Source organism: Hemibagrus wyckioides, unplaced genomic scaffold (genome assembly GCF_019097595.1).
Source record: "Hemibagrus wyckioides isolate EC202008001 unplaced genomic scaffold, SWU_Hwy_1.0 Contig14, whole genome shotgun sequence".
NCBI lineage: Eukaryota > Metazoa > Chordata > Actinopteri > Siluriformes > Bagridae > Hemibagrus > Hemibagrus wyckioides.
Window position 1 is genome coordinate 108,995 of NW_026690774.1, and position 55,793 is coordinate 164,787.

General features: G+C 40.4%; 3 non-coding genes and 1 pseudogene across 3 annotated transcripts; all 4 read right to left on the reverse strand.

The window, feature by feature from the left end:
• Positions 1–3,609: 3,609 nt before the first annotated feature.
• Positions 3,610–3,691, reverse strand: trnas-gcu (transfer RNA serine (anticodon GCU)). Its single transcript has one exon. It is a non-coding gene; the product is annotated as a tRNA-Ser (tRNA).
• A 300-nt stretch (positions 3,692–3,991) lies between these two features.
• trnaf-gaa (transfer RNA phenylalanine (anticodon GAA)) lies at positions 3,992–4,064 on the reverse strand. Its single transcript has one exon. It is a non-coding gene; the product is annotated as a tRNA-Phe (tRNA).
• Positions 4,065–34,196: 30,132 nt separating this feature from the next.
• Positions 34,197–36,466, reverse strand: LOC131349843 (origin recognition complex subunit 4-like; annotated as a pseudogene).
• Positions 36,467–40,476: 4,010 nt separating this feature from the next.
• Positions 40,477–40,549, reverse strand: trnaf-gaa (transfer RNA phenylalanine (anticodon GAA)). Its single transcript has one exon. It is a non-coding gene; the product is annotated as a tRNA-Phe (tRNA).
• Between the last annotated feature and the right edge of the window lie 15,244 nt (positions 40,550–55,793).

Consider the following 55,793-nt stretch of genomic DNA (forward strand, 5'->3'; position numbering starts at 1 on the left):
CTGACGGAAAGTCAGAGAACTCAACAGGTGACTCTGTCTGTGGGAAAAACGAGACTTCACACACTTTTCCAAGAGCTCAAGAACGTCCTGGAATAAACAAACAGGAAAAAAATACAGAGATTTTATAAACATGCAGCGTTTTTTGGTGACAGGTATATTAAGTGTGTGTGTGTGTGTGTGTGTGTGTGTACATACTAGTCTGCAGGTGAGTCCCACCACAGCTACAGGAGCCTGAGCAGACTGAGAAACATCCAGCAGGTTGTACAGCAGCGTCTGGTTCTTATGATGAGCAAACAGATCAAACTCTTCCAGGATGAAGAACACTGGCTGACTGCTGCTTTTATCACCTGCAGACAGACAGACAGGGAGGAAGACAGACAGGTAGACAGGCAGATAGACGGGCAGTCAGATAGGCAGGCTTGTGGGCAGGCAGGTAGGCAGAGAGGTAGGCAGGCAGACAAACAGAGAAACAGACAGATAGGTAGGCAGACAGACAGCCAGGTAGTCAGACAGACAGACAGACAGGTAGGCCGACAGGCAGGCAGGAAGGAAGACAGACAGACAGGTAGGCATACAGGAAGACAGGCAGGCAAGAAGGCAGACAGGCGGGAAGATAGACAGACAGGTGGGCAGACAGACAGGCAAACAGGAAGACAGACAGACAAACAGGTAGGCAGGCAGGAAGACAGACAGAAAGGAAGACAGCCAGACAGACAAACAGGTAGGCAGGCAGGCAGGCAGACAGACAGGTGCACAGACAGGCAGGCAGGCAAGAAGACAGACAAACAGGTAGGTAGGCAGGCAGGCAGACAGACAGACAGGTGCACAGACAGGCAGGCAGGGAAGAAGACAGACAGGCAGGTAGGCAGGCAGGAAGACAGGCAGGCAAGAAGGCAGACAGGCAGGAAGAAAGAAAGGAAGGAAGACAGGCAAACAGGTAATGGCAGACAGACAGACAGGCAGGAAGATAGACAGACAGGTGGGCAGACAGACAGAAAGACAGACAGGTAGGCAGACAGACAGGAAGACAGGCAGGCAGGCAGACAGACAGGAAGGCAGGCAGGAAGACAGACAGGCAGGTGCACAGACAGGCAGACAGGAAGACAGACAGACAAACAGGTAGGCAGGCAGGAAGACAGACAGGAAGAAAGACAGGTAGGTAGGTAGGTAGACAGACAGACAGACAGACAGGTGCACAGACAGACAGACTGGGTTATCAGTTACAGTAATATCACTCCCAAGTTTCTCTCACATTCACTTCTTTTGAATCATGTGATGTTGCCGCTCCTGTAACGTCCCAGCTGTATACACGACTCGAGAATTCCAGGAATACTGGAACACACTCACCAACACTTTGTCTCCTACGACGTTCTCCAGTTGAAGCTGGCGTGTGATCTCTCTCAGAGCGATCCGGTCGTCCATCTGCAGCAGACCTGCACGAGACACGCGGCCATGAACGGAGCCGTGACTTAAACCAGCAGCCTCTTTTAAACACACGCTCTTTTACACAACACTCACTGCTCAGGTGAACCTGCAGGACATTCATCTTCACCTCCTGCAAGTCCAGCAGCTCTCTCAGAGCACAACGTAGCAGCTACACACACACACACACACACACACAACAGCTTAGTGTAAAGTATGTATCCTAACCTAATAGAAGTAGCACACAGACATCTTTGTACCATGGTTTTAACAGATCCACATGGACCGATGATATGCAAAGAGTTACTCTCACCGTGAACCGCTGTCCTCCTTAACAGCTCCAACAGGTGCCTAACACACACACACACACACACACAGAATACATCATGCACACACACACACACACACACACACACACACACAGAATACATCATGCACACACACACACACACAGAATACATCATGCACACACACACACACACACACACAGAATACATCATGCACACACACACACACACACACAGAATACATCATGCACACACACACACACACACACACAGAATACATCATGCACACACACACACACACACACACAGAATACATCATGCACACACACACACACACACACACACAGAATACATCATGCACACACACACACACAGAATACATCATACACACACACACACACACAGAATACATCATACACACACACACACACACACACACACACAGAATACATCATACACCTTTACAAAATATAGGTCTTAGCAGACACCTCATATAAAGAGTGCATTCTGTTCTAAAAACCCACTTGTACTTCGATTCCAAGCCCATGGGTTTACCCTCAGCACTCTCTGGACCTTCAGACATCAGAAGAACAATTTTAAAACAAAGATTAGCATGCAGAGTGCAGACGACAGCGGATAGTACTTTAAAATCGATGTTTTTACAGCATACTCCAGCACTTCCTCTACAAACATTTACACACATATCTGGGTGATTCTCACGAAATCTTGGTTTTAAAAATTTCAAACATGAAAATTTTAAAAATGCTTAAATTAACTTTTTTTTTTTTTAGACATTAGCAACAAAGTCTGGAGTGTTTGTGAACATTAATTTAAAAACTTTTACTTACCATTTAACACCTTTTTGAACATAATTTCCAAAAGTCCTAAAAAATCTCATTACTGCAACACTGTGAAAACATTAACACTGATAGAAAAGCAAATACATTTTCACAGTTTTAAAAATGGATTATTAATAGTCATGCACAGTTACTTCAAGTTCTGAAATAATATTTATTTTTAATTTAACAGTTTTTTAAATTTTGACTGATTTCTCTCATTACCGCAACACCGTCCACAATTTACAAACATTTTTTCTTTATATTTTGAAGAAACCTGACATTTTTTCAAAATGACGTGACAAACCTGAGAGAACATCATTTTAAGATTCTGCACATGCATTTAAAATCAAAGTACTATATCTCTATTAATTAAATTAACATCTAATAATCATGAGTTTCGGTAATGATATATAGGTTTCGGTAATGAGGTTAATTATTTGGGTAATGATAATAAGTATACTAGTCTGAGATTTATACTGAGCCTTGTATACTTTTTCTTATACCTTGTGTAAGAAAAACATTAAAAGATAAATAAACAGGACAACATTTCAACGTTTACCTAAAAAACATGAAGCATTTTACCATGGCACTAAAAAATAACTGACCACTGTCTTTTTTTCTTTTCATGTTGCTTCTTAGTCAGCTCTTCAGTTTTCTTTATTTTTCCAGTTTGTTTTCGTTTTTGATTCCTGGAAGCGGAAAGAAAGCATTACATTAAATTAGTCTCATAACATGGGGAAAAAACATTTTATGTATACGTGTGTGTGTGTGTTCTATACTGGGCCTGAAGTTGTGGGGTGGGGTAGAGCTTAATTTTGAAACGTGGATTGGCGGTCCATATCCTCCACCTCCTGTTGAGGCGGCTTGTTCATATGAACTTACAGCATGTGTGTCCAACCAGCATGGGAATGCAGCCCAAGGTTGTGAAACACTTATGCCGAGTTCACACTGCACGATTTTCAAAGTAGTCGGATCACTGTTGTTTTCATGCTGCACGACTGTCTGGGGGAGCATTCAGTTGCTGCTGTGTGGCGCATAGCGGTAAAGGGGAAGCACACGCACGACGAGGGTGGGACTCGAACCCACGCGTGCAGAGCACAATGGATTAGCAGTCCATCGCCTTAACCTCTCGGCCACCTCGTCAGGTGGCAGCGCTTCCAAGGAGCCTTGTCAAAAGCAGGGGTTTTCTAATGGCGTGCGGACTAGGAGGGTACCTTTCAATGATTTGTAGGCAGGTATTGAGGCATGCGGTCATGTAAACTGAAGGGTGCAGGCTAAGCGTTCAACAAGAACCTAAGAGTTCTGTAGTATCCGAGTTTTTCTGCTCTCGTCTCGGACCAGGGGGCTTTCAGACCTTTATCCTGCACTATTTCCACGTTTTGCTGTTTTCAAGTCTGAGGCATAAGTTGCGGAACTGTGCTGGTGGACTACACTGCCTCCAGCTGCCGAAACCCGGGATCGAAGCAGGGACCTTTAGATCTTCAGTCTAACGCTCTCCCAACTGAGCTATTTCGGCACCTCTGCCAGGCCTCTCCTGTACGTGTGAGTGATCAGGTTTTTGTCGGCACGACTGCGCACCACATCCAGACCGGCGAGGCAAACTTCTTTCGAAAGCGGTAGAGCTTTTTCCTTAAGGGCATAGACAGAAGGCATGGGAGCCTTACACCACTCAAATCCCACGCTACCTGAGGGCGCCGGTGGGGTTACGCGTGAGTGGTAAGAAGATGACCGAGTCATTCGGCCAGACAAGGAGGAAGCCTGGCACGGGCACTACAAATGGTCTGCCGTGCGACTAACACGCCTTCCACTTCACCAGCTCTACAGGAGACATCTAACCATTCCCAAGGAAGGAGGGAGCTCGGCCTTGGCTCGCGGCCGGTCACTGACCTTGAATGGTCTCGGCTTAAGGCCCCGTGGTCAACCGCCACCCCTGTAGCCATGGGCGGAAGGAACGCTTCTGCTTAAAGAAGAATAAGAAATGTGTTTGAATCCACATTTTCTAAAGGTGGCTATATTATTATTACTATTATTTTTTAAATTATTTTTTAACCAGTCTGCTCTGATAAAAATATTCAGCCTGATCTACCTAATAAAAATAATTATGTAGTTCAAGTAAGACTAGTCTTTGTATTTATTACTTAATTTTCTATATGTAAGAAATACTTCTTGCTCTAAATTTCTGCATTTCCTTAGTCATTGTTTTGGGTTTGCTCTACTTAACTTTGAGAGTTTTAAAAGTGTATTTTTTATTGAAACTTAAACCTAATTTTTTTTAAAGCTTCCATATTACTTAACTTTGAGTGGACCCTACTTTGTTTTTCTAAATGTACTAGTCACATTTGAAAGTTACATTTACTCCCATTTTCTGGTCAGGAACTAGGCATTTCCTATGCATTACAGGTAAAATATGAATTGTGTAATTATGCATTTTGAAATGCAACTTCACCCAGCACAAGAATAAAAGGAAGGAGATTTTTTATTATATGCACACACTCATGAACAGTCAGTTCTTCCAAAATGCACTTGGTCCTGAATTTACACAACATGAAATAAAGTAAATACCAGATTTAACAAAACAACAACAACCACAGAGTAGTGCGACATGCATTGGGAGAACCTGAGAAAATGCTGTTTAACATGAACAACTGTAAAACAGGGAGCTTACTGTGACTACCTTCACTGACATCTGTATGGCTTTTAGGTTTGCAAGCTGACCTTGAGACTATGTACCTTAGAGGAAATGTTTTGTTCACATCCTGATTTTAGCACAGGGTTCTCAATCGTGGAGATCAAGGACCCCTGCCCTGCCCACTACAGATGACATAAACCAGGAGTCTTCAGTGAATCAGAAGCATGAAGACACCATCTGAGTCTCACTTCCACCATGAGAGTGAAGTGGGGAAAGACAACGTGAACAGGTATACAGAGCACTGATTAAATACAGTATATATTTATGACCCAGGTTTAGGATCTAGATGATAATATGTGTGGATGGGAGTATTCTACCTAATCTGGGGCATGAAGAGCTAATTGTGAGTGTTAGAGGAGCTAAACACGCAGCGCTAGCATGAGCATGTGAACTGAGTGCGCCATAGATTGGAAGGAAAACGGAACATCCACCAAAATATCCCCTTCTCAAATTTCAGACTCATCACCTATGTCAACTTACTTCACATCCAGTACAGTAGGTGGCGATAATGATCCTAAGGAGTTATTCACCATTAAACAAGAAGAAGAAGAAGAAGCAGCTCGACTCTCTGCTTGTCCGTCCATCAGTACCCAAAAGTTAAAAAAAAGAAAAATATATATATTTAGCTGCACCCCGAAACTGGAATGCCCGCAAACCACACATCAAGATAATAATTGAACTAACAAGTCAACACCAACAGAAAGTTTCAGTCAGCAGGACCAAGCTAGCGATTGGCATTAGCGATTAGCATTAGCTGCTAGCGCTAATGCTATTGGCGCATAAAATATGTCATTTATTCATTAGCAATGTTACAAAAAGGCACCAAAGCGCGTGACATTAGACATCATTCTCACAAACTCCCGACTGGTTTTCATGACAAGTATCTAGACAACAATTTTATAATATATATAATAATTATAATAATATTAATCCTCAATATTCTTGAATGGAGGCTTGTGCTCTAGTCATCTCTTAATTTTGCAAATTTCTCAAAATTTGCATTAGTCCACCCTCACAGGTTTTTTTTAACATTTCACATGCTGAAAGTCTGAATTTGTCAAATGTCAGATTCATTCAATCACCGCAAAACAAAAGACTTGAAGAAACCAACTCGGGTAAAACAACAAATTCTGTGACCACATTAATAATCTGGGATTTTTCTTCAACTGCATTTTTTCCTATTTAAAATATAGAAAGTAAACAGTAGTTAATTTAAGATTCTGTACTCTTTCTAGGTGTCTATTTAAAGGTCAGATTTTCCTCATGTCTGATCTTTTTTACTGAAGCATGTGTTCAAGTGACACACTGATGCATTTGATCTAAAATGACTTGTAAGGTTTTGCATAAACTTGTGGTGTCCATGCAGCTCACATGCACACACTCATTTAAAGCAAAAAAGGCAACATGCTAAATGCTAGAAACTCAGAAAGCATAAATTTCAAAGATTTGACTTCAAGTTGTTGTCAAATAATATAATCTGTAAAATAAATTAATGTATTAAATTAGAAAAAAAATGGCATTTGGACCCCACTATATATATTATTATGGCCTTAGCAAGGCTATAAAGTGTCCACCTTTTATATATTTCTTTTCTGTTTTGTACATCCCTTATTTTGAAGGCTAGTGTATTAATTTAAGTGTGTTCATTTTTGACAGAAATGGCCTCAATGTGTCTTAAAATGTCCTTGTTTTGTCTGTGCAGGCAACATTTATAACTGATTCCAGGTGTTTTGAGGAAATGCATCTCAAGCTCTGACATACTGCTGTGGCTAAAATTGATTTTTAAGACACTAATGTACATGGAAGTTGCTGGACAAAGCTCAGTCTGATGGTGTGCTTTTAGATCATTTGTGGCATATCTTGCTTCTTGTCATAGATAAATGTGAACTGTCTGAAAATGGAAAAATCGTGTTGGCAGTAGGACTAAAAGGCAACTGTAAGCAAACATTTTGATCAGTGGAGTTGAAATAAAGCTTATCTAACAGTTAGAACAGCTGTCCTGTGTTGTAATTATTTTATTGTTCATATTCTTATTATTAACATGAGTTAATCATAGTGGACTTTATACTGGACAATGGCAGCACACAGAGCGCTTACTCTAAATAAATTATGTTTATTATTATTTTTGTATGATATGGTGATGGAGTTCTAATTGAAACACTACAAACTAAAATATTTATGCTGTATTATTGGAGTACATGCCCACAAAATAAACAGCACACAGGTGATATTTCAGGAGTTTGGTGTCTGTAAACAGCTGTCTGTAGTTTTAACTCAGATCAGATCAAATCACTTTATTGTCACATCACCATCCACACATGTAGAAGTGAGTGAAATTCTTGAGTACAGCTCCAGACATTGCAGTAGAATATGTAATGTACAAATTTAAATACTTCTATATATAGTCTGTAATCAGCCTGTACAGTCTAAATTGCAATCTAAACATATACTTGGATAAACAGTATGGTAATGACATATGATACATTATTATAGAGTATACACAGTAGACATGGCACAGTATATTACAGTGTGATCATGTATAACAGTGCAGTGTGTTACAGTGTGATCATGTATAACAGTGCAGTGTGTGTTACAGTGTGATCATGTATAACAGTGCAGTGTGTGTTACAGTGTGATCATGTATAACAGTGCAGTGTGTGTTACAGTGTGATCATGTATAACAGTGCAGTGTGTGTTACAGTGTGATCATGTATAACAGTGCAGTGTGTGTTACAGTGTGATCATGTATAACAGTGCAGTGTGTGTTACAGTGTGATCATGTATAACAGTGCAGTGTGTGTTACAGTGTGATCATGTATAACAGTGCAGTGTGTTACAGTGTGATCATGTATAACAGTGCAGTGTGTGTTACAGTGTGATCATGTATAACAGTGCAGTGTGTGTTAGTGTGATCATGTATAACAGTGCAGTGTGTGTTACAGTGTGATCATGTATAACAGTGCAGTGTGTGTTACAGTGTGATCATGTATAACAGTGCAGTGTGTGTTAGTGTGATCATGTATAACAGTGCAGTGTGTGTTACAGTGTGATCATGTATAACAGTGCAGTGTGTGTTAGTGTGATCATGTATAACAGTGCAGTGTGTGTTACAGTGTGATCATGTATAACAGTGCAGTGTGTTACAGTGTGATCATGTATAACAGTGCAGTGTGTGTTACAGTGTGATCATGTATAACAGTGCAGTGTGTGTTACAGTGTGATCATGTATAACAGTGCAGTGTGTGTTAGTGTGATCATGTATAACAGTGCAGTGTGTGTTACAGTGTGATCATGTATAACAGTGCAGTGTGTGTTACAGTGTGATCATGTATAACAGTGCAGTGTGTGTTAGTGTGATCATGTATAACAGTGCAGTGTGTGTTACAGTGTGATCATGTATAACAGTGCAGTGTGTGTTAGTGTGATCATGTATAACAGTGCAGTGTGTGTTACAGTGTGATCATGTATAACAGTGCAGTGTGTTACAGTGTGATCATGTATAACAGTGCAGTGTGTGTTACAGTGTGATCATGTATAACAGTGCAGTGTGTGTTACAGTGTGATCATGTATAACAGTGCAGTGTGTGTTACAGTGTGATCATGTATAACAGTGCAGTGTGTGTCAGTGTGATCATGTATAACAGTGCAGTGTGTGTTACAGTGTGATCATGTATAACAGTGCAGTGTGTGTTACAGTGTGATCATGTATAACAGTGCAGTGTGTGTTACAGTGTGATCATGTATAACAGTGCAGTGTGTGTTACAGTGTGATCATGTATAACAGTGCAGTGTGTGTTACGGTGTGATCATGTATAACAGTGCAGTGTGTGTTACGGTGTGATCATGTATAACAGTGCAGTGTGTGTTACAGTGTGATCATGTATAACAGTGCAGTGTGTGTTACAGTGTGATCATGTATAACAGTGCAGTGTGTGTTACGGTGTGATCATGTATAACAGTGCAGTGTGTGTTACGGTGTGATCATGTATAACAGTGCAGTGTGTGTTAGTGTGATCATGTATAACAGTGCAGTGTGTGTTAGTGTGATCATGTATAACAGTGCAGTGTGTGTTAGTGTGATCATGTATAACAGTGCAGTGTGTGTTAGTGTGATCATGTATAACAGTGCAGTGTGTGTTAGTGTGATCATGTATAACAGTGCAGTGTGTGTTACAGTGTGATCATGTATAACAGTGCAGTGTGTGTTACAGTGTGATCATGTATAACAGTGCAGTGTGTGTTACGGTGTGATCATGTATAACAGTGCAGTGTGTGTTAGTGTGATCATGTATAACAGTGCAGTGTGTGTTAGTGTGATCATGTATAACAGTGCAGTGTGTTACAGTGTGATCATGTATAACAGTGCAGTGTGTGTTAGTGTGATCATGTATAACAGTGCAGTGTGTGTTAGTGTGATCATGTATAACAGTGCAGTGTGTGTTACAGTGTGATCATGTATAACAGTGCAGTGTGTTACAGTGTGATCATGTATAACAGTGCAGTGTGTGTTACAGTGTGATCATGTATAACAGTGCAGTGTGTTACAGTGTGATCATGTATAACAGTGCAGTGTGTTACAGTGTGATCATGTATAACAGTGCAGTGTGTGTTACAGTGTGATCATGTATAACAGTGCAGTGTGTTACAGTGTGATCATGTATAACAGTGCAGTGTGTGTTACAGTGTGATCATGTATAACAGTGCAGTGTGTTACAGTGTGATCATGTATAACAGTGCAGTGTGTGTTAGTGTGATCATGTATAACAGTGCAGTGTGTGTTACAGTGTGATCATGTATAACAGTGCAGTGTGTGTTACAGTGTGATCATGTATAACAGTGCAGTGTGTGTTAGTGTGATCATGTATAACAGTGCAGTGTGTTACAGTGTGATCATGTATAACAGTGCAGTGTGTGTTAGTGTGATCATGTATAACAGTGCAGTGTGTGTTACAGTGTGATCATGTATAACAGTGCAGTGTGTGTTACAGTGTGATCATGTATAACAGTGCACAGGTATAAATGTGATTCACAGGATGAATGTCATGTCATATGCACAGACAGTGTACAATGCACAGTGTGTTCACAGCCTGTGCATATGATTGCAACAGAGCATAGAAATAGAAATCACATTCATTTAACTAAGTTTGTGTGTAATAATCGGGAGACTTCACTGGAAGCGGGGACCAAACCCAGATCTCTGTGGTAGTCGTGAACTCCTGCACACAGTGTAACAGACCCACATGCTGAACAATTAAAGCGTTGCTTTATTAACATGAATCAAACGAAACCAACACAAGACACGGGACAAATAGAACATGATTAACAAAATACAAGGAGAACATGGAAACCTAGTTTTAGAATTTTTGTGTTCACTCTGAGAAAATTCCTGAGTCGCGCTAAATTCAGGGAAGAGATGCTAAAGAACTACGCAGAGACAGTGATTAAATAGCAGAACTCTTCGAAATTTAATGAGATGAACAGGGAGTATTTATACAGAAGAAAGGTATAATCTTCATTATTATCTATAGGTAAACAAAAGACGTCAGCAGAATCAGACGTGGTGGTTGACGTGTTCACTGGCAATTTTGCGAGTTTACTACGACAAGGCCTATCTAAGATACAGAAGACTGTCACTGAGTGTCTGTGTTCAGCACATGTTGTCCAAACAGAACAGAAAGAACTTCTAGGACAAAACAAAGAATATCACGGTAATAAGATGAGGTCATGAACAAATGGTGACACACCCTCAGCCAAGGGCCGCAGTCAGCCCAAGACAGAGCGTGCCGAGATACAGAATATATCAATGCCCTCTTAGGTCCAAACAGGACCTTTGCACGTTCCTAGGGAGCATCAAAACAGTCTTACTGCCAACTGGGCCATCCCACAGCCCCAACCTCACACTAATTACCCTTTAAGGCCACGCATGACAGAGGTTAGAGTGTGGTCCTGTCCAGCAGAAAGCAAGATGTACTTCATTGTACTGATTGGAACTGCTACATACGTATCGTGTTAACTAGGGCATCTACAGATTTATTTGACTGCAAACAAACAGTAGCATTTACATTTACAAGATTTATCAGATACTTTTATCCAGAGCAACTCACATTTACACAGCTGAGCAGTTAAGGGGTAAAGGGCTTTCAAGTGAGCAAAAGGGTGAAGCAAGTGAGCACAAGGCTGAAGGCAGGAAGTAATGAAAGAGTCTTCTTATAGGTTGCATGGAGTCAGCTGACCAGGCAGGGCATGGCACCAAGTAGACTGGGGGAACCGATTAGGCTTCTTCCTAGACAGAAGACACAAACATCTCCACAAACAAAAGAAAACACAGACGTAATACCAAGAGTAGGGAGGAAACCAGAGTAAACCCACACAAGCACAGGGAGAACATGCAAACTCCACACAGAATGACCCCTGCCTGTTTAAACCCAGGATGTGAATCCAGGATCTTCTTGTTGTGAGGTAACAGTGCTAACCACTAGGCCACCGTACTGCCCCCAGCTTTCACCTTTGCTTTTTGCATTGGTAATTGAACCCTTAGCAATTGCCATTCATACTGAACAATTGGGAGAGCTGGTACAGTTCACAAAATCTCAGAATGATTTTGCTCGCTGGTCAGCTCTCCCCATTTCTCTGGCTGGTCGTTTAAACTCAGTAAAGATGAACATTTTGCCTAGATTTCTGTATTTATTTCAGTGTGTTCCAATTTTTATATCTAAAACTTTCTTTAAGACTTCAAACCAACACATCTCATCTTTTATTTGGAACAAATGACCAGCCAGAATCCCCAGGGAAATACTTTAAAAACCAAACTGCCCTTCAAAATTTCTTATTTTACAACTGGGCGACAAATATACAATCTACACTGTTCTGGTTTCAGAGTCATTTCGGACTCTGTGATTGGGTCCCAGATTGAGTCAGTGTTGAAGAGGGTTCTTGCTCCCCAGTCTCACCATCCTGACCAGCTGCACTACTGTGTGGTCCTCTTACTGCCATCTCACGTTTTCCTAACAGTAATTCCATTGTCCAGCAATTATTTCTACAGTCGTCAATGATATCTACATTGATAATATTTTTCCTAGCTTTTCTAACACAAAAATTCCCCCTTCCGTTCATGTTTTTAGATATTTTCAGTTCCAAAACTTTGTTAAAAACTCATTTCCCAACTTTTCGGATCTTCCACAAAAATCCCATCTAGATCAAATTCTTGAAGTACTTTCAGATAAAGGTTGTTTCCAACACATTAACATATATTTTGCACTTTTTTTTAATATTTGGTATTATAAATCTCATTTATATAAAATTATACCTCATTTTTGAGTACTTTTTACAGCGGGTCAAATTGACCCAAAGATAACAGGAGGGTTAAATGATTGGAGTTTGCCATATACTTTGATTTAACTGTTTTTAGAGAAACAATAATCAGAAAGAAGACATTCTTAAAAAAGAGAGATTTGATTTGAAACCTGAACTGCTATCAGGACCATGCTGAACACCTTCTGACCAATCCAAATCAAGTATAAATTTTAATGTCAATACTGCACATAATTATCAAATAAAAGTCTATCCAGCTGTTATGCAAAAATCTGTAATAATGTTTCTCTTAAGCGTTTTAATTAAAATCCATATTGTGGTGTAATTTATACACATTGATTTGTCCATCATGACTTTTGGACGCTTTATTATGTCCATTTTATGATGAAAAATGAATATAAACTGCTATCTACTGGTTTCCTGTCAGGGTTGTGGACTGTTTTCTGGCCACTAGAGGCCCCCACTGCCTTTTTGTTGGTTTCCAGTCTCTGTCATTATGTCTAATAGGTGTCCCCTGTGCTTTGTTTAGGTTTGTGTATTTAAGTCACAGGGACCTTCAAAGATGATGAAAATACTCATATCTGTGCCTCAGCAGAATCTTGCCTCTTAGGTCTACAAGCTATGACGTGTTTTTGCTATGACTGTTAATGATGTTTTAGAAAAATCTCAAGTGTGATCAGTGGAAATCACATGTACCTAAGCTATATTTTTAGCACCACATGTTTAGCTTGGTTTATCACCAGTCTTCTATCATGTCTTCTTTTACATTTAGTTCAATCTACAAGCAACAACAACAACACTTTATTCACCTTCAGAGTTTAAGATACTGGGAACAGGAAAGTCACTCACACAACACATCATTTCACACCTCATATCAACCATATAGCTTGTAGGCAACCAGTTTAAAAAAATAGTAAACATTTTGCATTTAGGTCTATAAAAATTAAAATGGATCAGTTGGTCATAACCCTATTTGTCTTTATATACAATTCTCCTGATGTGAAGGAAAACTCACACGAACCAGTGAGTTAAATGCTTAGCTAGCCAGGCTGCAAATATAAACATGCAAAATAATAAGACACAGACCGCACAACATTTCAGTCACAACCTTACAAGGAGCATATTCTCAGCAGCTACTAATGAACTAATAGAGGTGTAGATGACATTTATAGGTACTGATATTCATACCTCTGGAGGAAACAAGGCACTGCTCATCATCTGGCCGGTTGTAACCCCTAATAACACAGTGGGATGTTTGTACATAGCAGGGACTGGGAGGAGGAATGAAGAGAAATGTGAAACAGTTACAAAACATATACTTATAAGTTACACTCATACAGTATGTGAAAAACTATACTTTTTGTTATGGTGTTTTTTGGAGAATTTATTTAATTTCAGAATAAGGGAGTAACCTATTAAAAAACAAGGAAACGAACAGTTTTGAATACTTTCTACAATATATCAATGTCCCATTTTATATACATATTACAGATGCAGCTCCACAATACATGTTTTTTCCCATTCAAGATCGGATGCTTCCCAGATGGGGAGAGTAAACATGAGATTTGTGCAGAGTTCTTTTCACATTTCTCCTCTCTCTCTTCTGTCTTCACAGTAACCTTTGTACTCATTCACTCTAACACTAATTTAGGGACACAAATAGCAGAGACCATGGATATGACTAAGCAAGCCTATTATGTCAAACCATAATAAAACAACTCACCTTGAAGAAGCCTGTTTGAAGTTACATTACCCTCCATTAGAATTTAGCTTGCATTTAGAAGGATGTACTGTTATGGCTAGCTCAGCAGTGAGAGACCTGGGTGTAATATTAGACAGCAACTTGTCCTTTGAAATCATATTTCCACTATTACTAAAACAGCCTTCCACCTTAGAAATATTGTCAAGCTTAGGAACATTTTATCTGTATCTGATGCAGAAAAGCTAGTTCATGCATTCATGACCTCCAGACTGGACTATTGTAATGCATTACTAGGTGGTTGTCCTGCATCTTCAATAAACAAGTTTGAAGAATGCAGCTGCCAGAGTTCTTACCAGATCAAGAAAATATGATCATAAAACCCCAATATTATTATCCCTGCACTGGCTACCTGTTAAGTCTAGAATTGATTACAAACTAGCACTACTTACATACAAGGCTCTAAATGATTTAGCTCCCACGTATCTAACCAGTCTTCTGACATGCTACAATCCACCACGCTCTTCAAGATCACAAAACTCTGGACTTCTGGTAGTTCCCAGAATATTAAAATCTACAAAAGAAGGTAGAGCATTTTCGTATTCAGCTCCCAAATTTTGGAGTAGTCTTCCTGACAGTGTTTGGGGCTCAGACACATTCTCCCAATTTAAAAGTAGATTAAAGACATATCTCTTTAGCCTGGCATACACATAACACACCCAATAACCTTGTACTCCAGTACATCTGATCAAATGCACATTATCATCTAGTCCTGCTAATATTACGAATGCTAATTCCTTTCCACCTGTTCCTTTTTTTACCCATCCCGAGGCATCTGGAGATTGTGCCAGCTCCAGTAGACAGAGGCCAACCCTGCGAGGATCATGAGGCATCCAGAGATGGACCAACCTCAGCTGGATTCTGCTTCGTGAGGATTTGGGTATATCAAAGCAATGCTGCCAGCCCTATGTGGACTTTGAGGACGACGACAACCTCCTAATTAATACACACACTAACATTCTACATCACACTGTAGACTGTACATAACTGCAGAAAGGACATTGTTCATATCACACTCTTCGGTGATTAGAATAATTTATAATCACACTCTCCGGTGTCACCCAAATGAGGATGGGTTCCCTTTAGAGTCTGGTTCCTCCCAAGGTTTCTTCCTCATACCATCTAAGGGAGTTTTTCCTTGCCACATGTCTCCACAGTCTTACTCACTAGGGATGATTTTGTCTAACATCTAGGACTTTTTACACTATGTTTTTTGTTTCTTATGTTCTGTAAATCTGCTTTGAGACAATGTTCATTGTTAAAAGTGCTATACAAAAAAAATGAATTGAATTGAACTGAATAGAATATGAACGCAGCCAGTCCATGATTTGTACCACTCAAAGGACACATTCATGAAGATTATGAAGAAGGGAAGCATCTTCCCTTCTAGCTGGTCACCAGATTTCCATGTAAGCCAGTCCTTTGCATGCAATGTTTTGACTTTGGCTCCCAGACAGTGTGGTGTAAATATATAATGGCCTTTTTTCTTGTCAAATAAGGATGTGGAGACACACTGGTGGATCAGAGAAATATAATATCTGCATTGTATTATTTATTTATTTGATCTGTTTTGAAGTAGTATTATAACAAGCGATAAATTATAGAGCCATTAATTGAAATAATTATTCATCCCTTACTTGTGAATCAAGCACGTGACTTAAATACACAAACCTAAACAAAGCACAGGTGACACCTATTAGACATAATGACAGAGACTGGAAACCAACAAAAAGGCAGTGGGGGTCTCTAGTGGCCAGAAAACAGTCCACAACCCTGACAGGAAACCAGTAGATATCTTACCTGTATATTTCAGTCTAGTTGTGTTGATATTTATCATGATCAGAAAATGACAAATGATTTTCAAACTCTTTTGCTGTTTCATCATAAAATGGACATAATAAAGCGTCCAATAGTCATGATGTACAAACCCATGTGTATAAATCACACCAAAATATTAAAACGCTTAAGAGAAACATTATTACAGACTTCTGCATAACAGCTGGATAGACTTTTATTTGAGAATTACGTGCAGTATTGACATTAAAATTTATACTTTTTAAATGCAGTGATGTAAAGAAATACTGAATACATAGAACTACTGTAATGCTGAAACTTTCTGTAAGGAGAATGTTTAACATATACTGAAGGAGATTCCAATAACACTATGTAACTTTCATTCCTTTATTTCAGTCATTTTCTGTTTTTTTTTTCTTTTGCTGAACCTGTTTATTGAACTTTTATAATAATAAAAGAATAATGATACAATAGAATAGAAACTATATAGATAGATAGATAGATAGATAGATAGATAGATAGATAGATAGATAGATAGATAGATAGATAGATAGATTTTATTGATCCCATGAGTGATATACTGTATATATATATAAACAGTAACAATCATTTTTGGAAAGTTCTAGCAACCACAGCTACCAGTGTTTTTCACCACAGATGGACCAGTTTGTTTTTAATAATGCATAATCTAAAATAAAAATAACGCATAATGTAAAACAAAATCTGTGTGAAAGAAAAAAAGAAGTGTTGTGGATAATTATTAAGAGTTGTAAGGAAATGCAAACTTGTTATCCAAACCCTGGTGTCTATCTGACCACAGCATCTCTCTGACAGCTTTTCCTCCATATTTAGAGCTGATGCTGCTTTGAACTCTGAAGTTTCTTCCTCATGGTGCGTTAGTTCCTAAGTCTCATCTATGAACTAATCACTTGATCACCTTTGTGAATTAACTTGAACATGTACAATTAAAATCATATCTTGTGCTTCACTTGTTATCAGTTTATTTGACATTACAACAACACTAGATCATTAGTTATACAGATTTAACAGGTTTAGACTGTTGGCTAGAACGTATTTGCTTGTGAGAGAAAAACAGTGTAATTACTTCTGAACACCAAGGTTCCAGCTGAGGGAGAATTTCTACAGTGTAATTATATGAGAAATAAATGAGAAATGCTTATGACGTGTTATAAAAAAAAAAGAAGACACTTGAGACACGAGTATTGAACAAATAAATAATTTATTAACTATTTAGAACTATTTACAAGCAATGATGAACTATAAACTTATTACAGATAATATGTTTTATACCACAACGAAATGCCCGAATCTAATTGAAATAAGGTGTGCATAATTTTAAAATATTTTAGTATGATTCCTTACTTAGCATTATTTTAGCAGCATTTATTATATGTTAAGATTAATATTAATTATTTCCATAATAAAAGTGCATTCACAGGGACGTGTATGCCAGACATAATCAGAGACTATGAATGAATTTAAAAACTGATTATCGTTTAATAAAGTGTTGTGACAATTTTTTATGAAATGCTTATTTAACATTAATGTTTAATAAATAAAACAAAAAAAAATCGCTGTGGTATAAATATCTTAATAATCTCTAAACTTGCTGGTGGGGGTGTTTAGGGGGTTTAGAAGGGGAAGAGAGGGGGGTTTGGGGGGTGGGAGTACACTACATTTGTATAACTTAAAAAGATCTTAATCTTAAAAATGTAATATTTACATATTTACAGCAATGTATAATTTAACAACAAATTAACAACAGAACAATAAAAAACAACATTAATAATCTAAAAATTCTAAACATTTAACAAAATCAAAATACATATGAAAAATACAAAAACCAGCAGACATTTTATTTTAACTAGATGCCATGACTACTTCAATGATGCCACAGTTATATCACTAAAATGGTTTACATTTATAGATTATACTAGGGATAAGACTAATGCTGAAATCTAGGGGTGAAATACTTACCACACATACTTACCACAGATACATACCTTACATCATGAATACGAGGTGATGAATATGAGGTGAAGACTGAGCTTTTTAAAGTTACATCTCACTCACATAAAACCTTACAAACCTACTGGGGACTAGGACATCCCTCCCGATGAAATCCACATCCCCATCAGGTTCCACACGCTGCCGTCTACTCAGAGGGGCTTCTTGATAGCCATCCTCTTCGTCCCGCCTCCTCCTTATGCCCCGGCGTCGGAAAGGAGTCATCATTGTGGCAGGAACATAGCCCCTATCATCCACAATGTTGTTGAGGCTGATTTCATAATAAGGCAGCAAATGATATCTTGTCAAGGGTAAGGTCCTGACAAGGGATGGGGTCCTGAGAGGGGATGGTCTCCTCACAGGGGATGGGATCCTGACAGGGGGTGGGATCCTGACAGGGGGTGGGATCCTGACAGGGGGTGGGATCCTGACAGGGGATGGGCTCCTCACAGGGGGTGGGGTCCTCACAGGGGATGGGCTCCTCACAGGGGATGGGCTCCTCACAGGGGATGGGCTCCTCACAGGGGGTGGGGTCCTGACAGGGGATGGATTTCTCACAGGGGATGGGGTCGTGAGATGGGATGGGCTCCTCACAGGGGGTGGGCTCCTGACAGGGGGTGGGCTCCTCACAGGGGATGGGGTCCTGAGAGGGGATGGGTTCCTCACAGGGGGTGGGGTCCATATAGGAGAGAGGCCTCTCATCGGTGGGGATGGACTTCTATCAATGGACGGGTTCCTCGTCGAAACCTCATATTCACCACCATCTCCAGCTTCATTCTGCTGAGCAGGCCGGCTGTCATCGTCCTCGTAATCGCTGAGCTCTCTGTTGTAGTTGAGCTCATCTTGCGGAAACACAAACGTCTCCCTCCGACTCCCTGTGTCAAAGAAGATGAACAGACAATGCAACACATCTATTAACATCTCATAAAAGAAAGCAGAAACCTTCATTTTAATAGCACTGTGTATGTTTTATAAAGCAGGAAAGCCTCACTATCAAAACAAGAAGTATTTACACAAGTTATATTACTGTAATCTTCCTGTAAAAGTGCATTAAAAACTCAGTATTTACATTTAAGCTGCATTTATAGGTGTTATACAGGGCTCTTCCAGTATCACGGCTTCACTGTTAGTCACACTGGGCATTTATTTCAATGCTTAAAAATATCGTGTCTCCTCTCAAAAATTCGCCCTTTATCATAAATTACACTACTCCTAACTATTTTATTCACGACAGCTAGAAACAAAGCCTTGCTGAACAGAACTGAAACAAACAGCTTGATATTTTTGCCTAAGCTGCACTCTACATTGCCACACTAGCTCCATTTATTTGTACCGATTGGTTTTGTTCAGCTAGCTGCCTTTCCTCACAGCCCCTTTCTCTCTCCGCTTTAACAACTCGACAAACACGGACAATGAAAAATCCTTAAAATAATATGTTACTTCATGTTATTATAAGCATTTTAACTCATTCTATTCACTCCATCAAAAAACAAACTATGAACACTGAAAAACAATTACTTAGCTACATGCTAACTAGCCGTCTAGCTAATGTTTACTAACACTCCTCGACTTGACTTAGTAAACTTTAGCAAACGTTAAGTAAACATTGGGACTTTTATGAAAAGCTGATGTTAACATATCTGAAAACATGAACACTGTTTTCTTCTTCCCTGCTCGTTTCACTGGAGTCTGCCGCTTTGTCCGCTAGCTTTAGCATACTGATCGTGTCCGTAAAGCGATTAGCCAAATAAAGATTAGCCGAACAGAATTTCTCAAACCATCTAATCATATAAAACGATATTCCTGATTGCGGTTTTTTGTAATAACGCGGTGTTTAAAAGACTTAAGTATAAAGTGAAAAAGAGGAAACTCAGTAACTCACCGTTCCAGGGGTCGTACAGTCCGCTCCATCCGGGCTCGGGATCCACATCCTGGTGCTGAGGCTCGGCTCCTCCCCCGAAGTTCATCATCGCTGCGCTGTAGAGTCGGTGTAGGAGTCAAATCCAGTAGTGGAGTAAAGAGAAATCCGAAAGGTGTGTAGCAAAAATGCCAAAAGATAATCCAAATCTTGCGACCTTCAGAACCGCAACACTTTAGGATTTAAAAGTAAACACTCCACAGAAATTAGATCACGTGACGCTGCAGCGTGACAAGCGCATGCGCAGACCTCCGTGATTCCCCTCACTCATACTGACGAATAGATATATAAATAAAAAAAGGTGTTTCTAAATGTCTGAGCTTTTTTTCTTGTTTTTATTTTTATACATGCACACATATTGTATGAGTTTTGAATAGTAAAGTATATATATATATATATATATATACATATATATATATATATATATGACAGATGAAGTGAATAATTATCTGAACTGATTATCTTGTCATCATGGCACCTCTTTGTGGGTGGGATATATATTAGACAGTAAGTGAACATTTTGTCCTCAAAGTTGATGTGTTAGATGCAGAAAAATGGGCGAGTGTAGACATTTAGGCAACTTGACAAGGGTCAAATTGTGACAGCTAAACGACTGGATCAGAGAATCTCCAAAACCGCAGCTCTTGTGGGGTGTTCCAGGTCTGCAGTGGTCAGTATCTAAAGTGGTCCAAGGAAGGAACAGTGGGGAACAGACAGGGTCATGGGCAGCCAAGGCTCATTGATGCACATGAGGAGCGAAGGCTGGCCCATCTGATCCCATCCCAAAGACGAGCTACTGTTGCTCACCTTGCTGAAGTTAATGCTGGTTCTGATAGAAAGGTGTCAGTGGATGACGGGTCAGGGCTGTCTCAGCAGGTGGTCACAATGAACCAAAATTTGCTCCTTCCTGATTTTTTTTTCCACATTTGTCACACTTAAAATGATTCAGCTCATCAAGCAAATTATTTTTTATACAAGGATAACCCAAGTAAATACAAAATGCAGTTTTTAAATTATATCATTTCTTAAGGGAAAAAAGCTGTCCAAACCTGCCTGGTTTGCCTATGTAAAAAAGTAATTTCCCCCACACTAATAACTGGCTATGCCACCTTCAGCAGCAACAACTGCAATTGAGCATAAATGATAACTGGCAAGGAGTCTTTCACATCACTGTAGAGAAAATGTGGTCAACTCTTCTTTGGAGAATTGTTTTAAAGAAAACCAATCAGACCCTACTGTAGGGCTACATGCAGCCATAAGCCAAGGACACCACACTGCTCTCTGCATCACACACTCATGCAGAAACACTCTCATTACTCTGTACTTAAATACACAAACCTAAACAAAGCACAGGTGACACCTATTAGACATAATGACAGAGACTGAAAACCAACAAAAAGGCAGTGGGGGTCTCTAGTGGCCAGAAAAAGTCACAACCCTGACAGGAAACTAGTAGATATTTTTCCTGTATATTTCAGTCTAGTTGTGTTGATATTTATCATGATCAGAAAATGACAGATGATTTTCAAAGTCTTTTGCTGTTTCATTATAAAATGGACATAATAAAGCCTCCAAAAGTCATGATGGACAAATCAATGTGTATAAATTACACCAAAATATGGATTTTAATTAAAACGCTTAAGAGAAACATTATTACAGACTTTTGCATAACAGCTGGATAGACTTTTATTTGATAATTATGTGCAGTATTGACATTAAAATTTATACTTGATTTGGATTGGTCAGAAGGTGTTCAGCATGGTCCTGATAACAGTTCAGGTTTCAAATCAAATCTCTCTTTTTTAAGAATGTCCTCTTTCTGATTATTGTTTCTCTAAAAACTCCAATCATTTAACCCTCCTGTTATCTTCGGGTCAATTTGACCCGCTGTAAAAAGTACTCAAGTACTTTTTTTTTTAAGTGCAAAATATATGTTAATGTGTTGGAAACAAACTTTATCTAAAGGTACTTCAAGAATTTGATCTAGATGGGATTTTTTGTGGAAGATTCGAAAAGTTGGGAAATTAGTTTTGAGATGGCAATTTGGTTTTAAAAGTATTTCCCCACGGATTCTGGCTGGTCATTTGTTCCAAATAAAAGATGAGATGTGTTGTTTTAAAGTCTTAAAGAAAGTTTTAGATATAAAAATTGGAACACACTGAAATAAATACAGAAATCTAGGCAAAATGTTCATCTTTACTGAGTTTAAACGACCAGCCAGAGAAATGGGGAGAGCTGACCAGCGAGCAAAATCATTCTGAGATTTTGTGAACTGTACCAGCTCTCCCAATTGTTCAGTATGAATGGCAATTGCTAAGGGTTCAATTACCAATGCAAAAAGCAAAGGTGAAAGTGGGCAGCCCTGTCTTGTGCCACGTTTCAAGGGGAAATAAGAGGAAGATACTCCATTTGTCCAAACTGAGGAGACTGGGAAGGAATATAAAATTTTAATCCAGGAAATGAATGTGTTGCCAAAACCAAATTTCTGTAGCACATAAAAAAATGTAATCCCAATCCACATGATCTACATGATCATGTTTGTGTCAGTTTCTTCCTCCTCCCTGCTCCCCAAAACATGCAATCAGGTGAACTGGCTACATGCAATCATGTTCACTTCAAGAGAGAGAAAAGAGAGGTTTAAAATCATTTCTATAATCTACTATTTAAAACAGTCCAGGCTGGTGGAGGTGGTGCAACGGTGTGGGAAATGTTTTTATGGCACATTGGGCCTGCTGGGCTGCTTAAATGCCACAGCCTCAGAAAGTTAAAGTTGTCTCAAACTGGTTTCATGAGCATGGCAATGAGTTCAGGGTTCTTTATTGGTCTTTAGTCACCAGATCTGAATCCAGTAGAATGTGGACTTGGATGTAGTAGAACAGGAGATTCACAGCATGCACCTGAAGGACCTTCAGGAATTACATGATGCAGTCACATCAACATGGAACAGAATCTACCATGGAAGGGTGTTTTGAGAGCAAAGAGAAACCCTACCCATTTGTAGTATAGGGTACTACACACAACGAGTGTATTTTGACAGTTGATGTTCTTTGTGTATGTACAGTAGCACTGGGAGATCTACAGGCTGCACCTGCATAATGGCACCATGTCTCAACAGCAGACACATGTGCCAAACGTGACCCTGGGTGATGATGTCACTTTGGGCGAGTCTCAGCCTGGGAGCCTTGCAGTGTCCAATCAGCATCAGCAGATACAGTGGTAAAGTCTGAGGAATATGTAGGATGTGGTCAGAACGTATTTTTTAAAAAAAGTATAGTTAAAAAAAAAAGTTTAAAAAACTATAATTTAAAGTAGACTTTAAAAATTATAGTCAATGTGAAAATCTTTACTAAAAGAGGAATCCATCCAAAATGTACTCAAGTCTCAAATTAAAGTAAAAAAAACACTAAAAAAAGTTTTTAAAATTACACTGGGGGCAGTACGGTGGCCTAGTGGTTAGCACTGTTTTCTCACTACAAGAAGATCCAGGGGTCATTCTGTGTGGAGTTTGCATGTTCTCCCTGTGCTTGTGTGGGTTTACTCTGGTTTCCTCCCAATAATGTCCTGTTTGGTATTACTTCTGTGTTTTCTTTTGTTTGGGAAGTTGTTTGTGTCTTCTGTCTAGGAAGAAGCCTAATTGGTTCCCCCAGTGTCCATGCAACCTATAAGAAGACTCCTTCATCACTTCCTGTCTTCAGCCTTGTGCTCACTTGCTGTGTTTGCTCTGTCCTGTGCTGGCTTTCTGTATTTGCCCTGCCTTGTCTAATAGCTATCTAGGTATATGCTAAGACAGCGTGTGTTTGTTTGAATGTTTGAGGGTAAGGAACCGACTGTTTGCTAATGTGATTAGCTCAACTCTTTATAGTACAGCCTGCTGCCTGTTTTCAGGCCTTGACTCTGGATTTCCCTGTTGTAAAATTGTTCTTAATACTGTACATAGTTCTACAAGGGATTTTGGGGATGTAGGGAGACTTATGCCATTTTCTTTATTGGATCCTTCATTGATTGTTTTGGATAGGGAGTTAGGGAAGGAACTTGTCTTTTATATTTATTTTTGTTTTGTGAAGCAGGGTATTTAGATCCTGGACGGTTGTGGGTTTTTGTTTGTTATTTTGGCCTTGCCGGCTTCCGAAGCTACACTCCCCCGTAGTACTCTAAACCCCTAGGTTTTCATTAAAATGCCACTTTAATGCCTTTTTTCCACACTGTCCTGTGTCATCGACTCTTTCTTGTTTCGCCTTTTCCCTAGACGGGGTGTAACATGAAATTGGGGGCTCATCTGGGATCTGAGCCTGGGACCTCTCGCAATGAAGCGAGAATCATACTCCTAGACCAATGACAGTCTAATCACATGTACAATAGGCTGACTGGTAATTCTAAATAGGAGTAATTAGGTAATTCTTAAATCCTCATACAGTAGGTGTGAGTGTGTGTGGTTGTCTGTCTATATGTGGCCCTGCGATGGACTGGTGACCTGTCCAGGGTCTACCCCTGCCTTTCAATGTGTGCTAAGATAGGCTCCAGCAGATCCCCGTGACCCCAATTAATAATAAAGCAGGTTTAGAAAATGGATGGATGGATGTTTACGATAGGTCTTAGTGACATGAGTTTTGAATATTGTGACACGAGATTATTGTGAGGAGAGAAGAGGGAGGTTTCAGATATTTTCATTTACATTTCTGGCATTTGGCAGATGCCCTTATCCAGAGCAACATTTTATCTCATTTTAGACAACTGAGAAATTGAGGGTTAAGGGCCTTGCTCAGGGGTTCATGAGTAGCAGCTTCATGGACCTGGGATTTGAACTCACAACCTTCCGACCAGTAGTCCAACTTCTTTTCAGTGATTTTTATCTCACTAGATGGACACACGCATGGCACTGTGCTGGACGACACCCAGGATGAGTAGGTGGAGGCAGCGGAGATGGCCATCAAGCAGCTAAATGAAAAACTGTTAAACAACTGCAAAGTGTAAGCCATGTGTAAAATTGTATGTTTTTACCAGCCAGGGTTAAAGTGTCAGGTTTTTTTTGTGCTTTAACTAATTGCATTTGATGTTTATTGAACTCCATATACTGTTGAAACAGAGGGTTCTGTTTGATTTTATGAGAGCGTTTCAGTCAAATTCCTGGTGTAATTTTGCTGGCAAAGATGTCATTCTAACAGCAGGGTTTAGATAAAGACTCTAAGAGCAACATTTGTTGTGTTACAGCACCATAGAGCACTTCAAATCCTTTAAGCATCGTGAGGCAGAGGTGCACAAGAAGCTGGATGTGGGATAAGGGCAGACAAGTGTAGAGAGGCAGACTGGGCTCAGTCAGAAGACTGAGCAGGTAAACACATGTGTACACACACACACAAAAGGAATGCTAACTCTGCCTCTTCTGCTCCAGGGTCTGAATCTCTACGTTAAGAACGTGGATGAGAACCTGGGTTATGAGGGTCCGCGCTTGTTCTTTGTGCAGTTTGGAATAATCAAAAACAAAGGTGATGATAGAGAACGGCCGCTCTGGGGGGTTCGGCTCCGTGAATGAGGTCATGGTTTCCTTGCTTGTCAGAGAATGCAGAGGATGCAGTTTTATATTCCTCAGAAACTCTGCCAGCCCATGTTGCCTCCCTGCCTAATGAAGAACTTCGTTCCTGAGGTAGGCATTACACTTCTGCCCCAAATTTCCACAAGAGGCTATTGCTAGATAGACAGCAACACCACCTGTGATCAGGGAGAACAGATGAAATAACGTCTGTGATACAGACACCAAGCCAGAAGTTGGAGCCCCATCCGGATCTGATGTGGAAGTGCAACATCCAGCTGTGGACAGATGTCATTTTCTCCTGCACTTCTCTTTTAGGAAACCCTGAAGATGATATTTTGCAATCATGCAAAAACATCAGCAAGATTAAGAAAAAAAACAATAAAAACGATCAGGAAAAAGGAATGAATAAGCCCCACACCCTCCAATAATAATTTCATATTATGATTGGCATTTTAATTAAAATTTAAAAAGAACCTTTTGTGTACATTTATTTATTTATGACTTAAGAGTGTTTGAATCTTATAATCTAATAAATCTAACATTCTAAAAAGTTAGATTAGAAAAAAATCTAAATAAAAATATTTAAGGTATTAATTATACCTTAAATATAGAATAGTAATAATAGGAATTAATGGGGGTTTATATTCATGAAAGAAAGTCTGTGAGGAAAATTTTCAAAAAGACAACAACAAATTAACACCACAGAGTGAAAACTTCTTTCTATTAAGAGGATCAAGATGTAAATGTAAGTTACATAAAGAACAAAGCTCCTGCTGTTGCAGGGATTCTAGCATTAACTGCTCTGCTTCATCCAGACACAATCTCACTGGCAATGTTTTACTTACCTGCTGCTCAGGATTGCTAAGGCTTCAGGAAATATTCTTCAAATCATGTCTTTAAAAATCTGAGAATAATTTCTCTAATTGACCAGTAGCATGCTAGTTTTGTCAGAAATCTAAAACGATCTTAATAACAAAAACTCGATCATCTTCAGCTTTAAATCTTAGCATAAACTCATTTGCTGAATAAATGAAATAAACAGCTTGAAATGAAATACCTCATTATTGTTACTTTATTAAATAACACGTCTACTGAGGTCAAGCTTGTCCAAAATCTGACCCTATGGTCAAATGCATCCTGTTTACAGATGTCAACTTACATGTCACTTAAATATTCAGTTCTTTCAGGCCTTCACAAAGTTTTTGTGATTGTTGTGGCAAAAAATGTCAAATGTCAAAATTTGTGATGTTTTTCTTCTTTTTTGCAGAAAAAAGTTTAATTGTATTTAATTTTAAACTCCTACCAATGAAGACACAAAAATATGTAATTTCTTTCTATGGAATCTGCACCCATGTTTCGACATGAAAGCTTTGTCTGAACGTGTGGAAAACTGTGTCTATCTATCTAATTGTGATGAACTCCTACAGGCAGAAGGTGTAGAATCCATAAGTGGTAGTTTATTAAATCCACATCAGTAGGCAAAAATCTGAGTCAAAATAAACAGGCAGAGTAATCAAAAAATTTAGCAAAGACAGTCAGTGCAGAAACGGTACAAGGACACAAAACCACAGAGCAGAATCGAGAACAAACTCAGCAAGGGTCATACTTGTGAATTAATAGTAAATACAATGGAGAGACTCGGTATGTCATGACTGTAAATAATACTTTGTGTAGAGCTTCTGAAAATGCTGGCTTAAGAAGTGCTAATGGTAGGAAATATTAGTCAAATCTGTGGTGTGGGGACATTTCGGATTTGTTGTTGACTATGATGCCGATAAAACAAAAACTTAAAGTCTTTCAGTTAACAACAAATTCATTACTTAATTTTGGATTGAGAGTGCAGAGAGTGTCTTCCTGATGAGTGGTTCTGTGGATACTGTGATGTCCTGCATCACAAAAAACAGCCTCTCCACAATAGGAATAGTGAGATTGATGGGTTTTTCAAAGCCATTTCTCCATCCACTCACAGCATCAGAAGTGAGGATGGCTATAGTACCCATGAACAAGGTATGATCTTATGAAACCCTGAGTGTTGCAGTTCATTTATACCTGCAGTTACAATAAATTTAGGTGATTTGTTGTCTTTGTTCTTGACAGCTTGCCTTTTGCCAACCGTGAAAGTGTCAGACTGCTCCTGTGGAGGCACTAACTTCATTATGTCACCATCTATACTCACTAGTATCTGTCTGTCTGTCCGCCTTTGTAATGATCCATTTAAATATGAATCAATATCAGAAATTTTAATTAAAGATCCTCACCAACTTCACACCAGTTTCTCTTGCCCGCAGTAAGGTGTCCATTTTATCCACCTACAAACGTACACACACACACACACACACACACACATGAGGACTGAGGGAGTAGTGGGTGGGGCTTTGTTTTCCAAATGACCAAAGCTAACATGTTAAAGATATTTACGAATCTGATATGAAACACTTGCCATGTTGCTTTAATGTATATTTCTTGACTGTGTGTGTGTGTGTGTGTGTGTGTGTACACTTACCTTGGCTTGCAAGTGCTCGGGATCACTAATCATGTTCATGATCTTGAAATTGTTTTCTCCTTGCACAAGCATCAGAGTGATTTGTTTTGCATCATCTGCTACCAGTGGAAGCAAGTAATCATCTGCAAAGAGAGAGAGAAAGTGTGTGAGGTGTGTGAAAGAGTGAGCGAGAACAGAAACAGAGGCATCTGATCAGGTAGCATGGGTGGTGGGGCTCAGACTCTCTATGAACTGATATCAAGTACTAAAAACAAATGCAGTTGAAAGCAGAAGTTTGTAGATGTTTTCAGTGGACATGTGATGATAAAAGTGGAATAAAATGCTAAGCTGGAGAGCAGGAGTGTATACGAGCCGGATGTGTGTGTGTGTGTGTGTAACTCACAGGCCATCGTGATCTGGTCATCTAAATCTGCTGACTCCAACATATAGATCGTCAGCCTCTTCTGGGGTGGTGGAAATTTAGGTACATCCTGGGAACACAGGATATTATTATTATTATTATTATTATTATTATTATTAATAATAATAATAATATTACTACACAATATAATAATCACACAATTAGATTAGTACCATAATCATTCATACACTATCTTTAGCATGTAATATTAAGCATGCAGAATATTGTTATTGTTGTGTGTGTGTGCTTTTTGTTGTGTTTTGGACCTGAAGTGGAGCCGGAACTCTGATTTCTGAGACAGCTTCCAGAGTTTCCTCTGGGGCAGCTGTCTCAGTAGCTTCCACTGGTGCAGTTGCTTCTACTGCTTCCACCCTGTCATCTGAGGCCACTGTCTTCATAGCTTCCACAGGTCCCTCTGAGGCAGCTGTCTCAACAGATTCCTCAGAGTTCTCTGGGCCAGCAGTTTCAACAGCTTCCACATTGTTTACTGGGGCAGGGGATCCAGCGGCTTGGACCATCTGTGAGGCAGCAGTGTAGACAATCTGGCTGATGTCCTCTGAGGCAGATGCCTTGGTGCTTTGGACAGTGTCCTTTGTGCAAGGTGTCTTAAGGGTGCTCCTTTCGAACCAGGGAGGCAGCACTGGTTGGCGCAGTTTTGGTGGTACGTTGTACAGTAATGGTGGGGCTCTACGCAGGCACTTTCTGTGGATGGTGTGGTCAATCTTCTTGATAAATTTGCGTGCCTCGACCTTGGGCTCCTCAGCCTTGTGTGCCTCCACCTTGGGCTCCTCGGCCCTGCGCGCCTCCACCTTGGGCTCCTCGGCCCTGCACACCTCCACCTTGGGCTCCTCCCAAGACCTGAAGTACTCGATGGTGCTGTAACACAACAGAGAAGCTGCACTTAGAATCTAAACCCTGCTGTTAAAAGTTATGTCCTCGACAGCAAAATTACCACCAGATGTTGACTGAAATACCCTCATAAGACCAAACATATCTCTGTTTCGACAATATAAAGAGTTCAATGCAATTAGTTTAAAAAGGAATGTAAAAAATCCTGACATTTGAACCCTGGCTGGTAAAAAGAGACTAATTTACATGTGACTTACACTTGGCGGTCGTTCAGGAGTTTTCCGTTCAGCCGTTCCGCCGCCTCCGCTGACTCGTACTGAATGTACCTATAACCTTTTGATTCCACAACCTGCAGGAGAAACACAGTGTGTCAACACACAACAACACACTAATCATGAAACACAGATATTCAGCTATTCAGATATATATATTCATATATAACAGCTCAAAGCTCGAACCTTGCATGACACGATCCTCCCGAACACAGAGAAAGTGTCAAACAGGGAGGTGCAGTCAATGGACCAATCAAGGTTCCTGATGAATATGTTCCCTCCCTTGATGGGCTTGGCGGTGGGTTCCCAGTTTGACCACATGACACGCATGGGTCTCTCCAGGAGGAGTTCAAAATTGAACATATCGATGGCTCTCTCAGCTGAGGGAACAGAAATAAACCATTCATTTTTAATTAAAGTCTATTATAGTCTATATATAACTCATCCAAATATCTTTTCATATCTTTTTAGTACCATTTAAAACATGACCATATCCATATAGTAAAACTATAAAATACTACAGAAGTTACACATGTAGCCTTAAATCTGCTGCAAAAACAGGTAAGAAACAGTGTAGAAAAAAGAAAAGGTTTGTTTTACCGTCATCTCGATAGCGAAAGTTGACGTACGCGTATCCGAGAGGAGAGCCGGTCTTCCTGTCCCTGCAAATGTGGACAGATTGGACGTGTCCTGCAGGTCTAAATCTATTAGAAAGTATCACCTCTGATACTTCAGGGTGAAGATCTTTCACAAACAGTGCAGCCATTGTATAAAACAGTTAAAAGTGGTGAAATGCTGCTAAACGCTGTAAAATGCTGCTAAATGGTGTAAAATCGCTGCTACACAAGGGGCACTGTTTCTCTGTCGATAGCTAAAGGTGGTCTGAGGATGGTTGCTATGTATGTCGTCAGGTGATGTTCTGAACAGAATTCAGAATTCTACATGATGCCAATTGGTCACATGACCTCATGACATCATGTAAGCAGTTAACATTAAACAGTTAAGTTCCAAACCCCAATAATGAATCCAATTCAAAATGGCTTTTAATATTAATATAGAAACACTGTATAGGCCTGGACAGGAAAGAGGCTGAGCTGCAATTAATCCCCAAAAAACATTCACTGACTATATTTTCAATGCATAGATATTAACCTAACGTAAACACTACTCTTTCAAGCTGCATTTAAACTGCATTTTGGAAGGTCAAACTCCAGGACACTATTGAAGGTCACTATATGGAGAAAAATCTGAAATGTTTTCTTAAAAAAACATCATTTCTTTAATGAAGAAAGAAAGACATGAACATCTTGGATGACCAGGGGGTGAGGAAATTATCAGTAGATTTTTGTTCTGGAAGTGAACTTCTCCTTTAAAGGATCTGCTGCTAACATCTTGGTGCCAGATACCACAGCACACCTTCAGGGATCTAGTAGAGTCCATGCCTTGACGGGTCAGGGCTGTTTTGGCAGCAAAAGGATGACCAAAACAATATTAGGCAGGTGGTCATGATGTTATGGGTAATTGGTGTAGAATTTTTTACTAATTAATGAACATCTTTTGTTGTTGAGTTGCATCCAATATCGTGGAACATCACCAAAGCAAATTATCCACATTATTCCAGTTATAAAGGATCATGATCTCACCAAACTCTTGATTTTTTGCTCTTAAAGTTTTAGACCAAAATCTAAACCATATCCTGTTACTGAAAATAACACAAACAAACCTTATTAGAAAAACACTAAAACTGGAGACTCCTTCCAAATATATTACACATTTCCTCATGAAAAGCTTCAACATATCACCAGCCACACCCTTTTTATTAACGAATGAATCTGACCAATCAGAATCAAGCATTTACAACATTACTATAGGATACTGTAGCTCTGGAACAAAGCTGCACTTTTTATCCGTCACACACAGTTTACACAGATAGACTGTATTATTTGTAATGATGCTATAATTATCACATCAGCCAAATCAGGGTTCTCATACCCACCACATAAAGATCTTTTTCTCTGTCTCTCTCTCAGTATGTTTTAAGTACGTCAGGAGGAACAGTTTCAAATGCCAGTTGATCAGTTTTATATTTGGTCAGGCAAAAATGGCGATATACCTGTGTTTGCACAAAACACAGACTGATGCAAAGAGAATTTTCCTCAGACTTGTTAAATCAAGAATTTTAATTGATTTTAATTTCTACAGAAAGATGAATGATGTGAAGATGTTTGAGACAGTGTGGTGTCATGCTAATGCTCTGTGCTCTGTAGCAGAAGAGAAACTCTGCTTTGCACCAGAGCTAAACTAAATCCACCATTCACTGATGTGTCTTAACTTAATTTATTGAAATATTTTAAAATGTATTTATTGAATTACTGAGTCACCCTGATTTTACCACATATTATGTGACTTATGTGTAAATAAAAGGATTGTAAAAGTCAAAGTCTCTCTCTTTCTCTCTCTCTGTCTCTCATGGATAAGGACACCAGAAGAAAAAGAAACAGCAGCAACAAATAAATGACATTGTCCCCTATTCAGGGCTGACCACAGTTTAAAAACCCGTACTATGACGTCCTTCAGTTTTCGTGACACGGGTAAAGAAAATAATTGCTCAGTTCGATTCTGTGTATAATGACCCACAGGCATCGGGCAGTGATTATATATTTATACAAAAGCTGTACTTTTGTAATAAAAAGCATTTTTATTATTATATGTATGTTATATTTCTATAATGTATATTTTTAGCCTTTATATATTTTTATTTTACTCCTGCTTGGTCAAATCGTGGTCGTCATGGTTATGTTCAGAGTTGTCCACTAGAGGGCAGCAGAGATTTCGTCCCCCCCCCCCCCCCCACCATATATACACAGGTGTATTTGAATAAATTAGAATATCATCGAAAAGTTGCTTTATTTCAGTAATTCAATTCAACAAGTGAAACTCTATAGTATATAGATTCATTACACACAGACTGATATATTTTTTATATATTTTAAGTGTTTAATTTTTTTTAATTTTGATGATTATGGCTTGCATCTAATGAAAACCCAAAATTCAGAATACTAGAATATTACACCAATAAAAAGCTAATTAAAAAAATGATTTTCAACACAGAAATGTTGGACTACTGAAAAGTATGAACATGTACAGCACTCAATACTTGGTCGGAGTTCCCTTTGCATGAATTACTGCAGCAATGCGGCGTGGCATGGAGACGGTCAGTCTGTGGCACTGCTGAGGTGTTATGGAAGCCCAGGTTACTCTGATAGCGTCCTTCAGCTCTTCTGCGTTGTTGGGTCTGGTGTCTCGCATCTTCCTCTTCACAGTACCCCACTGATTCTCTATGGGATTTCTATGGGATTTCACAGGGTTTGCTGGCCAATCAAGCACATGGACACCATGCTCCTTAAACCAGATATTAGTACTTTTGGCAGTGTGGGCAGGTGCCAAGTCCTGCTGGAAAATGAAATCAGCATCTCCATAAAGCTGGTCAGCAGAATGAAGCATGAAGTGCTCTAAAACCTCCTGGTAGATGACTGTGGACCTGATAAAACACAGTGGACCAACACCAGCAGATGATACGGCTCCCCAAACCACTCCCCAAACTTTACACTGGACCTCAAGCAACTTTGGATTTTTTGCCTCTCCTCTCTTCCTTCAAACTCTGGGATCTTGATTTCCAAATGAAATGGAAAATTTATTTTCATCTGAAAAGAGGACTTTGGCCCACAGAGCAACAGTCCAGTCCTTTTTGTCCTTAGCCCAGGTAAGACACCTCTGATATCGTCTCTGGTTCAGGACTGGCTTGACACAAGGAATGCGACTGACTCCAGCTGCAGTCCACTCCTTGTGAATCTCCCCCAGATTCTTGAAGGGGCTTCGTTTCACAATCCTCTCAAGGCTGCGGTTATCCCTGTTGTTTCTGCACCTTTTCTATCACACTTTCTTTCCATTCAAATTTCATTAACGTGCTTGGACACAGCACTCTGTGAACATCCAGCTTCTTCAGCAATGACCTTTTGTGTGTTACCCTCCATGTGCAGGGTCTCAATGACCGTCTTCTGGATGTCTGTCAAGTCAGCAGTCTTCCCCATGACTGTGTAGCCTACTGGACCAGACTGAGAGACATTTAAAGGCTCAGGAAACCTTTGCAGGTATTTTAAGTTAATTAGCTGATTAGAGTGCGACACCATGAGTCTCCAATATTGAACTTTTTCACAATATTTAAATTTTCTGAGATACTGAAGTTTGGGTTTTCATTAGCTGTAAGCCATAATCGTCCAAATTAAAAGAAATAAACACTTGAGATATATCAGTCTGTGTGTAATGGCTCTATATAATACAGCAGTTTCACTTGTTAAATTGAATTACTGAAATAAATCAACTTTGCACCTGTATATATATATATATATATATATATATATATATATATATATATATATATATATATATATATATATATATATATATATAAAGCCTTTAGATATTTTTATTTTACTCTAATTGGTCATGCTTGGTCAAATCATGGTGGTCATGGTTAGAATTGGATCATTATAATTACTCCCTCATCATCATCATCATCATCAGTGGTGAGGAAGACGAGGAGAGAGAACACGTGCTATGTACAATCGAGGAAAACACGTGAGCTTCCTCCAGCAGTGTGTATGTTCACATGTGAGCAGTGTAACACTTCAGTTCAGGTTCGTGATGCGGTGTGTCGTACCGAGACGCAGAGGTTCCACTCCTGAGAGAACTTGCTGTCGGGGAAGTCATCCTGCAGCGTGAGCTCGGACCGAAAGGCGTCTCGATACTGACGGAAAGTCAGAGAACTCAACAGGTGAATCTGTCTGTGGGAAAAACGAGACTTCACACACTTTTCCAAGAGCTCAAGAACGTCCTGCAATAAACAAACAGGAAAAAAATACAGAGATTTTATAAACATGCGGCGTTTTTTGGTGACAGGTATATTAAGTGTGTGTGTGTGTGTGTGTGTGTGTGTGTACATACTAGTCTGCAGGTGAGTCCCACCACAGCTACAGGAGCCTGAGCAGACTGAGAAACATCCAGCAGGTTGTACAGCAGCGTCTGGTTCTTATGATGAGCAAACAGATCAAACTCTTCCAGGATGAAGAACACTGGCTGACTGCTGCTTTTATCACCTGCAGACAGACAGACAGGGAGGAAGACAGCCAGGTAGACAGGCAGATAGACGGGCAGTCAGATAGGCAAGCATGTGGGCAGGCAGGTAGGCAGAGAGGTAGGCAGGCAGACAAACAGAGAAACAGACAGATAGGCAGGCAGACAGACAGGTGCACAGACAGGCAGGCAGGCAAGAAGACAGACAAACAGGTAGGTAGGTAGGCAGGCAGACAGACAGGTGCACAGACAGGCAGGCAGGGAGGCAGGCAGGAAGACAGGCAGGCAAGAAGGCAGACAGGCAGGAAGAAAGAAAGGAAGGAAGACAGGCAGGAAGACAGGCAAACAGGTAATGGCAGACAGACAGACAGACAGGCAGGAAGATAGACAGACAGGTGGGCAGACAGACAGAAAGACAGACAGGTAGGCAGACAGACAGGAAGACAGGCAGGCAGACAGACAGGAAGGCAGGCAGGAAGACAGACAGAAAGACAGACAGGCAGGTGCACAGACAGGCAGACAGGAAGACAGACAGACAAACAGGTAGGCAGGCAGGAAGACAGACAGGAAGAAAGACAGGTAGGTAGGTAGGTAGGCAGACAGACAGACAGACAGGTGCACAGACAGACAGGCAGGCAAGAAGACAGACAGACAGGTAGGTAGGCAGGCAGGCTGACAGACAGACAGACTGGGTTATCAGTTACAGTAATATCACTCCCAAGTTTCTCTCACATTCACTTCTTTTGAATCATGTGATGTTGTCGCTCCTGTAACGTCCCAGCTGTATACACGACTCGAGAATTCCAGGAATACTGGAACACACTCACCAACACTTTGTCTCCTACGACGTTCTCCAGTTGAAGCTGGCGTGTGATCTCTCTCAGAGCGATCCGGTCGTCCATCTGCAGCAGACCTGCACGAGACACGCGGCCATGAACGGAGCCGTGACTTAAACCAGCAGCCTCTTTTAAACACACGCTCTTTTACACAACACTCACTGCTCAGGTGAACCTGCAGGACATTCATCTTCACCTCCTGCAAGTCCAGCAGCTCTCTCAGAGCACAACGTAGCAGCTACACACACACACACACACACACACACACACAACAGCTTAGTGTAAAGTACATGTGTGTATCCTAACCTAATAGAAGTAGCACACAGACAGCTTCGTACCATGGTTTTAACAGATCCACATGGACCGATGATATGCAAAGAGTTACTCTCACTCGTGAACCGCTGTCCTCCTTAACAGCTCCAACAGGTGCCTAAAACACACACACACACAGAATACATCATACACACACACACACACGCACACACAGAATACATCATACACACACACACACACACACACACACACAGAATACATCATACACACACACACACACACACAGAATACATCAAGCACACACACACACACACACACACACACACACAGAGAATACATCATACACACACACACACACACACACACAGAATACATCATACACCTTTACAAAATATAGGTCTTAGCAGACACCTCATATAAAGAGTGCATTCTGTTCTAAAAACCCACTTGTACTTCGATTCCAAGCCCATGGGTTTACCCTCAGCACTCTCTGGACCTTCAGACATCAGAAGAACAATTTTAAAACAAAGATTAGCATGCAGAGTGCAGACGACAGCGGATAGTACTTTAAAATCGATGTTTTTACAGCATACTCCAGCACTTCCTCTACAAACATTTACACACATATCTGGGTGATTCTCCACGAAATCTTGGTTTTAAAAATTTCAAACATGAAAATTTTAAAAATGCTTAAATTAACTTTTTTTTTTAGACATTAGCAACAAAGTCTGGAGTGTTTGTGAACATTAATTTAAAAACTTTTACTTACCATTTAACACCTTTTTGAACATAATTTCCAAAAGTCCTAAAAAATCTCATTACTGCAACACTGTGAAAACATTAACACTGATAGAAAAGCAAATACATTTTCACAGTTTTAAAAATGGATTATTAATAGTCATGCACAGTTACTTCAAGTTCTGAAATAATATTTATTTTTAATTTAACAGTTTTTTAAATTTTGACTGATTTCTCTCATTACCGCAACACCGTCCACAATTTACAAACATTTATTCTTTATATTTTGAAGAAACCTGACATTTTTTCAGAATGACGTGACAAACCTGAGAGAACATCATTTTAAGATTCTGCACATGCATTTAAAATCAAAGTACTATATCTCTATTAATTAAATTAACATCTAATAATCATGAGTTTCAGTAATGATATATAGGTTTCGGTAATGAGGTTAATTATTTGGGTAATGATAATAAGTATACTAGTCTGAGATTTATACTGAGCCTTGTATACTTTTTCTTATACCTTGTATAAGAAAAACATTAAAACAGGAATAAACAGGACAACATTTCAACGTTTACCTAAAAAACATGAAGCATTTTACCATGGCACTAAAAAATAACTGACCACTGTCTTTTTTTCTTTTCATGTTGCTTCTTAGTCAGCTCTTCAGTTTTCTTTATTTTTCCAGTTTGTTTTCGTTTTTGATTCCTGGAAGCGGAAAGAAAGCATTACATTAAATTAGTCTCATAACATGGGGAAAAACATTTTATGTATACATCATCATATAGTATAGACTTGATGCTTACTCTGTGTGTGTGTGTGTGTGTGTGTGTGTGTGTGTGTGTGTGAGAGAGTGTGTGTGTGTGTGTGTGTGTGTGTTCTATACTGGGCCTGAAGTTGTGGGGTGGGGTAGAGCTTAATTTTAGTCTTTGAAATGAATTGAAAAGTAAAGTAAAAAAGAAAATAAAAAAAACAAACAAATTACTAACAGAAGAACAAATAACTGTTTATTTATTATGTAATTAAATTACTAAATTATAACAAAATTGTGCAGCAAATTTATTAGGCTGCTGTCACTTTAAGAATCACACGACCTCCATGCCTTAGTGTGGCGGGAATTTCCCCCAGTATGAACAGTCCACTCAGTCCAGCACCAAAGTCCTGTTATAGTAGTGGCTAAAGGGTTGTGTGTGTGTGTGTGTGTGTGTGTGTGTGTGTGTGTGTGTGTGTGTATACTCTCATGTACATTTCCTAACACTGTAGGGTGTTTATTGCTAATTACACCTGCTGTAACATCTCCAAACCTAACCTCTCTCTCTCTCTCCTAACCTCCCTCTTCTGTACTCCTCCAGCAGTTCTGGGTTTCTGTAGAATTTTTCCCTGAAATTTGTCACCCTAACCTTTGCTAAAGCTTTTTTTCACACTTGCTGATTGTCTACAATGAAACAAATCATAAAGCAAAATATCAACATTTAGGAAATTTGAAATTAATATTAAATTCATAAGAGATATTTAAAGTTCTCTTTACCACAACTGCCCTTAAATGGTTGCGGGGTTGCAGAGGATGAGGTGCCTCAAGATGTTTTGCTAACAATAGAGAAGCCATGATGGTTTTACTCATTATATATATATATATATATATATATATATATATATATATATATATGAGAGAGAGAGAGAGAGAGAGAGAGAGAGAGAGATATAGAGATATATATATATACACTATATTGCCAAAAGTATTCGCTCACCCATCCAAATAATCAGAATCAGGTGTTCCAATCATTTCCATGGCCACAGGTGTATAAAATCAAGCACCTAGGCATGCAGACTGTTTTTACAAACATTTGTGAAAGAATGGGTCGTTCTCAGGAGCTCAGTGAATTCCAGCGTGGAACTGTGATAGGATGCCACCTGTGCAACAAATCCAGTCGTGAAATTTCCTCGCTCCTAAATATTCCACAGTCAACTGTCAGCTGTATTATAAGAACGTGGAAGTGTTTGGGAACGACAGCAACTCAGCCACGAAGTGGTAGGCCACGTAAACTGACGGAGCGGGGTCAGCGGATGCTGAGGCACATAGTGCGAAGAGGTCGCCAACTTTCTGCAGTCAATCGCTACAGACCTCCAAACTTCATGTGGCCTTCAGATTAGCTCAAGAACAGTGCACAGAGAGCTTCATGGAATGGGTTTCCATGGCCGAGCAGCTGCATCCAAGCCATACATCACTAAGTGCAATGAAAAGCGTCGGATGCAGTGGTGTAAAGCACGCCGCCACTGGACTCTAGCGCAGTGGAGACGCGTTCTCTGGAGTGACGAATCGCGCTTCTCCATCTGGCAATCTGATGGACGAGTCTGGGTTTGGCGGTTGCCAGGAGAACGGTACTTGTCTGACTGCATTGTGCCAAGTGTAAAGTTTGGTGGAGGGGGGATTATGGTGTGGGGTTGTTTCTCAGGAGCTGGGCTTGGCCCCTTAGTTCCAGTGAAAGGAACTCTGAATGCTTCAGCATACCAAGACATTTTGGACAATTCCATGCTCCCAACTTTGTGGGAACAGTTTGGAGCTGGCCCCTTCCTCTTCCAACATGACTGTGCACCAGTGCATAAAGCAAGGTCCATAAAGACATGGATGACAGAGTCTGGTGTGGATGAACTTGACTGGCCTGCACAGAGTCCTGACCTCAACCCGATAGAACACCTTTGGGATGAATTAGAGCGGAGACTGAGAGCCAGGCCTTCTCGTCCAACATCAGTGTGTGATCTCACAAATGCGCTTCTGGAAGAATGGTCAAAAATTCCCATAAACACACTCCTAAACCTTGTGGACAGCCTTCCCAGAAGAGCTGAAGCTGTTATAGCTGCAAAGGGTGGACTGACGTCATATTGAACCCTATGGATTAGGAATGGGATGTCACTTAAGTTCATATGCGAGTCAAGGCAGGTGAGCGAATACTTTTGGCAATATAGTGTATATATATATATAGAGAGAGAGAGAGAGAGAGAGAGAGAGAGAATTTATTTTTTTAAATTCACGATTGGCATGGATATGGAACAGGATAATACATGAGACCATTCAGCAACGAATCTTTATAATCTTTATAATTGTGCTACCACCGTTTTGTCACAGCGGCGAGAGACTGCTGGTTTTGTTCCAGAAATTATTCATTTACTAATTAAGCACTGAGCGGGAACATGCACTAGGAGAATATTAAGAACAAAAGGCCACCCTGGCAGCGGTGGGATTTGAACCCACACCTCCAAAGAGTTGAAATGTGGATTGGCTGTCCATATCCTCCACCTCCTGTTGAAGTGGCTTGTTCATATGAACTTACAGCATGTGTGTCCAACCAGCATGGGAATGCAGCCCAAGGTTGTGAAACACTTATGCCAAGTTCACACTGCACGATTTTCAAAGTAGTCGGATCACTGTTGTTTTCACGCTGCACGACTGTCTGGGGGAGCATTCAGTTGCCGCTGTGTGGCGCATAGCAGTAAAGAGGAAGCACACGGACGACAAGGGTGGGACTGGAACCTATGCGTGCAGACCACAAAGGATTAGCAGTCCATCGCCTTAACCTCTCAGCCACCTCGTTAGGCGGCAGCACTTCCAAGGAGCCTTGTCAAAAGCAGGGGTTTTCTAATGGCATACAGGCTAGGAGGCTACCTTTCAATGATTTGTAGGCAGGTATTGAGGCATGCTGTCACGTAAACTGAAGGGTGCAGGCTAAGCATTCAACGAGAACCAACAAGAGTTCTGTAGCATCCTAGTTTTTTTGCTCTCGTCTCGGACCAGGGGGCTTTCACACCTTTATCCTGCACTATTTCCACGTTTTGCTGTTTTCAAGTCTGAGGCTTAAGTTGCAGAACTGCGCTGGTTGACTACACTGCCTCCAGCTGCCGAAACCCGGGATTGAACCAGAGACCTTTAGATCTTCAGTCTAACGCTCTCCCAACTGAGCTATTTCGGCACCTCTGCCAGGGCTCTCCCGTACGTGTGAGTGATCAGGTTTTTGTCGGCACGACTGCGCACCACGTCCAGACCGGTGAGGCAAACTTCTTTAGAAAGCGGTAGAGCTTTTTCCTTAAGGGCATAGACAGAAGGCATGGGAGCCTTACACCACTCAAATCCCACGCTACCTGAGGGCGCCGGTGGGGTTACGCGTGCATGGTAAGAAGATGACCAAGTCATTCGGCCAGACAAGGAGGAAGCCTGGCACGGGCACTACAAATGGTCTGCCGTGCGACTAACACGCCTTCCGCTTCACCAGCTCTACAGGAGACATCTAACCATTCCCAAGGAAGGAGGGAGCTCGGCCTTGGCTCGCGGCCGGTCACTGACCTTGAATGGTCTCGGCTTAAGGCCCCGTGGTCAACCGCCACCCCTGTAGCCATGGGCGGAAGGAACGCTTCTGCTTAAAGAAGAATAAGAAATGTGTTTGAATCCACATTTTCTAAAGGTGACTATATTATTATTACTATTATTTTTAAAATTATTTTTAACCAGTCTGCTCTGATAAAAATATTCAGCCTGATCTACCTAATAAAAATAATTATGTAGTTCAAGTAAGACTAGTCTTTGTATTTATTACTTAATTTTCTATATGTAAGAAATACTTCTTGCTCTGTCAATGATATCTACATTGATAATATTTTTCCTAGCTTTTCTAACACAAAAATTCCCCCTTCCATTCATGTTTTTAGATATTTTCAATTCCAAAACTTTGTTAAAAACTCATTTCCCAACTTTTCGAATCTTCCACAAAAATCCCATCTAGATCAAATTCTTGAAGTACCTTTAGATAAAGGTTGTTTCCAACACATTAACATATATTTTGCACTTTTTTTTAAATATTTGGTATTATAAATCTCATTTATATAAAATTATACCTCATTTTTGAGTACTTTTTACAGCTGGTCAAATTGACCCAAAGATAACAGGAGGGTTAAATGATTGGAGTTTGCCAAATACTTTGATTTAACTGTTTTTAGAGAAACAATAATCAGAAAGAGGACATTCTTAAAAAAGAGAGATTTGATTTGAAACCTGAACTGTTATCAGGACCATGCTGAACACCTTCTGACCAATCCAAATCAAGTATAAATTTTAATGTCAATACTGCACATAATTATCAAATAAAAGTCTATCCAGATGTTATGCAAAAGTCTGTAATAATGTTTCTCTTAAGTGTTTTAATTAAAATCCATATTTTGGTGTAATTTATACACATTGATTTGTCCATTATGACTTTTGGACGCTTTATTATGTCCATTTTATGATGAAAAATGAATATAAACTTCTATCTACTGGTTTCCTGTCAGGGTTGTGGACTGTTTTCTGGCCACTAGAGGCCCCCACTGCCTTTTTGTTGGTGTCCAGTCTCTGTCATTATGTCTAATAGGTGTCCCCTGTGCTTTGTTTAGGTTTGTGTATTTAAGTCACAGGGACCTTCAAAGATGATGAAAATACTCAGATCTGTGTCTCAGCAGAATCTTGCCTCTTAGGGCTACAAGCTATGACGTGTTTTTGCTATGACTGTTAATGATGTTTTAGAAAAATCTCAAGTGAGATCAGTGGAAATCACATGTACCTAAGCTATATTTTTAGCACCACATGTTTAGCTTGGTTTATCACCAGTCTTCTATCATGTCTTCTTTTACATTTAGTTCAATCTACAAGCAACAACAACACTTTATTCACCTTCAGAGTTTAAGATACTGGGAACAGGAAAGTCACTCACACAATACATCATTTCACACCTCATATCAACCATATAGCTTGTAGGCAACCAGTTTAAAAAAATAGTAAACATTTTGCATTTAGTTCTATAAAAATTAAAATGGATCAGTTGGTCATAACCCTATTTGTCTTTATATACAATTGTCCTGATGTGAAGGAAAACTCACACGAACCAGTGAGTTAAATGCTTAGCTAGCCAGGCTGCAAATATAAACATGCAAAATAATAAGACACAGACCGCACAACATTTCAGTCACAACCTTACAAGGAGCATATTCTCAGCAGTTACTAATGAACTAATAGAGGTGTAGATGACATTTATAGGTACTGATATTCATACCTCTGGAGGAAACAAGGCACTGCTCATCATCTGGCCGGTTGTAACCCCTAATAACACAGTGGGATGTTTGTACATAGCAGGGACTGGGAGGAGGAATGAAGAGAAATGTGAAACAGTTACAAAACATATACTTATAAGTTACACTCATACAGTATGTGAAAAACTATACTTTTTGTTATGGTGTTTTTTGGAGAATTTATTTAATTTCAGAATAAGGGTGTAACCTATTAAAAAACAAGGAAACGAACGGTTTTGAATACTTTCTGTAATATATCAATGTCCCATTTTATATACATATTACAGATGCAGCTCCACAATACATGTTTTTTCCCCATTCAAGATTGGATGCTTCCCAGATGGGGAGAGTAAACATGAGATTTGTGTGGAGTTCTTTTCACATTTCTCCTTTCTCTCTTCTGTCTTCACAGTAACCTTTGTACTCATTCACTCTAACACTAATTTAGGGACACAAATAGCAGAGACCATGGATATGACTAAGCAAGCCTATTATGTCAAACCATAATAAAACAACTCACCTTGAAGAAGCCTGTTTGAAGTTACATTACCCTCCATTAGAATTTAGCTTGCATTTAGAAGGATGTACTGTTATGGCTAGCTCAGCAGTGAAAGACCTGGGTGTAATATTAGACAGTTAGACAGCAACTTGTCCTTTGAAAATCATATTTCCACTATTACTAAAACAGCCTTCCACCTTAGAAATATTGCCAAGCTTAGGAACATTTTATCTGTATCTGATGCAGAAAAGCTAGTTCATGCATTCATGACCTCCAGACTGGACTATTGTAATGCATTACTAGGTGGTTGTCCTGCATCTTCAATAAACAAGTTTGAAGAATGCAGCTGCCAGAGTTCTTACCAGATCAAGAAAATATGATCATAAAACCCCAATATTATTATCCCTGCACTGGCTACCTGTTAAGTCTAGAATTGATTACAAACTAGCACTACTTACATACAAGGCTCTAAATGGTTTAGCTCCCACGTATCTAACCAGTCTTCTGACATGCTACAATCCACCACGCTCTTCAAGATCACAAAACTCTGGACTTCTGGTAGTTCCCAGAATATTAAAGTCTACAAAAGAAGGTAGAGCGTTTTCGTATTCAGCTCCCAAATTTTGGAGTAGTCTTCCTGACAGTGTTTGGGGCTCAGACACATTCTCCCAATTTAAAAGTAGATTAAAGACATATCTCTTTAGCCTGGCATACACATAACACACCCAATAACCTTGTACTCCAGTACATCTGATCAAATGCACATTATCATCTAGTCCTGCTAATATTACGAATGCTAATTCCTTTCCACCTGTTCCTTTTTTTACCCATCCCGAGGCATCTGGAGATTGTGCCAGCTCCAGTAGACAGAGGCCAACCCTGCGAGGATCCTGAACCTCAGCTGGATTCTGCTTCGTGAGGATTTGGGTATATCAAAGCAACGCTGCCAGCCCTATGTGGACTTTGAGGACGACAACAACCTCCTAATTAATACACACACTAACATTCTACATCACACTGTAGACTGTACATAACTGCAGAAAGGACATTGTTCATATCACACTCTTCAGTGATTAGAATAATTTATAATCACACTCTCCGGTGTCACCCAAATGAAGATGGGTTCCCTTTAGAGTCTGGTTCCTCCCAAGGTTTCTTCCTCATACCATCTAAGGGAGTTTTTCCTTGCCACATGTCTCCACAGGCTTACTCACTAGGGATGATTTTGTCTAACATCTAGGACTTTTTACACTATGTTTTTTGTTTCTCATGTTCTGTAAATCTGCTTTGAGACAATGTTCATTGTTAAAAGTGCTATACAAAAAAAAATTTAATTGAATTGAACTGAATAGAATATGAACGCAGCCAGTCCATGATTTGTACCACTCAAAGGACACATTCATGAAGATTATGAAGAAGGGAAGCATCTTCCCTTCTAGCTGGTCACCAGATTTCCATGTAAGCCAGTCCTTTGCATGCAATGTTTTGACTTTGGCTCCCAGACAGTGTGGTGTAAATATATAATGGCCTTTTTTCTTGTCAAATAAGGATGTGGAGACACACTGGTGGATCAGAGAAATATAATATCTGCATTGTATTATTTATTTATTTATTTGATCTGTTTTGAAGCAGTATTATAACAAGTGATAAATTATAGAGCCATTATTTGAAATAATTATTCATCCCTTACTTGTGAATCAAGCACGTGACTTAAATACACAAACCTAAACAAAGCACAAGTGACACCTATTAGACATAATGACAGAGACTGGAAACCAACAAAAAGGCAGTGGGGGTCTGTAGTGGCCAGAAAACAGTCCACAACCCTGACAGGAAACCAGTAGATACACTATATTGCCAAAAGTATTCGCTCACCTGCCTTGACTCGCATATGAACTTAAGTGACATCCCATTCCTAATCCATAGGGTTCAATATGACGTCGGTCCACCCTTTGCAGCTATAACAGCTTCAGCTCTTCTGGGAAGGCTGTCCACAAGGTTTAGGAGTGTGTTTATGGGAATTTTTGACCATTCTTCCAGAAGCGCATTTGTGAGGTCACACACTGATGTTGGACGAGAAGGCCTGGCTCTCAGTCTCTGCTCTAATTCATCCCAAAGGTGTTCTATCGGGTTGAGGTCAGGACTCTGTGCAGGCCAGTCAAGTTCATCCACACCAGACTCTGTCATCCATGTCTTTATGGACCTTGCTTTATGCACTGGTGCACAGTCATGTTGGAAGAGGAAGGGGCCAGCTCCAAACTGTTCCCACAAAGTTGGGAGCATGGAATTGTCCAAAATGTCTTGGTATGCTGAAGCATTCAGAGTTCCTTTCACTGGAACTAAGGGGCCAAGCCCAGCTCCTGAAAAACAACCCCACACCATAATCCACCCTCCACCAAACTTTACACTTGGCACAATGCAGACAGACAAGTACCATTCTCCTGGCAACTGCCAAACCCAGACTCGTCCATCAGATTGCCAGATGGAGAAGCACGATTCGTCACTCCAGAGAACGTGTCTCCACTGCTCTAGAGTCCAGTGGCGGCGTGCTTTACACCACTGCATCCGACGCTTTGCATTGCACTAGGTGATGTATGGCTTGGATGCAGCTGCTCGGCCATGGAAACCCATTCCATGAAGCTCTCTGCGCACTGTTCTTGAGCTAATCTGAAGGCCACATGAAGTTTGAAGGTCTGTAGCGATTGACTGCAGAAAGTTGGCAACCTCTTCGCACTATGTGCCTCAGCATCCGCTGACCCCGCTCCGTCAGTTTACGTGGCCTACCACTTCGTGGCTGAGTTGCTGTCGTTCCCAAACACTTCCACGTTCTTATAATACAGCTGACAGTTGACTGTGGAATATTTAGGAGCGAGGAAATTTCACGACTGGATTTGTTGCACAGGTGGCATCCTATCACAGTTCCACGCTGGAATTCACTGAGCTCCTGAGAACGACCCATTCTTTCACAAATGTTTGTAAAAACAGTCTGCATGCCTAGGTGCTTGACTTTATACACCTGTGGCCATGGAAGTGACTGGAACACCTGATTCTGATTATTTGGATGGGTGAGCGAATACTTTTGGCAATATAGTGTATATATACATACAGTATCTCACAGTACACCCCTCACATTGTTGTAAATATTTTATTATATCTTTTCATGTGACAACACTGAAGTAATGCCACTCTGCTACAGTGTAAAGTAGTGAGTGTACAGCCTGTATAACAGTGTAAATTTGCTGTCCCCTCAAAATAACTCAACACACAGCCATTAATGTCTAAACTGCTGGCAACAAATGTGAGTACACCCCTAAGTGGTGTAAGAAAAATAAAACGATGAGGGCATTGAAGATCTTAACGTAGAATTTTATTGCAGCGTCGCAGTGACAAAATACATAAGGTACTTTGGGTTCATCGGAGTCAAAAAGAACGCAGGACAAATCCTGCTATAACCTTTTATACAGTGTTTCCCGTGTGTAATTTAAATGAGTTTCACTTTAAATGTAAATTAGTGTAAGAACTGAGTATTCCCCAAATGGCTGGATGATACTGTCGTCTAGCCGGATGTCCTTATATGGTCATCAAGGTCACGTATACCTTGGCTAGGTATTGTTCTAAGTGTCCCAAATGTCCCAAATGGTCGGGTGATACTAAATGGTAATCACAGTCACGTATACCCTTTGTTCAGGGACTGTTCTTGATATCTTGCTGCCGCTCCCAGACTAATAATTGATTGGATTAAGTGTTCTAAATGTTTGGTAACGCTGCTTTAAGATAATGTAAAGATACCAAATAGATAAACTGATTTGAATCAAAGATATTTCTATATGATATGTAAGCCTTTTTGGGAATGAGCTCTTTCAGATGTGTACTGTGGAGTGGAATCTGGGTTGAGGCAGTCTGTAGTTTCTTACAGTCCCCCCTTTGATGCTTTTGGCCCTGAAGCATCACAACACTTCCTTTACACAGATTACACCTCCCATTTCGGGCAGGTGCCCAGTGGCGGTGAAGCCCTGCAGTGGGTTATCCTCCTTCGGCCCTCAGAGAATCTTACCCGTCATCGAAACTTCACCTCATGCACACTGGTTATGGCTCCATTCCACTAGGCAAACTTATCATAATGTTTCTTTTAAGAACCAAACATTTAGAACACTTAATCCAATCAATTATTAGTCTGGGAGCGGCAGCAAGACATCAAGAACCGTCCCTGAACAAAGGGTATACGTGACCGTGATTACCATTTAGTATCGCCCGACCATTTGGGACATTTGGGACACTTAGAACAATACCTAGCCAAGGTATACGTGACCGTGATTTAATATAACATTTACATCTTAGAATAAAAAAAAACACAAAAAGAACAGGAGCAAGGCTCCATAGTCCTTATGGATGGCCATACAGCAGATGATATGTTTAAAAAACAAATGATTATAAAATAATAATAATAATAATAATAATAATACAGTGGAACCTCGACATAAAAATCCCGTCTTCAAATTTTCTCCTTAAGAATTGAAATTTTGGAAGAAATTAGCATCGGCATATGAAGCATTTTCAACATACGAACGAACCGAACGCCGGCTAAGTTGTAGATTTTTGGGAGGCTGGAACGGATTATCTACATTTACATTATTTCTGAATTAAATTTGTATGCCGAGGTTCCACTGTTGTAGTAATAATAATAAAAATGAATGAAAAAACATTAACTTAAACAAAACTGGCAAGTCCCTTAAAGGTTAAAGGTTGTCCCACTTTAGACCTGGGTGTCTGACCCATGGTGGGATTGACCACTCGTCACAGAATGGACTGTGCAAAAGAATCTGTTTCTTTTTAAACAATTTGGTGCCTTTCGTGGTTGAAAGGAGGTTCATCAAAACTACCTACCTTCCTTCTTACCCACCTAACTGCATACTGACCACCACATTCTGCCACACCCACCTGCACCACCAGGCCTCATACACCCACCTGCCCCAGTCAGCCCAGCCCACGCAGCTACCCCAATAGGCTCCCCCTCCCGCCCACCCCGTCAGCCTGTAACACGCAGCCCTGCCCTACCCCACCCGCTCCGAAACACAGCCCACTCCATCGCCCGCCTCCTGGCCACTGTACGACACCACCGCCCACCCTCTCCAGACCGATCAAGCGTGCCCGCCCTCCGGTGGGCCCCGCCTGTCACGCACACTACGTTCCCTGCCCCTCCACCTACCTAAACATGACCACCCCCCCCCCGCCTACCCAGTCCCGCCCAGTCTACTGCACCCTCTCACCCCGCTGAATCCACCGACCTGAACACACACCTAACTAGGAACTAGAGCTGCACGATTACTCCTTAACAAACGGCCATCACGATTCCACACCATCTTAATCCTACTTTACTACAGTTCAGCTAAATCTATTTTCATGGAAATGAGAGAAGTGTAACGAGGAGAGAGGAGCGTTCCCAAGTATCGTCGATTTTTTCGGTTTTAAACTAGATTACGCTGCATTACAAGCAATGTTTAGTCACGGTTTCTACACTAAAGGGTAACACCACCAACCTGTTTAATCACCTGAAACATTACAGACCACACTAACGTTAATAAAAGCGACGTTATTCAGCGCAGGGGAGCGTCAATAAATGACTAACTGAATGACACTAAACCGATGCTGTTACAAACACCTTCACACTGTCTTTCACATGTGAGTAAAAATTATGATTTAAAATCTATTTTGATTAAAATAATGTCTAATTTAATTTACTAAAAGGCTTAAAAATAAGATAAAATAATACAATAAACATAAAATGATTAAAACTAATAAGATAAAAATAAGATTATTATTTTATTATTCTTATTACAGATTATTAAGATGATTTTACTTTTTATAAGTAATAAATTCTATTTAAATAATTAAAATAAATTCATTAATATTAATTATTTGTGTTTTTTTAATAAATTCTATTCATTACTACAAAAGTGAAATAAGAAGCGCCTCTTCATATTACATTTTGAGGGCTTCTTCTATTTTATATGAATATCTTTATGACAAAATTGAGATTTTTATTTATTTCTCATGAAAAACCTGGTAGTCATTTGTTTATATTTGTTTAAATTTAATTAAAGCCAAGAGCATTTTTTCTGTTTTGTTTACATTTGGTAATTTAAGGTGCAGGGTTTCTAAACCACTAAAAGTTCAAAGAAATAGAAAAGCGTGATTTATATTCTAAAAAAACGTTTTATTTATTCATAAAAATATTTTTAAAATTACGATGTATTTCTCATTTGGTCCAGAATCGTGCAGCTCTACTTCACACCTAAACACCTGAAACTCAACCTACTGACCTGAACAACTGTCCACCAACCTGCTCACTGACAGACCACCTACACACACCTACTGACCTGAACAACTGTCCACCAACCTGCTCACTGACAGACCACCTACACACACATACTGACCTGCACAACTGTCCACCAACCTGCTCACTGACAGACCACCTACACACACATACTGACCTGCACAACTGTCCACCTACCTGCTCACTGACAGACCACCTACACACACATACTGACCTACACAACTGTCCACCTACCTGCTCACTGACAGACCACCTACACACACATACTGACCTGCACAACTGTCCACCTACCTTCTCACTGACAGACCACCTACACACACCTACTGACCTGAACAACTGTCCACCTACCTGCTCACTGACAGACCACCTACACACACCTACTAACCTGAACAACTGTCCACCTACCTGCTCACTGACAGACCACCTACACACACCTACTGACCTACACAACTGTCCACCTACCTACTCACTGACAGACCACCTACACACACCTACTAACCTGAACAACTGTCCACCTACCTGCTCACTGACAGACCACCTACACACACATACTGACCTGCACAACTGTCCACCTACCTACTCACTGACAGACCACCTACACACACCTACTAACCTGAACAACTGTCCACCTACCTGCTCACTGACAGACCACCTACACACACATACTGACCTGCACAACTGTCCACCTACCTGCTCACTAACAGACCACTTACACACACATACTGACCTGCACAACTGTCCACCTACCTGCTCACTAACAGACCACTTACACACACATACTAACCTACACACCTGCTCATCTACACACAAATACCCCACCTACACAAATATCTACCAATCTACACCCCACCTACACAAATATCTACCAATCTACACCCCACCTACTCATGCCTACACAGTTGTGTATGCACGCACCCACCTACACAAATATCTACCTATCTACACCCCACCTAATCATGCCTACACAGTTGTGTATGCACGCACCCACCTACACACCCCACCTACACAAATATCTACCTATCTACACCCCACTTACACAAATATCTACCTATCTACACCCCAACTACACAAATATCTACCTATCTACACCCCAACTACACAAATATCTACCAATCTACACCCCACCTACACAAATATCTACCCATCTACACCCCACCTACACAAATATCTACCTATCTACACCCCAACTACACAAATATCTACCTATCTACACACCACATATACATGAATATCTATCTACCTACACCCAAACTACACAAATATCTACCTATCTACACCCCACATTCACAAATATCTACCTATCTACACCCAACCTACACAAATCTCTACCCATCTACACCCAACCTACACAAATCTCTACCCATCTACACCCCACCTACACAAATCTCTACCCATCTACACCCCACCTACACAAATCTCTACCCCTCTACACCCCACCTACACAAATCTCTACCCATCTACACCCCACCTACACAAATCTCTACCCATCTACACCCCACCTACACAAATCTCTACCCATCTACACCCCACCTACACAAATCTCTACCCATCTACACCCCACCTACACAAATCTCTACCCATCTACACCCCACCTACACAAATCTCTACCCATCTACACCCCACCTACACAAATCTCTACCCATCTACACCCCACCTACACAAATCTCTACCCATCTACACCCCACCTACACAAATCTCTACCCATCTACACCCAACCTACACAAATCTCTACCCATCTACACCCAACCTACACAAATCTCTACCCATCTACACCCAACCTACACAAATCTCTACCCATCTACACCCCACCTACACAAATCTCTACCTATCTACACCCAACCTACACAAATCTCTACCTATCTACACCCCACCTGTACAAATATCTCCCTAGCAGGGATAACTAGCATGCACAGGTCTGGTGAGCGGTGAGCAGAGGCCGCCGGGCTAGGTAGGCAGGCGGGGCGGGCCGGACGGGCCAGGCAGGGCCAGGGCAGACTACGTGGACAGGCAGAGCAGGGCAGGTCGGGGGGGGTTAGCCATATGGGGCAAGCTGTGTGAGCTGGGCTGAGTGGGGCAGGCTGGGTGATGCAGGCCGGGTGATGCAGGTAAGGTGAGGCAGAATAAGTGATGTGAAGTACGCTAGCTGAGGCGTGATAGGATAGGAACGGTAGGAATAAACTTACATATTAGAATTGTTTTGATTATTCTCAACAATTTTGATCTGAACTTCAGTTCTCAGTTCAAAGAACTCAATATCCAATGTCAGGTGATGTACACGTGATGTCAGGTGTAATAATAATAATGTAAATATTATAGACATCACTTTTCATAATACATAATGTTTAGTCTGTGTACTTGCCAGTGATGTTTTATAGTAAAAAAAAAAAAACCTTAACATTTATGACTGCATTAATAACTATAGCACTGATAACAAAATCTTATCAAATAAAATCTAAATGTAAAGGTGATGAGGAGAGTTTACAAACTATACTGAAACTCTAATATCACAAAATCTCCTCAGATAAAATCTAAATGAACAGTCTGTACAGGTGATGAGGAGAGTAATGGGCTTTGGTTTTGCCTGAGTGATGAACTTCATCCATCTACATCTGGAGAGCAGACCATCACGCTCACCAGGACAGAACCACAGGCCAATGGTGATTCAACATCTGGAGGACAGACCATCAGGTTCCCCAGGACAGAACCACAGGCCACTGGACATTGATGAATCATCATCTGGAGGGCTGACCATCAGGTTCCCCAGAACAGAACCACTGGCCACTGGTGAATCATCATTCATTCGTTTATCTGCCTTACGGACTCCAGTGTAGACCGACACACACACATACAGTAATTCAGTTAGTAATCCATCCTGTCTCAATGTTGCTCTGAATATGAACATCTGGAGTAAATATAAGAGTCTGAATAGAAAATGATACGAATCCTTCACTAGCTACTCGGCAGTGTAGATACCTTGCTAAGTGATTTAGAAATGTTAACAATAGTCTGTGAGGATTGTAATGTACTGTGAACTGAAGGGTCGAACTCCAGATGTTGCTCAGATTTAAAGCTGGACTCTTTCTGTTCATCAGAAGGGCTACAATGTTCTGTATTGTCTGGCAGCAGCTGGCGAAGTTTCATCAACCACTTGGGTTCTTCTGCTTTCTGCCTTCGCAGCACCTTCTCAGAGAGCTAACAAGACACAAGACTTCCCCTGGAGTCAAAGTGAGCGAGAAGAAGAGGAAGATATGTTGTGATCATGGCTGGAAGGAGCTAAAAGGACAGTGAGGTTGTGGAGCTCAGGATGTTCAGTGTGTTTTAGATTCACTGCATGAATAACGTTCATCTTCTTCTTCTACAGTATGAGGCACAAAAAACTCAACGTGTTTTCTCATCACCTTCGTTGCAATAATCTTCACTGAACTTCTACCAATCCGCACAACAGCAGAATTTTATAGAACAGGACTCTCCAACCTGTTTTCCTTTAAGACCTACTTTGACTAAATGGATAATGTTTTCATTTAGATCATTAAATTAGAGTTTTAAACACTTGTCAGTTTGAAGACACAAAAAAAATCTCTCTTAACTCAGTCTGAAAGTGTGAACCGTCTCCAAAGTAGAAACATGTCCTAACACGCCCTCAGTCACATGTCCTAACACGCCCTCAGTCACATGTCCTAACACGCCCTCAGTCACATGTCCTAACACGCCCTCAGTCACATGTCCTAACACGCCCTCAGTCACATGACGTCAGTCACACGCCGTCAGTCACATGAAGATTTAATTAATCCGTTTCTTAAATGTGTGTCTATTGTAGTATCGTGTCAAACTTCCTGTTATTATGCTAAAGAGTATTTTAATGAACTGGACAAGTGTATCATTGTACAATCATTAGCATCATAGCATAACATTATTGTTGCTCAAACAGTAGAGTAGTGCGCTAACAGCACTAAGCTCATGTGTTCAGTTTCATCATGATGAAATGTAGAGCTTTAAAGTAATGTCATTCACTTTGTGTTTACTCTGATCTCTGTATTAACCCAGACTCTTAATCAGTGTCCTGTATCATCATGTCCACAGGTTCAGGTCAGCCAGATACAGGGTCAAATACAGGCTCAGGTCAGTCGGATACAGGGTCAGATACAGGTTCGGGTCAGTCAGATACAGGGTCAGATACAGGCTCAGGTCAGTCAGATACAGGGTCAGATACAGCCTCAGGTCAGTCAGATACAGGGTCAGATACAGGCTCAGGTCAGTCAGATACAGGGTCAGATACAGGCTCAGGTCAGTCAGATACAGGGTCAGATACAGGCTCAGATCAGTCAGATACAGGGTCAGATACAGGTTCAGGTCAGTCAGATACAGGGTCAGATACAGGCTCAGGTCAGTCGGATACAGGGTCAGATACAGGCTCAGATCAGTCAGATACAGGGTCAGATACAGGCTCAGGTCAATCAGATACAGGCTCAGATACAGGCTCAGGTCAGTCAGATACAGGCTCAGATCAGTCAGATATAGGGTCAGTTCAATCAGATACAGGCTCAGGTCAGTCAGATACAGGGTCAGATACAGGCTCAGGTCAGTCAGATACAGCGTCAGATACACGCTCAGGTCAGTCAGATACAGGATCAGATACAGGCTGAGGTCAGTCAGATACAGGGTCTGGTCAGTCAGATACAGGCTCAGATACAGGGTCAGGTCAGTCAGATACAGGGTCAGGGGCTGCAGGATCAGAGACGGACACATGCACTAATCAGGACATGGCCATTACAGAAACCAGGAAAGATAAAAGCTTTAGTCTGAATGTTCAGGGCTGCCATTACAGCAGTGTTCTTGCTTATACAAGATCTACATGTTTGATATATAAAATACAGTTGTTGGTTTGTTTTTTTTGCATAATGTTTTTAAAGTATTTGACTCTGCACTTCTGTTTCTGCCCATTGCAGTAGTTTTATCATTTATAATAAGTTTTTTTAAGTTTTTGTAATTCTGTGTCAAGGGCTGTTACTGCTAGTTCTGTCCTATGTTGAAAAAAAGAAAGAAATAAAATAAAGTTTTATTAAAGCGGTGAGTGTGATCATGTATAACAGTGCAGTGTGTGTTACAGTGTGATCATGTATAACAGTGCAGTGTGTGTTACAGTGTGATCATGTATAACAGTGCAGTGTGTGTTACAGTGTGATCATGTATAACAGTGCAGTGTGTTACAGTGTGATCATGTATAACAGTGCAGTGTGTGTTAGTGTGATCATGTATAACAGTGCAGTGTGTGTTACAGTGTGATCATGTATAACAGTGCAGTGTGTGTTACAGTGTGATCATGTATAACAGTGCAGTGTGTGTTAGTGTGATCATGTATAACAGTGCAGTGTGTGTTACAGTGTGATCATGTATAACAGTGCAGTGTGTGTCACAGTGTGATCATGTATAACAGTGCAGTGTGTGTTACAGTGTGATCATGTATAACAGTGCAGTGTGTGTCACAGTGTGATCATGTATAACAGTGCAGTGTGTGTTAGTGTGATCATGTATAACAGTGCAGTGTGTGTTACAGTGTGATCATGTATAACAGTGCAGTGTGTGTTAGTGTGATCATGTATAACAGTGCAGTGTGTTACAGTGTGATCATGTATAACAGTGCAGTGTGTGTTACAGTGTGATCATGTATAACAGTGCAGTGTGTGTCACAGTGTGATCATGTATAACAGTGCAGTGTGTGTCAGTGTGATCATGTATAACAGTGCAGTGTGTGTTACAGTGTGATCATGTATAACAGTGCAGTGTGTGTCACAGTGTGATCATGTATAACAGTGCAGTGTGTGTCAGTGTGATCATGTATAACAGTGCAGTGTGTGTTACAGTGTGATCATGTATAACAGTGCAGTGTGTGTCACAGTGTGATCATGTATAACAGTGCAGTGTGTGTCAGTGTGATCATGTATAACAGTGCAGTGTGTGTTACAGTGTGATCATGTATAACAGTGCAGTGTGTGTCACAGTGTGATCATGTATAACAGTGCAGTGTGTTACAGTGTGATCATGTATAACAGTGCAGTGTGTGTTAGTGTGATCATGTATAACAGTGCAGTGTGTGTCACAGTGTGATCATGTATAACAGTGCAGTGTGTGTTAGTGTGATCATGTATAACAGTACAGTGTGTGTCACAGTGTGATCATGTATAACAGTGCAGTGTGTGTCACAGTGTGATCATGTATAACAGTACAGTGTGTGTTACAGTGTGATCATGTATAACAGTGCAGTGTGTGTTACAGTGTGATCATGTAT